Source organism: Diaphorina citri, unplaced genomic scaffold (genome assembly GCF_000475195.1).
Source record: "Diaphorina citri unplaced genomic scaffold, Diaci psyllid genome assembly version 1.1 scaffold1267, whole genome shotgun sequence".
In the NCBI taxonomy this organism is placed as follows: domain Eukaryota; kingdom Metazoa; phylum Arthropoda; class Insecta; order Hemiptera; family Psyllidae; genus Diaphorina; species Diaphorina citri.
In genome coordinates, this window is record NW_007378696.1 from 7,086 (window position 1) to 79,174 (window position 72,089).

At 38.6% G+C, this 72,089-nt stretch overlaps 3 protein-coding genes and 3 long non-coding RNA genes across 6 annotated transcripts; 1 reads left to right on the plus strand and 5 right to left on the minus strand.

The window, feature by feature from the left end:
* Positions 1-12,760: 12,760 nt before the first annotated feature.
* On the minus strand, positions 12,761-13,736 carry LOC113469874. The gene is made up of 2 exons (XR_003393155.1): positions 13,543-13,736; positions 12,761-12,877 (listed from the first exon to the last, which is right to left on the minus strand). It is a non-coding gene; the product is annotated as an uncharacterized LOC113469874 (long non-coding RNA).
* A 30-nt stretch (positions 13,737-13,766) lies between these two features.
* On the minus strand, positions 13,767-37,156 carry LOC103515070 (atypical protein kinase C). The gene is made up of 12 exons (XM_026827876.1): positions 36,828-37,156; positions 35,651-36,310; positions 30,612-30,662; positions 29,953-30,038; positions 22,309-22,489; positions 21,848-21,937; positions 21,326-21,426; positions 20,998-21,069; positions 19,448-19,682; positions 18,611-18,791; positions 15,392-15,408; positions 13,767-14,047 (listed from the first exon to the last, which is right to left on the minus strand). The coding sequence occupies exons 1-12, from the start codon at positions 36,850-36,852 to the stop codon at positions 13,767-13,769; spliced, it is 1,980 nt and encodes a 659-aa protein (XP_026683677.1). The 5' UTR covers positions 36,853-37,156.
* Positions 37,157-41,594: 4,438 nt separating this feature from the next.
* On the minus strand, positions 41,595-42,279 carry LOC113469875 (protein kinase C iota type-like). The gene is made up of 2 exons (XM_026827877.1): positions 42,024-42,279; positions 41,595-41,742 (listed from the first exon to the last, which is right to left on the minus strand). The coding sequence occupies exons 1-2, from the start codon at positions 42,071-42,073 to the stop codon at positions 41,595-41,597; spliced, it is 198 nt and encodes a 65-aa protein (XP_026683678.1). The 5' UTR covers positions 42,074-42,279.
* Positions 42,280-43,057: 778 nt separating this feature from the next.
* LOC103515071 lies at positions 43,058-68,576 on the minus strand. The gene is made up of 5 exons (XM_026827878.1): positions 68,388-68,576; positions 45,429-45,659; positions 44,504-45,153; positions 43,701-43,966; positions 43,058-43,254 (listed from the first exon to the last, which is right to left on the minus strand). Exons 1-5 carry the CDS (start codon positions 68,568-68,570, stop codon positions 43,058-43,060), a joined length of 1,527 nt encoding a protein of 508 aa, XP_026683679.1. The 5' UTR covers positions 68,571-68,576.
* On the plus strand, positions 61,299-62,101 carry LOC113469873. Its single transcript, XR_003393154.1, has 2 exons — positions 61,299-61,537; positions 61,793-62,101. It is a non-coding gene; the product is annotated as an uncharacterized LOC113469873 (long non-coding RNA).
* LOC113469872 lies at positions 62,247-64,276 on the minus strand. The gene is made up of 2 exons (XR_003393153.1): positions 64,196-64,276; positions 62,247-64,083 (listed from the first exon to the last, which is right to left on the minus strand). It is a non-coding gene; the product is annotated as an uncharacterized LOC113469872 (long non-coding RNA).
* Positions 68,577-72,089: the final 3,513 nt, after the last annotated feature.

Sequence of the window (72,089 nt, forward strand, 5' to 3'; positions counted from 1 at the left end):
AGCTCTTGCTCCCCAGGGGCCCAAAATTGTTGGCACTTCCTTTAGGTGACGTCAGAGTCGTCACGTAGTTAACAAGGAGAAGTTTTATGAGTGTCCAGCTGTCCAGTCACTATCAAGGTACATAGCACTCCAATCGTAAATTGCGAGACATCAAAGAGGTGTAGTTACTTGAGAATTTAGTACACGTTTTCTGCTTTTATCTTCAGCAGGACTGGAATATAGGCTCACAAGCGGAAATACAAACCTTGTGGTCTCCCCGCCTATATGAAGAAGTGGGGAACTGTCGGAAAATCCGTGCTGTTTGGTAGAAAATTTACATTATCTATTTGTAGACAGAGCTCCCCCTTTTTTTCGCTGGGTGTTGTATTTGTTTTTCGTGTATTACTAAAACCCAAGTTATCATTTTTTGTTTAAACAAAACTCCCCGCATTGTTTATGGCATTTTTTCTAATAGGTATCTATAGCACGAAAAAATGTATGTATTTTTTTAACATATTCCTATTATTTTCTCGTTTTATGCCCTCCCCCCAACACCCCATGTTCAAAATGGATGATGATAATACTAGGTATATTATTCAGAGTGTTTCAGGCAGTAAGGTAGGCGCTTTCCAGCGACCAAATTCATGTTTCTGATAAAGTCGGATAGTTGGAAATACCTTCCTGTGAGAAAAATATGCTTAAATATGGGACCTTATGGCTAGGTACATTAGGCGCTTTCCAGCGACCATATTCATGTTTCTGATAAAGTCGGATAGTTGGAAATACCTTCCTGTGAGAAAAATATGCTTAAATATGGGACCTTATGGCTAGGTACATATTATTCAGAGTGTTTCAGGCAGTAAGGTAGGTAGGCGCTTTCCAGCGACCATATTTATGTTTCTGATAAAGTCGGATAGTTGGAAATACCTTCCTGTGAGAAAAATATGCTTAAATATGGGACCTTATGGCTAGGTACATATTATTATATGACTTAAATGACCAAAAAATAGTTTTACCTATTATTTTAACGCTTGTCGTACACATAATGTATAGGACTCAATGGACATTGGAGCTTTCATGTGGAAAACTAAACGTTTGCCGTCGCTTGCTAGGCTGTGTTCACTCCATAAAACTTGTATGGAATAATTTGTTGCAACGAGTCGGCTGTAACCTCATCTACACAACCACAGACCTATAACAAGAACAGGCTTGTGGAAAATGAAAATTCCGTATGATAATGCAAAACATCCGAGGGAAAAGAAAAGCCAAGAGGAAATATTAAATTTTTATCTTGAAAGATAATATTCTCCCCAGATTGAGAGTGTAAGTCAGTAGAGGGGGAAGAAGAGGTCTGGGGCCAGATATAAAATTTAATAGGGGGAGGGGGCGAAATCGTCTAGACATTGAGGGGAAGGAGCCACCCCTCTGACTTTTCAATTTACCAGTTTGATAAGTCAATTACACAATGCGATCCGAAAACACAAACATATAAAAACTTCTCCTGTGTGTGTGTGTTTTTCTTTTTCCCTCTGTTTTCTTTTTTACTTTTTACGCTAATGTTGTTGTTGTCATAGACATGAAAGATGCCGAATGAGAAAAGTTTTTGTCTCATGTTCTGGGAGAAATGGCTTTTCCGTGTTGTTTTTGTTATGTTTTAGAAGTTCAAGACATGAGATTCTTTTGAATTTCTCCTACCTTTCCGTTTTATGAATAGACCAAACCAGAGTATACGAGTATATCTATGATACCATGTTATACCACATGAATAGACCTGTCAGTTAAGACCAGGTCTTCTCATTACACTAATAGGTTGATATGATGTGACTAAATATCTTGTTCCGACAGTGTGACACGGATCCAAAATTTGTTTTTCACTAAGATATTTACCTCATAGACAAGATGCTCTCAAGTCTCATCTGTAGTATCTTCTCATCTCTACATTTATTAAATCTATTTTCTCGAATGAACTCGAATATTGTCCTTTTCTAGATCCCTATTTCAGTCTTGTAATAGATAATATGAAACATTATTTGTGTTCAAAACGGTGAGTATCCCCTCCAGATTCTCCTCTGTTAGGTTTTATTTATTTATTTTTTCTCTCATTATATAGTCTCATGTTCATGGCCGAGAGGGAAAAAGTTTCTTCCTTGGAGCCAAATAGAATAGCTTCACCCCTCCTATGTCCTTCCTGGTATCATATTTTAATGTCTCCTCTATTAATTTAAATACATATACATGTATTTTATCAAGTCTATGTATTTAGTGTAGGAACATTAGTTCGTGCGCTTAATTAATTTAAAAAGTTAAAAAACCTTGTTAATACTAAACGAATATATTTTAATTAAACTCTGTAGGAAATAACCTTGCTCTCTCCTCGGAGGAGCCAGCCTATTTGGAAAGGGAAGGAGAGAAATGCTGGCAACTCGACTCTTTTTATATCAAAGGTCTAAGTCGACTGAGTTTGGCTGAATTCCATGTGGATATTTTCTGTTCTCATGCAAATAAGATTAGTTTAAAATGTTTTTCTAATGTCTTCTTTAAGTATATATTTGTTGATAAGGCTAAGGATACCCTCTTAATTCATCCTGATAACTACCATCCTCCTTTGGCAATAGATATTAAGTATCCTAATCGTAAACCTAAATATCTCAATGCAGAAATCAAAAACTCGATAAATTACTCATTTGATTATAAAAAGGGAAACTATCTTGCTATTTCAAACGAAATTAATAGTATTGATTGGAAATCTAACCTTAGTGACTTTCAATCAATAAATGACGCATTATCTTATTTCTATGATAAAATAAACGACATCTTACAAAAACATATTCCAGTTCGAGAGCATAAGGCAAGCCTTTTTCCACCCTGGGTAAGCTCTGAACTCAAAAATCTCATTTTTGATAAAAAGATTGCTCACAAGTTATACAAAATAAATAAATCAAACGAGCACAAAACAAATTTCAATAAATTAAGAAAGCAGTGTAGACAAAAATCATTATTGGACTATAGCAATTATATTAAAAAAACAGAAACTGATCTGAAAAGTAACCCCAGAAATTTTTGGCATCTCACACTCAGTAAAAGAAAAGAAGATGATTCTTCATCCCATAACATGGTATATAAAGATAAATCGTCAGCCGATCCTGAGGAGATAGCAGAAATGTTTGCCCTAAAATTTTCCAATGCGTACTCTTCGGAATACCTAGCTTCGCCACAATTCGAATACGCGAACAGTTTAATTACACCATTGTCAGGAATATACATTGAGAGGAAACATATATCCTCATCCCTTAACAAATTAAAACAAGACTGCACTTCTGGCCCTGACAATGTGCCCCCAATAGTCTGTGTGTGTGTGCCAGTGTGCCTATGGATTGGTTTTCATACCGTGTGATTCAAGACAAGGGTTTTCAAAATATACCCTAGATAAAGATGTTGATTATTGAAAAGTACCCTAAAAAAGGTCTTAAATGTACCAAATTGTACTCTCTAGTGTCAGCCAAACAGATCCTCATAAAACTTCTCCTTGTTAACTACGTGACGACTCTGACGTCACCTAAAGGAAGTGCCAAAAAAGTGATTCCCAAAACGACTAGATAAAGATGTTGATTATTGAAAAGTACCCTAAAAAAGGTCTTAAATGTACCAAATTGTACTCTCTAGTGTCAGCCAAACAGATCATCGGATTTTTCTCAAAATTACAAACTTGCAGTGTTTGGCCTCATGGATCACATTTGTACTTATTGAGTGATAGGTACTCCCCGTATTTGGATAGGTGCAGAAGACTCTTGCGTCCAAGTTCTTTTTGCTGTGGAAAATGAGAACCATGACAATATAACTAGGGTATGGTGGTGAGCTCTCTCTCCCCAGGGGCCCACTTTGAATCTTGGGGTCCACTAGAGGCCCACTCTGAGGGGTTCGTGACGTGTGGCACAAAATTAGAGCCCTTACTCGTAAATTCAATAAGGTCAATACCAAACTAGTTTTGTTACTCTAGGCTAGAGGATAAATTAACGAATGAAAATACAAATAAGTAAGTTTATGTAAGTACCTGCGGAGTAATGTGATTTGATTTTGGACTTTTTGCGGCCCATGCCACATTTTTCATTTATGCAAGAGAATAGCCTGTTTTAGGCTTTCAAATAATTTTGATATCCCATTTTGAAATTCGGTCTGCACCCTGCGCTGTGCAAGGACAAACTGTGGCCCGTTGGAGTCAGCCCAGAAATTGCCCAACAATTTAGAGATCCCAAAACGAACCTCTACATACATGGCTCCAAAACGATGCTGAAATGCCGGCGTCAATGACTTTTTCACGTCCGTGTCATGTTCTGTGATTTTTTAGTTTGGCTAAAATATAAGCATGAAAAATTGCCGATAAATCTCCCTTTTATTTCATCCCATACATAGATAGGAGGAGGAACTTTTTTTATACGAGAAAAAAGCGTCATTACATGAAAAAGAGAGAGACATAAATTACTTTTTTTTTTTCAAAACATTTTCCTGCGTAAAGTTGTTCTCTCATAACATAGAGAGGAGGAGGAACTTTTTTTATACAAGAAAAAAAGCGTCATTACATGAAAAAGAGAGAGACATAAATTACTTTTTTTTTTTCAAAACATTTTCCTGCGTAAAGTTGTTCTCTCATAAATAGACTAGAGCGAGTTACCAGTGTGAGTCACAAAAAATATCAAATTTTCCACGCTAGTCCCAAAATTCAATAGAATTACGGACTTTGACTCTCTCTGTAGGGTCGCAGTATTCGCGATGATAAAGAAGAGAATGAATCGGGGAACAACATTTGTGACTCGCATTCATGTCGATGAAACATCTGCTGAACAGCTGAATTAGACTTCACGGGTCTGTGTCATAGCATGCCCGACCTCATCAAATGAGAGAAAAAGAAACAACACTTCCCATTTAGGTGCCAACCACCAAGGCAGTTGAATATGTATTTACAATTTCATTTCACTTTTTAGTCCGTCCTTCCTTTATTATTACATTACAATAGTAATAAAAAGGTATAAGGGACGGACTATTGTATTCGCTTCGGTGTCGTCTGTCTGTCACTCTGTCTGTCTGTTCCCATAGAAGGACTTATCAAAACCCGGTCGACCTATATATCAAATTAAAGGTCTTTTTACCAGGATCACGAAAATGGTGGTGCAAATTTTGTCCAGAAAACCATAAAAACAAAGGAAGGGAGAAGATTTCTTTAGTTGTTTGTTTGTCAGATCTACGTTGTTGAAGAAAAATCCCATACCAGTTGGCTGGCACAAGGCGATCTCTCGAAGAAGGGCCTTTTTCGGAACAGTTCTTTTTGAGATGATAGAAATTTAGAAACAGACTCTTCAGTGGACGGTAAATACTAGGCGAGGTTGCCTGAGTGTTGCAGTGGTTAACGCGTTGGACTTCGGATATGGAAGATGGTGGTTCGAGTCCAAGTCAAATCGTAAAATTCATCTAGGTTTATTTTTTGGCGAACAACATTTGTGACACATTCAAGTACCTATGTTTAACACAGTCAAAATTCCTTTCACTAGGCGAGTTTTTCAATTTTGAAATATGTGGTACCCAGGTACCTCAATTTTCTCAAAATAGGTGGTACCTACCCAAAAAGTAGAAAAAATCTGAAAACTAGAAAATGAGATCATTAGTGCAGGGTTACCAAGCAGCATGCAACATGCAAGGATAAATTATAAAACTTCAGGGGGGGGGAGAGGTTGTAAAGGTACCAGAATACGACAAAGTACATTTTGTATACGCCATTTATAAGCAAGAAGTATTTTGACACGTCGCGTCGATCGACATCGGCTGAACCATTCACACTGCCTCGACAACATGGATTCACTTCGTCGATCGACGACCAGTCGACTATATTTGGATACCTTTAAGGATACATTCCTTGTAAGGGGTGCAATAGTCCTACATACTGGACTCCGCACACGGAAATTTTGTCAGAAAAGACCCCCATTTTAATGTAATGTGAATACGTCCCTTGTGCTATGGCATGAGGTACCCGATTTTCAAAAACGGATAGCCCCCCTGAAGTTTTACAGAGGCAGGGGTGGAGTTACTCACGTGTCATCCGGGGTCAAATGGACAGGCTCATCCGTGAATTCGGGCGGGAAATTGGCCAGATCCCGCTCTGACTCCAGAGCTTTATGTGACCTTCGTGATCTAGGAGTACGTTGTCCAGCTTCAGATCTCGGTAGATGATGCCTGGAAAATTAGAAATCATTTGAAAATGTCAAATCAAATCATGAGTTATGTGTGGTAAAGCAGAGCCTTTTCATATGCATTTTAAAATGTCAAACCAAATAATGATTCATGAACTATTTTGCGGTAAAGCAGAGCTTTTTCATATCTTTTATGGATATCACAGCCTTACTAAGTGGATCTAAATACCTCGTTAGCAAGAAATGTCCATGTTTCACAAACCTTTTACCAATGATAATGTCGTCATTGGTCACTACTTGATTTAAGTAGCTAGCTACTCAATCGTCTTCACGAGGCTGAGTGCACCCCGAAATCCAAGCACAGGTCCAACAAACTTCGAGACCGCCGGGAATAGAACTCAGGACTGTCGGCTCGGAAACCTAGTGTAATATCCACTCGGTCACGGAGGTTCCTTCTATTCTATTATCAAATAAGATTGCTTACCCTTATCATATAGGACTATTTATCCTTATAACAGTTCTAACACAAGAACCTTTAAGCAAGGTTTTTACTTTCGTTGTTTATTTGCACCATTATAAATTTCAAAACTATTCTGGGCTTGGATCCGTGTCACACTGTCGGAACAAGATATTTAGTCACATCATATCAACCTATTAGTGTAATGAGAAGACCTGGTCTTAACTGACAGGTCTATTCATGTGGTATAACATGGTATCATAGATATACTCGTATACTCTGGTTTGGTCTATTCATAAAACGGAAAGGTAGGAGAAATTCAAAAGAATCTCATGTCTTGAACTTCTAAAACATAACAAAAACAACACGGAAAAGCCATTTCTCCCAGAACATGAGACAAAAACTTTTCTCATTCGGCATCTTTCATGTCTATGATAACAACAACAACATTAGTGTAAAAAGTCAAAAAGACAACAGAGGGAAAAAGAAAAACACACACACAGGAGAAGTTTTTATATGTTTGTGTTTTCGGATCGCATTGTGTAATTGACTTATCAAACGTTTTTCTTTTTCCCTCTGTTTTCTTTTTGACTTCGTACGCTAATGTTGTTGTTGTCATAGACATGAAAGATGCCGAATGAGAAAAGTTTTTGTCTCATGTTCTGGGAGAAATGGCTTTTCCGGTACAATAGGCCCAGGGGAGATTGACTATGGATCCTATGGGAAGTTGCCCTCCGGGACCAGATTTAAACTCCAAAGAGACCTAGATTGATTATGGATCCTCAGGGAAATGGTCCTCGAACCTAGATTATTTTTTGTCGACTGTTGGGGCTCCTTTTTTTCGAATGTTGGGATCCCTTTTTGTAGACTGTTGAAGCACCAACATCAAACTCCCTCCCAAGGTTAATGAGAGTTTCAGCCACTTTTCCGTTCAATTTGAATTCAAATCAGCTCCTCGATTGTCCTCACAAAGCTGTGCCCGTAGAACGTGACGTTTAGATGGTCACCCGTTGGGGGAGAAAAAGCACAGCCTGAGGCATAGGTGTAGGGTAGGGGCAAATAGCCCCAAAAGATGGGTTGCGCTTATACGAATCTAACTATCTGAGTTTGGGCGTAAAACACTTGACTGAATTATGGGTTTAACCTAGGACAGACTTTGCCCCGGGTTTAACCTAGAACAGACTTTGGCTTGGGATACTTACCGCTGCCCAATCGATATTCCTGAAGAAGCTATGACCAGCGATTTCCTGGAAGCCAGCCTCTCGATTGCACCCGAGCCTCTCTAATGGGTTCTTGTTGAGGAAACCCTTTAGCACCGAAGCAGCCTTCACAGAGAGGGACCGGGGTATCCTGATGGTTTTCTCAAGGATTACTGGGGAGGAAGAGAATAAAAATCTATTTATCTATCATCTATTATATTTAGGTGGTGCTCGTCAACTTCTTGGTCATATGCACCACCTTCTGTTTGTTCTATAGCAGTCCAAGCAGCTTGGACTCCTTCAGGAAAGATATTAAGAGAATCAAAATAGATCAGGTGCGCTTACTTGGGTGATGTTTCAAATTCATAGAGCAGGAAAAATGGGGACCAACGGAATTTTACTTTCTATTTTCTTTTTCTTCTACGACTTCTAGATACAGAGATAAATCGATTTAAAAAATACCGGTAAATCGTGAACTGGAGACTTCTCTTAGAAAAATAGCTCCCAAGGGGCGCGCTAATAGTTCTGAGAACTGGAAACAGAAAGAGGGCCCCTACGGAACCCTATGAATCGGGGAACAACATTTGTGACTCGCATTCATGTCGATGAAACATCTGCTGAACTGAACTTCACGGGTCTGTGTCACAGCATGCCCGATCTCATCAAATGAGCGAAAAAGAAACAACACTTCCCATTTAGGTGCTGGATCAGAGCACCAGATATTAACCTGTTGAAATATTTATACTGCTTTATATTATTTATACTGCTCGAATAGGACTGAAGAGTCCGTCCCTTTACTCCAGTAGTAGGCTACTATACCATCATGGTGGTCAAATTCTCAAACAATATTGAGAATAAAATTCCATACCTACCTCGGCTGGGATTGAACCTACGCTCTCCTGATTACCAGGCGCAGGGGAGAGCCTTGATCACAATACTCACCAACCACCAAGGCAGTTGAATATGTATTTACAATTTCATTTCACTTTTTAGTCCGTCCTTCCTTTATTATTACTTTACAATAGTAATAAAAAGGTATAAGGGACGGACTATTGTTTTCGCTTCGGTGTCGTCTGTCTGTCTGTTCCCATAGAAGGACTTATCCAAACCTGGTCGACCTATATATCAAATTAAAGGTCTTTTTACCAGGATCACGAAAATGGTCGCAGTGGTACAGTTGCTAAGGCACTACAGTGCAACAATCCTAGACAAAAATAGACGTCGCACACAAGGGATCAAGAAGATACCGTCTTAACATGATAATATAATGCTAAGGTATTCTGAGATTCATAACCAAGGGGACTTTCCAAGGCATTACTAGAGAGAAAGCAAAGGGCTTACCATTGGTGACAGCAAGATATCTATGCTCACGCATCTATTAAAACCCGCAATGCAGTCAGATACCAAAATTCGTTCAGAGAACCATAAAGCCAAAAAACCAAAAAAACTGATTTTGGGGGGATTTTTCTTAACAGTCGCAGTGGTGCAGTTGCTAAGGCACAGTGCAACAGTCCTAGACAAAAATAGACGTCGCACACAAGGGATCAAGAAGATACCGCCTTAACATGATAAAAATGCTAAGGCATTATGAGATTCATAACCAAGGGGACTTTCCAAGGCATTACTAGGGAGAAAGCAAAGGGCTTACCATTGGTGACAGCAAGATATCTATGCTCACGCATCTATTAAAACCCGCAATGCAGTCAGATACAGATAGCATGCAACTTGGAATGGCGAGGAGAGAAACGTAACATCAGCAAGTCAAATAAAGTACTTATGTACTTAGTCATACCGCTTAAGTTTTAATAGGAGCAGTATCAATTAATACTGCTCAAATGAGTGTTACCTCAACAGTAAGTGTTGTCCAACGGAGGAGTTGCAATTGGGAAAATATCATTAACAAAAGGTCGATTCCTACGTAAAAAGCTGTGAAAAATCCAAATCTGAGGTCAAAACTCTGGTTTTTGGGGGATTTTTTTTAACAGTCGCAGTGGTGCAGTTGCTAAGGCACTACAGTGCAACAGTCCTAGACAAAAATAGACGTCGCACACAAGGGATCAAGAAGATACCGCCTTAACATGATAATATAATGCTAAGGCATTCTGAGATTCATAACCAAGGGGACTTTCCAAGACTAGAGAGAAAGCAAAGGGCTTACCATTGGTGACAGCAAGATATCTATGCTCACGCATCTATTAAAACCCGCAATGCAGTCAGATACAGATAGCATGCAACTTGGAATGGCGAGGAGAGAAACGTAACATCAGCAAGTCAAATAAAGTACTTATGTACTTAGTCATACCTCTTAAGTTATAATAGGAGCAGTATCAATTATTAATACTGCTCAAATGAGTGTTACCTCAGCAGTAAGTGTTGTCCAATGGAGGAGTTGCAATTGGGAAAATATCATTAACAAAAGGTCGATTCCTACGTAAAAAGCTGTGAAAAATCCAAATCTGAGGTCAAAACTCCGAAAAAGTAACTTTAAAAGGTCGAAAATTCATTTTTTAATTGCCGTTCTAATGAAAAAGTTCAAAGAGTTGTGACGTCAGATTTCACGTCAAAATGCGCAGAAACGCTTGCACACAAATAAATGAATTATGACGTCATCGCCGTATGCCGTGACGTCAAACTTCACGATTTAGCGGTGTTTTTTAAATTGATTTATCTCCGTATCTAGAAGTCGTAGAAGAAAAAGAAAAATTCCATTGGTCCTCATTTTTACTGCTCCATGACTTTGAAACATCATCCAAGTAAGCGCAACTGTTCTATTGACTTAATGACAAATATGAAGATTAAATTCTAAACCTCCGTTGGGATTCGAACCCGTGTCCTCTCACCGATGTAGGTGGATGATGGTGTGAGAAATGGTTGGATGGAAAGATTGGAAAGAGGAAGGGGAGAACAGAGAGGTAGACAGGAAGAAGGAAAGGAGAGAGGGGGGAAGGAACGAGAAATGAAGGGAGGAAGAAGGAGGGAGAGAGAGAGAAAAGAAGGAGGGAGAGAAAGAAAGGAGGGGAATGAAGAAAGAGAGAGAGAGAGGGAGGGAGGAAGAGAGAAAGAAAGGGAGGGAGGAAGAGAGAGAGAGAGAATATTACACCCGTGGGAGAATAGCCACATGTGTAATGAAGCAGCATGTATAAAGAGTCACGCAGGCATATCTCTCTCTCTCTCTCTCTCTCTCTCTCTCTCTCTCTCTCTCTCTCCTCCTCCCTGTAAGCCTATTTCCTCTTCGCTTTCATATCTCTCTCCCTCCCCTTATCTTTTATTATGTATATCTTATTTTGTACTAAGTAAATACTTGCATAAGAGAGGGAGAGAGAGTGAGAAAGAGAGAGGGAGGGAGAGGGAGAGAGAGGGAAGGGAGATGCTATACAAATCAACCTCTGGAGAACTACTAGTAAATAAGATAATACATAGATCCTGGAAATATTACGAATCTTTCTAATAACACCTACATAACTGCTGAATTTGATGATTGTCAATCCTTAGGTGATCAATGGGTGTTATTTTTAACCGTCTTGAATATTTTAGGGGACCTCTTCCTCTAATTGACTGTAATTTACTCGCTAAAAATAAGAGCAAAGTTAAAATGAAATTGTTTAACCCTTGGAATTTTTGGGCACCCTGAGCTCCGTCTGCAGAAGATACATATTTCCTTACGTCAAGAATGGAAATGTAAACACTTGAACTTCGATTTCCAAATCACGAAAAGTCAACAAGGAAATCCTCGGGAAAAACTTCCATAAAAAGGGTATACAAAAGTTATTCGCTTTTCATGTTCAAGTCAAAAGAAGGGTTAAAAGATATATGAGCCTTTGTCAGATTTTTTTTTTTCAATTTAAAAAAATAAATGAAAATAAAAGAGACATGACTCGGATATTATTCCGCCGAAATTCCCTCTCCGAACGAAGCGAAGTTCATTTTTCTCAAACAAATTTGACAGCGAAATTTTTCGGGGAAAAAATAATGCGAACAAACAACAACAAATTAATAACAAAGGAATTTTCGGAAGAAGATTTCTTTAGTTGTTTGTTTGTCAGATCTACGTTGTTGAAGAAAAATCCCATACCAGTTAGCTGGCATACGAGGAGTTCTATGGAAGAAGAGCCAAAAAAAAATCCCGGTTGGCTGGCATACAAGGCGATCTCTGGAAGAAGGGCCTTTATCGGAACAGTTCTTTTTGAGATGATAGAAATTTAGAAACAGACTCTTCAGTGGACGGTAAATACTAGGCGAGGTTGCCTGAGTGGTGCAGTGGTTAACGCTTTGGACTTCGGATATCGAAGATGGTGGTTCGAGTCCAAGTCAAATGGTAAAATTTATCTAGGTTTATTTTTTGGCGAACGACATTTGTGACACATTCAAGTACCTAGGTTTAACATAGTCAAAATTCCTTTCACTAGGCGAAGTTTCCAATCTTGGAATATGTGGTACCTACCTCAATTTTCTCCAAATTGGTGGTACCTACCCAAAAAGTAGAAAAAATCTGAAAACTAGAAAATGAGATCATTAGTGCAGGGTTACAAAGCAGCATGCAACATGCGAGGTTAAATTATAAAACTTCAGGGGGGGGAGAGAGAGAGAGGTTGTAAAGGTACCAGAATTCGACAAAGTACATTTTGTATACGCCATTTATAAGCAAGAAGTATTTTGACACGTCGCGTCGATCGACATCGGCTGAACCATTCACACTGCCTCGACAACATGGATTCACTTCGTCGATCGACGACCAGTCGACTATATTTGGATACCTTTAAGGATACATTCCTTGTAAGGGGTGCAATAGTCCTACATACTGGACTCCGCACACGGAAATTTTGTCAGAAAAGACCCCCATTTTAATGTAATGTGAATACGTCCCTTGTGCTATGGCATGAGGTACCCGATTTTCAAAAACGGATAGCCCCCCTGAAGTTTTACAGAGGCAGGGGTGGAGTTACTCACGTGTCATCCGGGGTCAAATGGACAGGCTCATCCGTGAATTCGGGCGGGAAATTGGCCAGATCCCGCTCTGACTCCAGGCGAGGTTTGTAAGGGGGAGGCACTTGTTTAGCTTCCAACTACAGGGAAAGGGGGGACATGCAAACACAGGGAGGGATTTAGCGAAAAATTCAGCGGGCAAAAAGGGGGATGTAAAAATAAGATTTGGAAATATTCAAACAACTCAGTCGACAAATTGGGGATCATTCAAATAGACGGGTAATAAGGGGTAGAAATGGTATTAAATAATGGTTTAAAATGAGTGAATATAATTATACCCGTAATGGTAGCACTAGAGAAGATCGAGCACCAGAAGAGTAAGAATAACGGAGAAAAGAATAAATCAAAATAAATGAGAAATAAAGGGCTGACTTCTTTTTTGAGATGTCTAGAGTATTAAGATATTGAAGAAATAGTTCAATCTTGTTTTATAAAGAAGAATGGTCCATGTCAAGTTTTAGGATCTTCTAGACATCACAAAAGTGTGCCAGCACAACTAAACCTGAAAAATTGGGGAAAGAAACACGAACAAAAACCAGCTCTGCCTTGCTAGAAAAGAAAATAAAATGGGAGGTAAACAAAAAACAAAACATAGGACACACTAAAGGGCAGGACTAGTATCTAATGCTAAAAGGGAAACGAGAAATCTAAGGGGAGATAGAGCACTCAAGCTTAAGGGTTCCAAAACTAATATGTAGCTCCAACCAGGAAGGGGGGTCAAGCTCAAGTCTTTGGACAGACTTACATATCGTCCGGTGTTAACTCAACCGGTTCTAAAGTAAACTGAGGGTCAAAGTTGGAAATGTCCAAATCCGAATCTAGATCGGGCTGGAAAGGAGGCTGAATTTGTTTGGATTGGAGCTGAAAATAATACAATAGGCCCAGGGGAGATTGACTATGGATCCTATCGGAAGTTGTCCTCCGGGACCAGATTTAAACTCCAAAGAGACCTGGATTGATTATGGATCCTCAGGGAAATGGTCCTGGAACCTGGATTATTTTTTGTCGACTGTTGGGGCTCCTTTTTTTCGAATGTTGGGATCCCTTTTTGTAGACTGTTGAAGCACCAACATCAAACTCCTCTTCTCCTCGCAATATCTCCGGAGCGATATAGTTAGGCGTGCCGCAGAATGTAGACGTGGTATCCCCAGGACGTATGCCCTCCTTACACATGCCGTAATCCGTCAGCTTTATGTGACCTTCGTGATCTAGGAGTACGTTGTCCAGCTTCAGATCTCGGTAGATGATGCCTGGAAATTTAGAAATCATTTGAAAATGTCAAATCAAATCATGAGTTATGTGTGGTAAAGCAGAGCCTTTTCATATGCATTTTAAAATGTCAAACCAAATAATGATTCATGAACTATTTTGCGGTAAAGCAGAGCTTTTTCATATCTTTTATGGATATCACAGCCTTACTAAGTGGATCTAGATACCTTGTTAGCAAGAAATATTCATGTTTCACAAACCTTTTACCAATGATAATGTCGTCATTGGTCACTACTTGATTTAAGTAGCTAGCTACTCAATCGTCTTCACGAGGCTGAGTGCACCCCGAAATCCAAGCACAGGTCCAACAAACTTCGAGACCGCCGGGAATAGAACTCAGGACTGTCGGCTCGGAAACCTAGTGTAATATCCACTCGGTCACGGAGGTTCCTTCTATTCTATTATCAAATAAGATTGCTTACCCTTATCATATAGGACTATTTATCCTTATAACAGTTCTAACACAAGAACCTTTAAGCAAGGTTTTTACTTTCGTTGTTTATTTGCACCCAGCAGTCCAAGCAGCGTGGACTGCTTCAGGAAAGATATTAAGAGAATCAAAATAGATCAGGTGCGCTTACTTGGGTGATGTTTCAAAGTCATAGAGCAGGAAAAATGGGGACCAACGGAATTTTACTTTCTATTTTCTTTTTCTTCTACGACTTCTAGATACAGAGATAAATCGATTTAAAAAATATCGGTAAATCGTGAACTTTGACGTCACAGCATACGCTCCCGTAGGCTATGACGTCATAATTCATGACTCCCGCTTCGTTTGTTTGTGCGCAAGCGTTTTTGCGCATTTTGACGTGAAATCTGACGTCACAACTCTTTGAACTTTTTCATTAGAACGGTAATTAAAAATTGAATTTTCGATCTTTTAAAGTTACTTTTTCGGAGTTTTGACCTCATAATTGGATTTTTCACAACTTTTTTCGTAGAAATCGACAATTTATTAACAAATTTTTACCCATTTGCAACTGCTCTATTAAAATTGGTGGTTTAGTGAACCTGAGATTTTACTTGGATTTTTTTTCTCTCAAAGATTACTGGGGAGGAAGAGAATTTTATTAACATTAGTGATCCAGTGGTTAACACTCATTCGGAAAAATAGCGCCCAAAGGGAGCTAGTGGTCCAGTGAACTGTAGAACTCACTCGGAAACAGGGCCCCTACGGAACCCCTACAGGCCCTGGAGACTTATCCTAGAAAAATAGCTCCCAAGGGGCGCGCTAATAGTTCTGAGAACTGGAAACAGAAAGAGGGCCCCTACGGAACCCCTAAAGGCCCTGGAGACTTCTCTTAGAAAAATAGCTCCCAAGGGGCGCGCTAATAGTTGAGAACTGGAAACAGAAAGAGTCTTTTAAAGTTACTTTTTCGGAGTTTTGACCTCATAATTGGATTTTTCACAACTTTTTTCGTAGAAATCGACAATTTATTAACAAATTTTTACCCATTTGCAACTGCTCTATTAAAATTGGTGGTTTAGTGAACCTGAGATTTTACTTGGATTTTTTTTCTCTCAAAGATTACTGGGGAGGAAGAGAATTTTATTAACATTAGTGATCCAGTGGTTAACACTCATTCGGAAAAATAGCGCCCAAAGGGAGCTAGTGGTCCAGTGAACTGTAGAACTCACTCGGAAACAGGGCCCCTACGGAACCCCTACAGGCCCTGGAGACTTATCCTAGAAAAATAGCTCCCAAGGGGCGCGCTAATAGTTCTGAGAACTGGAAACAGAAAGAGGGCCCCTACGGAACCCCTAAAGGCCCTGGAGACTTCTCCTAGAAAAATAGCTCCCAAGGGGCGCGCTAATAGTTGAGAACTGGAAACAGAAAGAGGGCCCCTACGGAACCCCTAAAGGCCCTGGAGACTTCTCTTAGAAAAATAGCTCCCAAGGGGCGCGCTAATAGTTCTGAGAACTGGAAACAGAAAGAGGGCCCCTACGGAACCCCTAAAGGCCCTGGAGACTTCTCCTAGAAAAATAGCTCCCAAGGGGCGCGCTAATAGTTCTGAGAACTGGAAACAGAAAGAGGGCCCCTACGGAACCCCTAAAGGCCCTGGAGACTTCTCCTAGAAAAATAGCTCCCAAGGGGCGCGCTAATAGTTCTGAGAACTGGAAACAGAAAGAGGGCCCCTACGGAACCCCTAAAGGCCCTGGAGACTTCTCCTAGAAAAATAGCTCCCAAGGGGCGCGCTAATAGTTCTGAGAACTGGAAACAGAAAGAGGGCCCCTACGGAACCCCTAAAGGCCCTGGAGACTTCTCCTAGAAAAATAGCTCCCAAGGGGCGCGCTAATAGTTCTGAGAACTGGAAACAGAAAGAGGGCCCCTACGGAACCCCTAAAGGCCCTGGAGACTTCTCCTAGAAAAATAGCTCCCAAGGGGCGCGCTAATAGTTCTGAGAACTGGAAACAGAAAGAGGGCCCCTACGGAACCCCTAAAGGCCCTGGAGACTTCTCCTAGAAAAATAGCTCCCAAGGGGCGCGCTAATAGTTCTGAGAACTGGAAACAGAAAGAGGGCCCCTACGGAACCCCTAAAGGCCCTGGAGACTTCTCCTAGAAAAATAGCTCCCAAGGGGCGCGCTAATAGTTCTGAGAACTGGAAACAGAAAGAGGGCCCCTACGGAACCCCTAAAGGCCCTGGAGACTTCTCCTAGAAAAATAGCTCCCAAGGGGCGCGCTAATAGTTCTGAGAACTGGAAACAGAAAGAGGGCCCCTACGGAACCCCTAAAGGCCCTGGAGACTTCTCCTAGAAAAATAGCTCCCAAGGGGCGCGCTAATAGTTCTGAGAACTGGAAACAGAAAGAGGGCCCCTACGGAACCCCTAAAGGCCCTGGAGACTTCTCCTAGAAAAATAGCTCCCAAGGGGCGCGCTAATAGTTCTGAGAACTGGAAACAGAAAGAGGGCCCCTACGGAACCCCTAAAGGCCCTGGAGACTTCTCCTAGAAAAATAGCTCCCAAGGGGCGCGCTAATAGTTCTGAGAACTGGAAACAGAAAGAGGGCCCCTACGGAACCCCTAAAGGCCCTGGAGACTTCTCCTAGAAAAATAGCTCCCAAGGGGCGCGCTAATAGTTCTGAGAACTGGAAACAGAAAGAGGGCCCCTACGGAACCCCTAAAGGCCCTGGAGACTTCTCCTAGAAAAATAGCTCCCAAGGGGCGCGCTAATAGTTCTGAGAACTGGAAACAGAAAGAGGGCCCCTACGGAACCCCTAAAGGCCCTGGAGACTTCTCCTAGAAAAATAGCTCCCAAGGGGCGCGCTAATAGTTCTGAGAACTGGAAACAGAAAGAGGGCCCCTACGGAACCCCTAAAGGCCCTGGAGACTTCTCCTAGAAAAATAGCTCCCAAGGGGCGCGCTAATAGTTCTGAGAACTGGAAACAGAAAGAGGGCCCCTACGGAACCCCTAAAGGCCCTGGAGACTTCTCCTAGAAAAATAGCTCCCAAGGGGCGCGCTAATAGTTCTGAGAACTGGAAACAGAAAGAGGGCCCCTACGGAACCCCTAAAGGCCCTGGAGACTTCTCCTAGAAAAATAGCTCCCAAGGGGCGCGCTAATAGTTCTGAGAACTGGAAACAGAAAGAGGGCCCCTACGGAACCCCTAAAGGCCCTGGAGACTTCTCCTAGAAAAATAGCTCCCAAGGGGCGCGCTAATAGTTCTGAGAACTGGAAACAGAAAGAGGGCCCCTACGGAACCCCTAAAGGCCCTGGAGACTTCTCCTAGAAAAATAGCTCCCAAGGGGCGCGCTAATAGTTCTGAGAACTGGAAACAGAAAGAGGGCCCCTACGGAACCCCTAAAGGCCCTGGAGACTTCTCCTAGAAAAATAGCTCCCAAGGGGCGCGCTAATAGTTCTGAGAACTGGAAACAGAAAGAGGGCCCCTACGGAACCCCTAAAGGCTCTGTCAGCTAGCTAGGCTGGTTAGGGTTAGATGTTCTCCTCCCTGTTTATAGTCCCACAGCCAGATGCTAGTCTACTCTCTGTTTAACGTCCCCTAGCCATCATTTGTATCACCAACCTCAGTGGTTGTTCAGTGGTTAGCGCAGTGGACTTCGGATCTGGAGGTTGGTGGTTCGAGTCCTAGTCAAGTCATAAAATTTAGCGTAGTGCATTAAGCAGGGAACGACATTTGTGACAAGCCTGTATGCTTAACACAATTAAAATTCCATTATTTGTATCTTCGAATTCTCCAAAGGCGCGATCCAGCCTGATAATCTAATGGCCTTTGAGTGTTTTAATGTCTGGCGAAATTTGGTCCACCATAGAGATATGGTGGAAATAGACAACAAGCTAAGGAAATGAAAAATCATGTAAACTAACAACTTTTCCTGGGATAATGTCATAGTCAAGAGTTAAGAGTTAAAAAACCATTCAAAATCAAAGTATATCTCTTCCATTATACATACATTTTCAAGGTATCTTTAACCACTTAATTGCCACCAAACTTTGAACCCAAGTCAATGATGATATCGGTAAGGATTAAAATCGCGGTCACCGAATTCCAACTTTACACCGAGACTCGAACCCCCAACCTCCGGCTTACCTGAAGCCATAGTCTTCTCCTCGCAATATCTCCGGAGCGATATAGTTAGGCGTGCCGCAGAATGTAGACGTGGTATCCCCAGGACGTATGCCCTCCTTACACATGCCGTAATCCGTGAGCTTTATGTGACCTTCGTGATCTAGGAGTACGTTGTCCAGCTTCAGATCTCGGTAGATGATGCCTGGAAAATTAGAAATCATTGGAAAATGTCAAATCAAATCATGAGTTATGTGTGGTAAAGCAGAGCCTTTTCATATGCATTTTAAAATGTCAAACCAAATAATGATTCATGAACTATTTTGCGGTAAAGCAGAGCTTTTTCATATCTTTTATGGATATCACAGCCTTACTAAGTGGATCTAGATACCTTGTTAGCAAGAAATATTCATGTTTCACAAACCTTTTACCAATGATAATGTCGTCATTGGTCACTACTTGATTTAAGTAGCTAGCTACTCAATCGTCTTCACGAGGCTGAGTGCACCCCGAAATCCAAGCACAGGTCCAACAAACTTCGAGACCGCCGGGAATAGAACTCAGGACTGTCGGCTCGGAAACCTAGTGTAATATCCACTCGGTCACGGAGGTTCCTTCTATTCTATTATCAAATAAGATTGCTTACCCTTATCATATAGGACTATTTATCCTTATAACAGTTCTAACACAAGAACCTTTAAGCAAGGTTTTTACTTTCGTTGTTTATTTGCACCATTATAAATTTCAAAACTATTCTGGGCCAAACATATGAGACCTTGTTTATACTGCGGGAGTAAAGGGGCTTTTCAGTCTTATTTCGGCATGTATAAACAGGGTATATTCTATTCTACTCATACTCACCCTTATCATGTAGGAAGTTGAGAGCCAAGCTAATCTCGGCCGCGTAGAATCTGGCATGCTCCTCAGGCAGACGTCGTTGTCTCTGCATGTGGAACATGAGGTCTCCGCCACGTACGAACTCAATCACGAAGAACAGACGGGAGGGGGTTTGAAAGCACGAATGGAGGCCCACTAGGAACGGGTGATTGGAGGCTGTCTCGAACACATGCTTCTCCGTTTGAACCCAGTCTATGTCCTGTGGGGAATAACGTGTTAAAATGTTAGGAATAAAAGATACAATATTGGTTGAGTAATAAGTCTATGACCAGTGGAAAATGAGAAATAAAATTTAGACTTTTTCACCTTTATCATAGGCCAGGCTCTTTTTTACCTTTATCATAATCCAGACTCTTTTTTACCTTTATAATAATAGAGAGCAGCTACATAGGGAAAAGAGTTGAGAGAATGGAAGTGAGGAATAAGTCTATGACCAGTGGAAAATGAGAAATAAAATTTGGACTTTTTCACCTTTATCATAATCCAGACTCTTTTTTACCTTTATCATAATCCAGGATTTTCCCATATCTCAACAATCCTAAAATCCAATGTTTACCTACCATGCTGGCACCGGTCGCTATGCGCATTATATTACATAGCTCATTTTCCTCACGAGGCTGAGAGGGCCCCGCAACAGCCAGTCACGGAATCAATCATTTGGATGATACAATTTCTTGACCCCGCCGGGAATCGAACCCGGGTCTCCCGCGTGCAAGGCGAGCGCAGTGACCACTACGTCATGGGAGCTGACTTTTTTTTCACCTTTATCATAATCCAGACTCTTTTTTACCTTTATAATAATAGAGAGCAGCTACATAGGGAAAAGAGTTGAGAGAATGGAAGTGAGGGGGAGAAAAGGGCGAGGGAGACCGAAGAAAAGGTGGAAAGATTGTGAGGTGAATGCTCGAAATTTTTGAAGCCTTGCCTACAGTACAGGGGAAAAATTGAGCTCTAAGGGGGGGGGGCTTTCTCGACCGCCCCCCTAAATACGGCCCTGACCTCGAGTCATACCCACTTTCCCCTCTCCTTACCTCATCATCAGTGACCAAGTTCTTCTTGATAACCTTCATGGCGTAGATCCGTCTAGTCCGCTTCAATTTCACCATGAGAACTTTGGCATAGGAGCCACAAATTTTACGAGTGGATGTCCCTCGCACTCACCCTTTGCTATTTCTTTAGCAAGGGAAATTCAGACTGGTATACTCAATGTAAAGACCCCCCAGCCAGACTGTACCTCTAGTAGACCCATATACCCACTTTCCCCTCTCCTTACCTCATCATCAGTGACCAAGTTCTTCTTGATGACCTTCATGGCGTAGATCCGTCTAGTCCACTTCAATTTCACCATGAGAACTTTGGCATAGGGACCACAAATTTTATGAGTGGATGTCTCTCGCACTCACCATTTGCTATTTCTTTAGCAAGGGAAATTCAGACTGGTGTACTCAATGTAAAGACCCCCAGCCAGACTGTACCTCTAGTAGACCCATATTACCGATTTCCCCTTTTCTTACCTCATCATCAGTGACCAAGTTCTTCTTGATGACCTTCATGGCGTAGATCCGTCTAGTCCGCTTCAATTCCACCATGAGAACTTTGGCATAGGAGCCACGCCCTATGACTCGGATCAGTTAGGTGAATGCTCGAAATTTTTGAAGCCTTGCCTACAGTACAGGGGAAACATTGAGCTCTAAGGGGGGGGGGCTTTCTCGACCGCCCCCCTAAATACGGCCCTGACCTCGAGTCATACCCACTTTCCCCTCTCCTTACCTCATCATCAGTGACCAAGTTCTTCTTGATAACCTTCATGGCGTAGATCCGTCTAGTCCGCTTCAATTCCACCATGAGAACTTTGGCATAGGAGCCACGCCCTATGACTCGGATCAGTTCGAAGTCTGCTAGTGAGTATTGCCGCTGGGTACCGGGCTCTAGGCTGTCGTCAGCTGTGAGAATGGGAAGGGAAAACATTAGTTAGCCTCTACAGTTTACCATGACGGAAATCTCTCTGTAAACTTGTTATGTAAATTGTAAAGAGTAGAGGGCCAGCCACAGAACCCTGAGGTACTCCCGAATTAATTGGTTTCCACTCAGAATACTTTCCGTCATGCATGACTCGTTGCCTACGTTCTCGCAGGTATGCGCCTATCCAGGACATGGTATTGTTAAGCAACGATGTGTCTAGTTGGTATCCGGATAGACGACCATCTGGGTAACCGCGTCCTGCTGGTTTTTCCCGGCCCCACTCAAGCTACAGTGACGGTAAATCTCTTTCAAACCAAAGTGATTTTTATCTTTACCCTATAGCCGGCCGATCTTGACTTTATACATCACGAAATCACCACTTGATCTTGATTTTATACTTACGTCGAGATGGATCTTCTATAGGCACGGAGTCATGATTTAAGTCAAGGTTAGGATCCGGGTATAACTCCGGTAAGTCTAGTGTAGGAGTACCTGAAATTCAGTGAGATTCGTTTGGGTAAATTCGCTGAAATTGAAGTTGGTTAATATCGTTTCTAGGAAAATGTCCAACTTTGGAACAAAACATATTTTAAAATTGGTTTTTAAGTTTCCTCCAGTAAAATAAAAAGTACCTAGGTAAACCTTTTCAGTCTCATCCTAGAAATGTACATGAGGTATATTCTATTCTATACATGAGCTCGTCTATTCTATTCTCTGTGAGTAAATGGTCGAGAGCACCGACTTTTAAAGTGAAAGTTCTGGGTTTGCACTCCCGTTGGGGTGTAAATTTTTGGCCCCCTAACCCACAACGGCAAGGAACGATACCTGCAACAGTTCCCCCCAAGTGACTAACAGTAACTTACACGTGGGAGGAGTGTCACCATTGACATCATCGCGAACAATGGGCTCGACCACCTCATTGCTGCAAGGTTTCTGCACCAGCTTGTGACATTTCTTGTGCACCAACAGCTTGCATTGAATGCACTTGAATCCTTGACGACCAAGACCCCAGATCCGGTCCTGACAGAAGGCACAGAATGCTCGCTGTGGACACAAAACGAAACCGTATGAGCAATTGGATATAAATAAAAAAAGAGGTTCGGTTATATCGTGAATTATTTGTGGTAAAGCCTATTTACAACTTTTGAGGGTAGTCTGTCTTCACGAGGCGAGTTCAGCCCAAAAAAAAAGAGGTTCTGAGCTTTACCACAAATTTAAATAAATGATTGAGTTGAGAATATACCACTATTCTTTTTTAGACAAGAGGCCAGAGGTTCTGAGCTTTACCACAAATTTAAATAAATGATTGAGTTGAGAATATACCACTATTCTTTTTTAGACAAGAGGCCATAGAGTTTTTTTTATTTGGATTTTAAATATATCATGATTTTTTTGAGAAGTAGAGGAGCCTGTTTACACCTTTTGAGGGTCCTCTTTAATCCTTCTAGAGAGGCTGGATTTACCCAAATAAAAATAATGAAAGGCTGATTAAGAATATACCATCATAGTTCTTTTTTTAACAAGAGGCCATAGGGTCTTCTTTATTTGGATTAAATGTGATTATTTGAGCAGGATATCCGTGCTTATTGAAACAGAATCCGCAAAATTTCTCTTATTGAATGAAAAGATGTATCAGATGAACATTAGTTAGCCTCTACAGTGACGGAAATCCCTCTGTAAACTTGTTATGTAAATTGTAAAGAGTAGAGAGCCAGCCACAGAACCCTGAGGTACTCCCGAATTGATTGGTTTCCACTCAGAATACTTTCCGTCATGCATGACTCGTTGCCTACGTTCTCGCAGGTATGAGCCTATCCAGGACATGGTATTGTTAAGCAACGATGTGTCTAGTTGGTATCCGGATTGACGACCATCTGGGCAACCGCGTCCTGCTGGTTTTTTCCGGACCCACTCAAGCTACAGTGATGTTAAACCTCTGTCAAACCAAAGTGATTTTTATCTTTACTCAGCAGCCAACCTATCTTAATTCATACTTCAAAAAAATCACCACTTGATCTTGATTTTATACTTACGTCGAGATGGATCTTCTATAGGCACGGAGTCATGATTTAGGTCAAGGTTAGGATCCGGGTACAACTCCGGTAAGTCTAGTGTAGGAGTACCTGAAATTCAGTGAGATTCGTTTGGGTAAATTCGCTGAAATTGAAGTTGATTAATATCGTTTCTAGGAAAATCTCCAACTTTGGAACAAAACATATTTTAAAATTGGTTTGTAAGTTTCCTCCAGTAAAATAAAGAGTACCTAGGTAAACCTTTTCAGTCTCATCCTAGAAATTTAAATGAGGTATATTCTATTCTATATGAGCTAGTCTGTATATTCTATTCTATATGAGGTAGTCTATTCTATTCTCTGTGAGTAAATGGTCGAGAGCACCGACTTTTAAAGTGAAAGTTCTGGGTTTGCACTCCCGTTGGGGTGTAAATTTTGTGAATGTATACCAAGGTGGTTACTTGTAGTAAGACTTGGAAAATTGGCCATTTGAGCATACATGTTTATATTCTTGCAACATACGAGGGAGAGGCTAAGAAAAAGCATGTTAAGTAGGAAGATAGGCAGTTGAACATTTAATCGTCGATTAAATGTTCGATTAAATCGTAGATTAAATGTCCTGTAGATGGTAAATTGGCAAATTGCTCACTTTAATGTGCCTTCTTCATAATGTCAGAGAGGACTAAAAAGTTCCATTATGCCAACAGTTTATCTGAAAGGGGCACATCCACGCCTTCTGAAATCGGCTATCTTATCTTATCTTATATTACTCGCACTTCGTGCTCGGGAGGGGGGCTTCGCCCCCCTCCACCCCCCGGGGGCTTCGCGTGACATGGACTGTCAATAAACTAAACACACCTATTGACTAACCATGTAGGATATAGGACTAACGGGCACAGCTATTTAGCTTTATTGGCGATATTCTAATTGAATTGATGAAACTGTTACTTTCTATTACAATACTCGTATGTATAGGGAACTGGAGGCCATAGAGTTTTTTTATTTGGATTTTAAATATATTATCATGATTTTTTTGAGAAGTAGAGGAGCCCGTTTACACCTTTTGAGGGTCCTCTTTAATCCTTCTAGAGAGGCTGAATTTACCCAAATAAAAATAATGAAAAGGCTGATTAAGAATATACCATCATAGTTCTTTTTTAAACAAGAGGCCTTTATTTGGGTTAAATGTGATTATTTGAGCAGGATATCCGTGCTTATTGAAACAGAATCCGCAAAATTTCTCTTATTGAATGAAAAGATGTATCAGATAGAAAAGGTGTTGGAGGGGACAGTTCTTTGTTCCCAGATAACCAGCTCCCAGATAATTCACAGAATGTCACAGGTCGTAGGTACCTGACGCCTTGAAGGTCTCTCGTTGTTTGTTTCTAGGGAAACTTCCAGAGAAGATGCAAATGAAGCGTCAAGTAAAAGTCAACTTGAGCAAAGAAAGAAAACCAAGAAGTTATTTTCTATCCAAGAGACAAGTTTGTTGTTTTCGTCCGCCTTTCCTTTCTCCTTCCAGACTTTGTATATAAATTTCTAATGCCAAAGGGAAACCTAAATTATAGAGAGAACTAAAAACGAGAAACTTTGTATCAGATAGAAAAGGTGTTGGAGGGGACAGTTCTTTGTTCCCAGATAACCAGCTCCCAGATAATTCACAGAATGTCACAGGTCGTAGGTACCTGACGCCTTGAAGGTCTCTCGTTGTTTGTTTCTAGGGAAACTTCCAGAGAAGATGCAAATGAAGCGTCAAGTAAAAGTCAACTTGAGCAAAGAAAGAAAACCAAGAAGTTATTTTTTATCCAAGAGACAAGTTTGTTGTTTTCGTCCGTCTTTCCTTTCTCCTTCCAGACTTTGTATATAAATTTCTAATGCCAAAGGGAAACCTAAATTATAGAGAGAACTAAAAACGAGAAACTTGAAATGATGAAGAAAAAAAGTTACCCGGGTTGTAAAAGATCCTAGCATCTTGAAGTTAGATACGTTAGAATAGTGGAGGAAGATAAAGGGCGCCAAAGCTACGACACCTTTGCGTCAGTTGCACCAGAATTGTCGCACCTCTGTCCCAATGCGGATATCTGAACGCACCTTAAGATAGTATCAAGTATATCGAAAATTTTGGCAAGTATAACTGCCAAAAGTTCATCATTTTTCATATTTTATTGCCTAGGCATAATATTAAGAAAAGAGAGCATGAAACATGAAACTCATATACGAGTAAGTACCTTATCCACAGCATTGTTCTCTCTTTCCTTCCCTCCTTCCCTCTTCAGACTCTGAAGAGAGAAGTTCAGACAATACTAAATCCAAAATACCTACCACCTTTTATTTGTTTACATTTTGCCAAAAGTTCATCATTTTTCATATTTTATTGCCTAGGCATAATATTAAGAAAAGAGAGCATGAAACATGAAACTCGTATACGAGTAAGTACCTTATCCACAGCATTTTGTTCTCTCTTTTCTTCCCTCCTTCCCTCTTCAGACTCTGAAGAGAGAAGTTCAGACAATACTAAATCCAAAATACCTACCACCTTTTATTTGTTTACATTTGATAAGAGTCAAATAATCAGAAAAAACCAATCATTTAGGAATTTGACAAACTGTCTGATCATTTGGGTTCCTCACGAGGTCATGAGTCATAGTTCTGATTGTAAAAATCGCCACTGGCAGTAATGTAATAAAATACAGTAAAGAGACGAGGGTTGGAGAGGTTTGTTCTATTTTTCACAGTACATAAACTATTGCAAAGTCCAGACGTTTCCCCCTCAGCAGTGCAAGAAAAGTTTCCCTCCATAGCACCAACTCTCAACTTTCGTTTTAAAATAATTGTTTTCAATCTATGTACTCAGACCACTCCGGGCCATAGCAGAATTTCAAAACAGGGCAATCATTTACACACTCGGAACTTTTCCACTCGTGGAGACACATTAAGTGAAAATTCAAGGAAAAACACTTTTCATCTCAGATGAAAAAGTGCCAAACCGTAATGCTAGATCGCAAGGTCCACACTAATGTTGGAAATATCGGACGATGGTGTTGTATGAGAATTTCCAACATAAATGTGGACCCTGCTTAAAAGGGGTGGAAACACAATCCTATTATACTGGACTCCAAAAGATGGGTGTAAAATATCGGACGATAATGTATGAGAATTTCCAACATAAATGTGGACCCTGCTTAAAAGGGGTGGAAACACAATCCTATTATACTGGACTCCAAAAGATGGGTGTTAAGGTGTGTCCAAACATAGTCGACCGGCCGTTGATCGACAAGATGACTATATGTTATCAAGGCAGTGTGGACGGTTCAGCGGACATCGATCGACGGCCGGTCGACATCGTGTGGACACACCAAGAATTAGCCCCGTAGTAATGCAAAAGCGGTAAGCGGTTCTAAGGTACAATCTTTCTAAAAAACTTCATCTCACCTCATGTTCAATAAAATACCAGAGCAAAACATAGCCCATCATATATCTCAACTGAGAACAACACGTTCACTTCTTCTCCTGGTGACATTTCAATCCATGTTCAACACATTGACTTCTTCTCCGAGAATGATACATTAAAAAATAAAATCCGTTCAAAACTATATCAAGGTATTCAAGGTACTCCTCAAGAAGACTTTTTTGTTCACTAATTTGAAATTTAGAGAGTAATAGTCTACTTGTTTAACACTTTAAACCAAGTTTTATTCGGAGACAGCCACTAACCACGGCACAAGAAAAGAGGGAAACACGGAATATTAATTAGTCACAAACACATGAAAGAGAATTCCAAGATGACATTTTCAAAGCAGAACGTTTTTTAATGAAAAACAATAGATAAGACTGATGCGAAGAGTTGCAGCTATCACCGCACTAAGTGAAGTACTAAACACTGCCAATATTAACGGGGCTCATCAGTTGAATGTTGACAGTATAATTTATTTGTATCTTCGAATTGTAGAACTCACCTAGAAGAAGGCCCTAAGGGATCTCCAAAGGCGCGATCCAGCCTGATAATCAAATGGCCTTTGAGTGTTTTAATATTATGTCTGACGAAATTTGGTCCACCATAGAGATATGGTGGAAATAGACAACAAGCTAAGTAAATGAAAAATCATGTAAACTCACAACTTTTCCTGGGGTAATGTCATAGTCAAGAGTTAAAGAACCATGCAAAATCAAAGTGTATCTCTTCCATTATACATACATAGCTAAGGTATCTTTAACCATTTTACGTCCACTTAATTGCCACCAAACTTTGAACCCAAGTCAATGATGATATCGGTAAGGATTATGCCGATTAAAATCGCGGTCACCGAATTCCAACTTTACACCGAGACTCGAACCCCCAACCTCCGGCTTACCTGAAGCCATAGTCTTCTCCTCAAACATAGCCCATCATATATCTCAACTGAGAACAACACATTCACTTCTTCTCCTGGTGACATTTCAATCCATGTTCAACACATTGACTTCTTCTCCGAGAATGATACATTAAAAAATAAAGTCCGTTCAAAACTACATATATCAAGGTATTCAAGGTACTCCTCAAGAAGACTTTTTTGTTCACTAATTTGAAATTTAGAGAGTAATAGTCCACTTGTTTAACACTTTAAACCAAGTTTTATTAGGAGACAGCCACTAACCACGGCACAAGAAAGGAGGGAAACACGGAATATTAATTAGTCACAAACACATGAAAGAGAATTTCCAAGATGACATTTTCAAAGCAGAACGTTTTTTAATGAAAAACAATAGATAAGACTGATGAGAAGAGTTGCAGCTATCACCGCACTAAGTGAAGTACTAAACACTGCCAATATTAACGGGGCTCATCAGTTGAATGTTGACAGTATAATAAAACTCATACATATGTAGATAGATCGTTTGTTTTTATTTTTAATCGGAGGATGCTGTGTATTGCCGCAAACATATAGGTAACTAAGTGATATACGTGATGTCGAAGCAGCCATAACAATGTAACTAAGTGAAATACATGTGTTTTGCAGGTGCACTGGGTCAGGGGCTGAGACAAGAGAAGAAGCGATAGCATTTTTTAAAAAGAAAAAATCAAAGTTGTTTGGTAGACCTAGTAAACTGCCTTTAAGACGATGGTTTACAAAGATTTTCCTAAGCAGTAGCAAAATTTATCACAAAGAGTAGGATTAAAGATGCTTACTTCAATCATTTTGGATTAAAGGTAATCTCACAGTACGAGTTCGGGGCGTAACAGAAAAAAAAATATTTTAATCGGAGGATGCTGTGTATTGCCGCAAACATATAGGTAACTAAGTGATATACGTGATGTCGAAGCAGTCCTAACAATGTAACTAAGTGAAATACATGTGTTTTGCAGGTGCACTGGGTCAGGGGCTGAGACAAGAGAAGAAGCGATAGTATTTTTTGAAAAGAAATAAATCAAAGTTGTTTGGTAGACCTAGTAAATTGCCTTTAAGACGATTGTTTACAAAGATTTTCCTAAGCAGTATAGCTAAATTTATCACGAAGAGTAGGATTAAAGATGCTTACTTCAATCATTTTGGATTAAAGGTAATCTCACAGTACGAGTTCGGGGCGTAACAGAAAAAAAATGAATACCTCTAACTCTAACTGTACTGCATACGATTGTGCTGAACTAATTGCAGGAAAACGAAATAAATTTCCAATAATTCAGATATACTATGGTTCTTGCCTGATATGATAGTAGCAATTACTGAACATATATCCATAAATAACGATATAACGTTTCATGATGTTATTACAACACTTAATGTGCCATTGAGGCCCGGAGTTAAAATTTCATTTTAACATACATGTTTAACCCATTTTGCATACTTTGATTTTCAGCTCTTGCCAATGCGTAACATGAAAGTTGTGATAACTACTAACAAAGTAGGTACTTTGTTAAAGCCACCAACCTTAGTGGTGCAGTGGTTAGCACGGTGGACTTTGAATCTGGAGGTCACATGAATACCTCTAACTCTAACTGTGCTGCATACGATTGTGCTGAACTAATTGCAGGAAAACGAAATAAATTTCCAATAATTCAGGTATACTGTGGTTCTTGCCTGATATGATAGTAGCAATTACTGAACATATTATATCCATAAATAATGATATAACTTTTCATGATGTTATTACAACATTTAATGTGCCATTGAGGCCCGGAGTTAAAATTTCATTATAACATACATGTTTAACCTATTTTGCATACTTTGATTTTCAGCATTGGCAAGACCAATGCGTAACATGAAAGTTGTGGTAACTACTAACAAAGTAGGTACTTTGTTAAAGCCACCAACCTTAGTGGTGCAGTGGTTAGCACGGTGGACTTTGAATCTGGAGGTCGGTGGTTCGAGTCCAAGTCATGTCATGAAATTTAGCGTAGTATATTAAGCGGGTAAGGACATTTGTGACAAGCATTTATGCTTAACACAATTAATAAATTCCTTTTACTTCGTTAAAGTCGACCCTAAATTTTCACCTATCCACGGCTGCAAATACTTACTCTATTGAATCTTTTGGCTTGGAAAATATGTCCGTTGACTCGGTACAGCTTTCGCCATCTGCGGGCTCCTCTCCTGTAGATGCTTCCTGGAAAAGAACGGAAAGACACCAGGAATTAGAAAAAGAAATCAACAATTTATTTTTATTTATTTTTTTCTTTACTTTATTTCATAAGATGTAATTCTTTTTTCATTTTGTGTCGAAGGATTGCTTGCTTGCAAACACCATGGCCATACGTATGGCCCTTAAGATGTCCACACATAGTTGACGGCCGTTGATCGATCATTCGTCACTGTGAATCGACGGCCGGTCGATTATGTTTGAACACACATTTAGAATTTCAAGTCTGTCTTCTGCCTCTGACCTGCGGCTGGCCCGGAAATAAATACAATAAATGGGTAATTTCATGTTTTAGCATTTAACATGAGTAATAAATCTGGGCCTATTTGGTTTGACCTAATATATGTCCATTTGTCCAATGTCCATAGGGTGAAGCTGGACATTTCATGTATCTCATAGTTCACTTACTATCTTCTCCCTGACAAGGCATTCCTGGAGCGGGCGGAACATTGGGGAAAACTGGAACAGAAACAAAGACCATTTGTCCAATGTCCATAGAGGGTGAAGCTGGACATTTCATCTATCTCATAGTTCACTTACTATCTTCTCCCTGACAAGGCATTCCTGGAGCGGGCGGAACATTGGGGAAAACTGGAACAGAAACAAAGAGAAATTTATCAATGACAGAAAAAGTACGGCATACAGCATGTACTCGTACATAGGCAAAGGTTTTATATCTGGATGCCATATTTAAAGTTCAGAATTATGGGTTCGAAGCCGAAAATTTCGAAGTATGGAGTATGGACTTCAAATCAGTGGTTCACAGCATCACCGGCTGCAATGAAGTGTGACATTATTTCGGACAAAAGGCCAATGATATGAAAGCTCATTGAAATAAATTAATTTCACGTTTTCTTTGAGCAGTTCATTTATAATTAAAAAAATTAAAGTTATAAAGATAATAATAAAAAAAATTTAACCCCCCCCCCCCCAACCCAATTTGAAAGTTTAAGTAAAGGTATTACTACTGTGGCTGTTAATATAGATGAGTTAAAAAGTCTTAATTAAACTTCAAATTAACGACTGAAGTGTTATTCTACAAACTTCATGAGATTAGTTTCAAAGCTCCTCCTTTCAACTCAGGTCTTTTCCTGTAGGTCAAACTCATAAAAAAAAGCAGCGAAAAAAAGTAGAAAAAGGAATAAAAAGGTTGTCGGGTGCTTTTTAAATTGAAAAAAAAAAAAAAAAAAAATGAAAAACGAGGCAGCCACACCCCTAGCCATTTGTAGCAGAAATCAGCAGAATAATCAAGGCTCATTCGAAAGATGATAATTATCTTAATGGGCATTTTTTATCGGCTAATCTTGTTATAGGCTGTGGTGATTTCGTTCCCGATAAAGTCCATTTCTCCTGGTATCAGGGATTTTACAAAATACGAGCCTTTTCTTGAGCAGCTCAAAAAAGTAATCTAGGCCATTCAAAAAAGTATTCATGTAAAGGTGGAGAAGCAGCGTGGGAGATTGTTGGTCCGAAAACCATGTATGTAAATGCCGTAAATGGAGATTTCTTAACACTTACATATCAATGGACTAAGTTTGTATTGACTTATTTTATTGGTACACACCTACACACACTTTTACCAAGTTTTAAGGGGTAACTTGTTTCAGAACACCAATACAAAGTGAGCAACACCAGTTTTCACGTTTCAATGTTCTTTCAAGTTTCCAATAGGTACACATGTACATGTTTTCAATCATTTTTTCCACACGTATAGCACAGAAGATAAAATCCCTTTACAATCAATTGGGGGGAGATTGTTTTTCTCAACCCGTATTTTTCTTCCTTTACTGCCCTACACAGGGGACCAATAGGTATTGTAGAAAACAACATTTTGTTTTGACTCAACTTTTTGAAATCGTTTTTTAAGTAGATAAATCTGCTAGGTTCCCTAGAGCCTCGAATCGAGATTTTTGGTTTCTGAAATTTTTAGTGAATGTATACCAAGGTGGTTACTTGTAGTGATTGGCCATTTGAGCATACATTTTTATATTCTTGCAACATACGAGGGAGAGGCTAAGAAAAAGCATGTTAAGTATGAAGAACATTTAATCGTAGATTAAATTGGCGAATTTCTCACTGTAGATTATAAATTGTAAATTGGCAAATTTCTCACTGTATTTATTTAATGTGCCTTATTCATACTGTCAGCGAAGAATAAAAAGTTCCATTATGCCTACAGTTTATCTGAAAGGGGCACATCCACGCCTTCTGAAATCGGCTATAAAGTTATAAAAGCAAGAGGCATTGAAGCATTTTAACTTCCGACTTTTACAGTACAGCCAGATCTCTTCCCCTTTCCTCTTTTGTCTGTGCCGTGATGGCCATGCCTCGGGATGAACTAGCGGGATTCCGGAGCGAAGCGACGGAATTCAGCTAGTAAATTTTAAAAGCAAGAGGCATTGAAGCATTTTAACTTCCGACTTTTACAGTACAGCCAGATCTCTTCCCCTTTCCTCTTTTGTCTGTGCCGTGCTAGAGAGTACTTTTCACTTGTCAAGTCTTACAATTCTTACATTGTAAGACCTGTCAGGAAGTTGACTTCCACTACAACTTGGCCTAGCAGAACTTTCACAATGGAAAACTCAGGGACGTCACTACGTCAGTCTGAAGTAAAGGAAGGACTTTTAATTTAGCTTTTTGTCAGGGAAACAAAAGGAAAAGAATTGTAATACCTTTACTGATGGTTCTTCCTTTATTACTTCCGCATTCACTAATATGTATCTATCTGATATGTTTTAAGGAGATTTAAAAAAACTACAAGTCTAAAGAAGTGCAGATTCTCGTAAAATACAAAAAGGAAAGAGAAGGAAAAGAATTGCAATACCTTTACTGAAGGTACTTCCTTTATTACTTCCGCAGTCACTAATATGTATCTATCTGATATGTTTTAAGGAGATTTAAAAAAACTACAAGTCTAAAGAAGTGCAGATTCTCGTAAAATACAATTATACAGATTCTTTTCAATTTTAGGGGACTTTTCTTCTTGTTTTTTCCTCAAGAGTATGTCTCTTTTGAGTCTTTTGGCATGATTTTCATTTCAAGTTTCTTTAAATGCCGAAAAACGCTGAAATTCTGTTTCGTGTTAATATAGGCCGGACGGTGCTGCGAACTCTTGACGTTCGCGCGCCTCCCGGCGCGCTTGATTATACAGATTCTTTTTAATTTTAGGGGACTTTTCTTCTTGTTTTTTCCTCAAGAGTATGTCTCTTTTGAGTCTTTTGGCATGATTTTCATTTCAAGTTTCTTTATTTAACCTGTTCCCCATCCTCTCAACACGCTATCTGTGTTCTAGAGTTCTAGACTATCAAGAAGTAGGTACTCCCATATACGAAAATCCCCCAATTCCCCCAGGACACCTACCCTGGAGGGGAAAAACTTTTCAAAAAGTTCAACTTAAAACTTCTCATTCCGTTGTTGCACATTTTTCAACATGTTTTTTGCTGCATGCAAGAAAATTTGCAGCAACGCCACACGACTCCCTTTTGACATCAAATTATTCAGCCTTGTCTTCCCTTTCTTTCTCCCCAAATCCCTTTTCCTTCCCACCCTCTCCTACTTCTTTTCCCTCTTAAACTCTTTCCTATATGCCACGATATAAAATTTAAAGAGCGAAATTCCCGTCAGCTTTCTTTCGCTTTTAATTTTAATATGACGTAGAAATGATGAGAAGGAGGGATAGGAATAAGAGGGGGAGGAGATTGTCAAAGTGAGTTAACTGAAATCTAACACTGCGTTGAAATATCAACCCATGAATTACTCGAAGATTTTTTTCCCCTCTATAGAAGAAAGAACCAAACAAATAAAAAGATAAAAAATAATTTGCAGAGCTACATATAACACAAAATTTTACTTTATTCCAAGAGGAGATTATCAAAGTGAGTTAACTGAAATCTAACACTGCGTTGAAATATCAACCCATGAATTATTACTCGAAGATTTTTTTCCCTCTATAGAAGAAAGAACCAAACAAATAAAAAGATAAAAAATAATTTGCAGAGCTACATATAACACAAAATTTTACTTTATTCCAACTAGTCTGTCCTCTTCGGTTTATTCAGAAGCTCTTTAACCTCCAAGATGACAACCGAGTAACAGCAAGTGTCCATTTCATTTTACACCTAACAAAATGTATGAGTCCAAGATTAGAGTGTTCTGGTCGATTCCACTACTCAAATACTGACGATCATACTTGAGCAGGTTTGTTACCTTATCTGAAGTTACTTCTGAGGCAACTTCCAGTTCAATTCCACTATTTTAAAAATTTGCAGAGCTACATATAACACAAAATTTTACTTTATTCCAACTGGTCTGTCCTCTTCGGTTTATTCAGAAGCTCTTTAACCTCCAAGATAACAACTGAGTAACAGCAAGTGTCCATTTCATTTTACACCTAGCAAAATGTATGAGTCCAAGAGTGTTCTGGTGATTCCACAACTCAAATACTGACGATCATACTTGAGCAGGTTTGTTACCTTATCTGAAGTTACTTCTGAGGCAACTTCCAGTTCAATTCCACTATTTCTCATCTCCAGCAAGCAAATATTGTATTCTACAGCTACTAATTTAATCTACAGCTACAGCTACTAATATTCTACAGCTACTACTCAGTCTTGGTGCTTGATTCGAATAATTTCTCAATTATGTAGGTACATCAAATAGCATGAAAAGTTTCTCCATTGATAACTGAAGGGCGCGTGTAACAAAGCTCTTGCTCGTGCCCCGTAAAGTAGATTTTCAAATTCGAAAACTTCCACACAAGAGGGTTTCTCAAACTCAACTCGAGATTCAACAAACAAATAATAATAAATAGAAAAGAAAGTAGAGATTGTAGAGAAATGGAAAACTTGAAGCATTCAAGATGAAAAGCTTCCAAGTCTCGAGTGCCCCGGAGGCAAAGTTGATAATAACTTTCGAGTACCGACGTCAATGGCTGAGGGTTGAAGGGAAAAGCAAAGGCGTGCGTTTAACCACTAGTCAAAAGCCCTCCCCTCCCCTCTGGAAACAAAATATGCAGATGGGACCTTTGCATGTATTTGCGTTATAAATAATAACTCGCCTGCAGTTGAGCAGACGGTCCCATATGGAAAACAAAAGTCTCCATGTAAATATAAAACCCTTGCTTGGTGCACCTCTTGCCTTATTCATTTTAATGACATTGCCTTGAACCAGATAGGGGGTTGTGTCATGCACTCTCCAAGGTCACATAGCATGCAATATGAACTACTGACCTCTCCAGTGAAACACGCATATTTAAAGAAAATGAAATTCATGAAGTAAAAGTTGAAATATTAAAATCAAACAAGTGAGAGAAGGATAGATAATATGAATGTTGTTAACATGAAAACCAAGGAATTGGGACATATAAAAAGTGATTAACTGATAAACCTAGTCTATATCACAAAAATCTGGATTACAATTTTATTTGTTTATTTTACCAATAACAGAAGCATGGCGCAATAACGCCCAACAAAACATTTGAACGATGAGGAGCTCAGAAAAACTTGTAATCTAGATTTGAGTGAGAAATCATAAAGTTAGTGTTCTATGTGGTATGTGCAAGGGTAACCTGACCACTGTACCTGTGGCGTATCCAGGTTCAGGCTCATCATCATCAGAACCAGACAGATCATGAAGGTGACATTGGTGATGGTGGATGAGAGCAGCTGATTGGTGCACAAAACACTCCCCCCGTCGTAACGAGTTCGTGGCGCTATCCAGATAGCTACTACTGGGGCCTTCCCTTCTCATATACTCCCTCCTATCAAATGCATCCTCTCTGCTCATGATAGACTGACGGTCAAAATGATCATCCCGCCGGTCATAATGTTCGTCCCGTCTATCATAGTGTTCGTCCCGTCTATCGTAATGTTCATCCCGTCTATCATACGCCTCATGGAGACTGCGAGGTAGAGAGTTGAGACCTGAGAGACGAGACCCATACACCATCCCTACCTCACGTCCTGGGCCGCTGAACTCTATATCAATGAGAGAGGGTCTGCGTGACATGGGTACCGGGGGGAGATGGTGCTGCAGGTGATGGGGGTAGTCATCATCCTCCAGACTACCGGCACTAGCACCACTACCTCCACTACCACTACTACACTGTGCCTGGGCAGGAGGATGGTGGTAGGACTGACAGGCGGGGGCAGGGGGTGCGGGCTCCGAACAAGACATGTGTTGGGCGTATTGACATTTCTCAGACTGACGTCGTGGGGATCTACCTCTATCCTGTACAGTGGATGCACTCCAGTATCCCCACGCCATTCCTCTGCTGCTGCTGTGTCTTCTAGATTATCTAGTTATAATCAACTCAGAGCATCATACGTTGCAACAAGTCTACGGCACATACTATAGTGACATCACGCACAGCAATAAGCGTTGTACAAACATTTTCCTTGTCTTTTCAAATTTTCACTAATGTGGTTTTACAAAATATGTGCAGTTACACTTCCTCTACACAAAACTTATACAACTTCATCGTCGCGTCGAATCGTGAAGTCTGCTCAGAGTTCAAAACTAAAACCACCCTCTGCTTTTGATATTTAACATTGGGTACTCCAAGTAGGTATGTATTCACTATCTATGTAACTTGTAAGTATATGAGTATGTTTCCAATGCAGGGTCAAATGCCACACATGCATTTTCTGTAGCTACATAATACAAATATGTAGCTACAGTTTGCTTTGATTTTCAGCCCTCATGGATTTTCCCTGCTAAATTCCTGAACAGGAATGACTGCAGTGTTCTGACCTACTTTTGCACTCCAGTATCCCCACGCCATTCCTCTGCTGCTGCTGCTGCTGCTGTGTCTTCTAGATTATCTAGTTATAATCAACTCAGAGCACCATACGTTGCAACAAGTCTACGGCACATACTATAGTGACATCACGCACAGCAATAAGCATTGTACAAACATTTTCCTTGTCTTTTCAAATTTTCACTAATGTGGTTTTACAAAATATGTACAGTTACACTTCCTCTACACAAAACTTTCAAGTCTGGTTCAAAGATGCCTAGTTTAAACGAGGTTATAAAATAAGAAAACCCGTATAGCTTTTGTTCATATCAAACGAATCTTCAACATGTTCCACTCATAAATGTTGACATTTCCGGTAAAAAGACACATAACTTAAAAATGAGTCAAACACGCCCACAATAACATGACGAAACTTTCTTCGTGGAAAAGGTTATTTAGAAATGAAATTACAAGGAAAAACAAGAGAAGGGGGAAGAAAATGAGAACGCAAGATGTACAAGATATGTGTGTGGGTGTAACAGATTTGGCTACCTACGAGTTGAGTCCTGATTTACTTTTCTGAGTTTACAATGACCAGTGAATATACACCAAAGGTTTCTTTTGCATTCAATGCAGTATCTATTGTATTTGAGAATCAAATAATTCTAGGTTTACATAAATCTAGAAGAGGGAGAGCGTGGGAGAAAAGGAGCGGGAGAGATAGGGAAAGAGGGGAGAGAGGAAAAGAAAGAGAGATCACCTGTCTTCTTTTTCTTATGAGGGTCCTACAGAACCGTAGTTCGTAATTATGCAAAACGCCTCGGTACATAGCTTTAAATTTGCCAATACGTACCCAAAGAAAAAGAAAACCAAGAGAAGAAATAAGAGGAGGAGGAGGTATAGGAGAGGGAGAATATAAATTGGGAGACAAACAAAGATCACAACTAGCCAAAATTTTCGGGAGGGAAAATAAACATTTCGGGAGAAAAATTTATTGATGCAGAACAAGAACTGCCCCTATATTTATTGGCATTCAATTGAATATTGACCGAAATGCTTTGAGAAGGGGAGGAAGAACGGAAGGAAGTCGAAGGAAAAGGAGGTAGAGAAGGGGGGAAGCTACTCTCCCCATGCTAATATTATTCTGGGCAGAAATAATTTTCCCTTGAAAAACAAGGGAGAAGGGCGAGAGGGATTGGGTAGGACAGGGGAAAAGAACGGACCATAAAAAGTGAGTCAAACACGCCCACAATAAGATGAAGAAACTTTCTTCGTGGAAAAGGTTATTTAGGAATGAAATTACAAGGAAAAACAAGAGAAGGGGGAAGAAAATGAGAACGCAAGATGTAAAAGATATGTGTGTGGGTGTAACAGATTTGGCTACATACGAGTTGAGTTTCGAGGTACTTCTAGGTTTGCATTGACCAGTGAATCTACACCAAAAGTTTCTTTTGCATTCAATGCTTATGCAGTATCTATAGAACTTGAGAATCAAATAATTCTAGGCTTTATATATGTAGATCTAGAAGAGAGATAGGAAAAATAATAATAATAATAGGAAAAATAATAAAATAATAATCCAAAGAAAAAGAAAACCAAGAGAAGAAATAAGAGGAGGAGGTATAGGAGGGGGAGAATATAAATTGGGAGACAAACAAAGATCACAACTCGCCGAAATTTTCGGGAGGGAAAATAAACATTTCGGGAGAAAAATTTATTGATGCAGAACAAGAACTGCCCCTATATTTATTGGCATTCAATTGAATATTGACCGAAATGCTTTGAGAAGGGGAGGAAGATCGGAAGGAAGTCGAAGGAAAAGAAGGTAGAGAAGGGGGGAAGCTACTCTCCCCCATGCGAATATTATTCTGGGCAGAAATAATTTTCCCTTGAAAAACAAGGGAGAAGGGCGAGAGGGATCGGGTAGGACAGGGGGAAAGAACGGACCAGCAAAATTCCAATACAATAGGGTAGGGCACAGGGCGAACATTCCACAAGGGTAATATAAAATGTTTGAAAAACATAATTACGTTCCGGTTTCCTAAGAGGAGAGGATATTAATGATGACATTTGGAGTGAAAGTATGGCCAGAATGATACCCTGGGGAATCGAACCTGTAACGTTTCCAACCTGGAATTATATATAGGTATATATAAGTATACAATATTTATCTTTCAGAGTTCAGATCTCTCCATATCTACACAATATCTATGTACGTATTATGTACCTATAATGCAAAGCTCAGACTTTTCCTATGCAGAAGCATACTAGACATATGAAAATGTGTAAATCTGCATATGATGAATCGACACACAAGTAAAGTAGGTACACAGATAAAATTCAATAGAAAGCAGAGACCTTTTATTAGCCAAAGGAAATGTTGAATGCCGTAAATGGAGATTTCTTAACGCTTACATAATACATATCAATGGACTAAGTTTGTATTGACTTATTTTATTGGTACACAACTACACACACTTTTACCAAGTTTTAAGGGGTAACTTGTTTGTAAATGCCGTAAATGGAGATTTCTTAACACTTACATATCAATGGACTAAGTTTGTATTGACTTATTTTATTGGTACACACCTACACACACTTTTACCAAGTTTTAAGGGGGAACTTGTTTCAGAACACCAATACAAAGTGAGCAACACCAGTTTTCACGTTTCAATGTTCTTTCAAGTTTCCAATAGGTACACATGTACCACCCTGGGGAATCGAACCTGTAACGTTTCCAACCTGGAATTCTATATAGGTATATATAAGTATACAATATTTATCTTTCAGAGTTCAGATCTCTCCATATCTACACAATATCTATGTACGTATTATGTACCTATAATGCAAAGCTCAGACTTTTCCTATGCAGAAGCATACTAGACATATGAAAATGTGTAAATCTGCATATGATGAATCGACACACAAGTAAAGTAGGTACACAGATAAAATTCAATAGAAAGCAGAGACCTTTTATTAGCCAAAGGAAATGTTGAACATTTTTAAGGAAAAAAGTCAGCTTTATTCGAACCTTAACGATCATTTTGCATGTACAGCACAAAATGTGAAGGGGTAAAAACAAACAAAGGAGAGAAATAACGGTACATAAAATTGTGACCACTGCTTCCCACACTGTCAATAATTTCCAATTTTATGATTGTGATAGTGAAAGGACTGAAAGGGTTTTCACAACACCCTGAATCCTGGGACCTATAACGGAAGCAGACAGATGTGCATGTACAGCACAAATTGTGAAGGGGTAAAAACAAACAAAGGAGAGAAATAACGGTACATAAAATTGTAACCACTGCTTCCCACACTGTCAATAACTTCCAATTTTATGATTGTGATAGTGAAAGGACTGAAAGGGTTTTCACAACACCCTGAATCCTGGGACCTATAACGGAAGCAGACAGATATAATAGGTAGGTATACCTACTGAATGAAGAGGAGCATGGCAAGCCCAGGGCAACATGGACTGCCAATAAACTAAACACACCTATTGACTAACCATGTAGGATATAGGACTAACGTGCACAGCTATTTAGCTTTATTGGCGATATTCTAATTGAATTGATGAAACTGTTACTTTCTATTACAATACTCGTATGTATAGGGAACTTATTGGTACTCTATGTAATGGGAAAGAAAGACCTCCCCCACTCCCTATATTGATTATGAACTACAACGAAACCATATCACATCACCAAGTCATGGTGGCTTGCTTGTAAAGGTCTCTGTTTCCTAATTCAAGGGTCTCGGGTTCAATCCCCAGCTATGTCCAAATGATGAGTTCAAATAAGGACGAAACACGTGTCTTGGGCTGCTTAGTGATTTGTTCTGGTTTCGTTGTATAACTCATGTAGTGATTTAAAAGATTAATGTGAAAAAAAAATAATAATAATAAATTTTTAAAACTCAACCTACACAATCTATGTACATAAGTGGAGTTTTAACTAACTTGTATGAAAGATGGAAAATTTAAACCAAAATTTATCTTTTTGGGCACATTATGCAAATCTGCCGTTAGCTCGCGTATGCTAGAACATAGCTAGTACAGAATAATTAAAACAGAAAGGTATAAAAATACGAAGGAATGAAAAAAATCCAAGCAGAAAGTTTGCTAAAGGAAGAGGACACGAGCACACCTCTACGAAAGGAGAGAACGCAAGGATAGGTGTACGAGTATGTATTGAGAAAATGCAACAAGTGCCTATGCAGGGCATTATGTAGGGCAGTAGGTATAATAACAAAATATAACACCAGCTTGAAAATAAGAAGCCCTGGGTGTGGGGAGTATTTATTACAAGCAGCACAAGACCTACAGAAAAGCTAGAACCAAGATGATAAAGCCAGATCAAGAAGGTCAAGCAAAAGATAAATTTAGAAAAAAAGATAAGCAGAAGTAAAAGTTTACATACAGCCATGGAGTGAGATTAGGTAAGTTGACTTACCATGTATAACCAACTCGGGCTCATGGTTCACCTCATACAGACGTATAGCCTCCTCCAATTCCATTTGTGTGGAAATCAAGCATGGGTCACCTGGGTAACAGAGAAAACAGTCAAAACTTTGTGGTGGAACAGTATAGTCGTTAGAGTACTTTCAACCACACATTAGACTTTGACTTTCTAGGTATCTACATATTTTGAGGAGTACTTATTCCTCTTATAACAGGTGGAAGACCAAAAAAAAATCACATCAACTGGAAACAAATCCTTATTTACAGGACTACAGAGCAAGTAACTAATCCACCTGGTTTGGTGTAGTAACTAATGTGGAGTATTTTAATCAGAATTAAATTGTTGCATACCCTCTTCATCTACCCATTTCACAGTAAAAACTTGGTCTGTGGAAAACTTGCACATTTCTTTGACTTCTTCTTGCAATCTATCATAGGTGATATCAGGCTTGATGTATGTGATAAACACCTCACTGAAAATTATAAAATAACAATGTAGGGTAAATGAAATATGCAGGAATTGACAATATGATCTTTTTTTTTCTAACTAACTCACTAAATAGGTACATAGTGATGTACTTGTATGTTAATTCATAATAGTTGTTGTACACTTTACTTACTACATAGATGTCTTTTTTTTTGAGATTGATATCCTCTCAAATTAATCTGAGTCTACCTCAAAATAACTTGATCTACAGAGGGTTGTCAGTGTAGAAACTTTGATTAATCAAACTCTTTATTGTAGGTAACTTACTTGTTGAAAGCACACTTGACTCGTATTTCATCGGGAGGAGCTTGAGGCATTGTGAAGCCGGTTTAAAGTCTGGAAGAAAATAGTAAATGGTTAGGTTGAATTCTATATCACCAGTTCAAGTATAGTAAATTCAATGGTAAAGTGTGTCATTTTGGTTCTATTTATGGGTAACCTATTTCCTGTATAAGGATTCAACAGGTGACATATTCAATGTTATAGCTAATTCAAGCAAAGTGACCCACTAAATGGTACAATACTGACTTTAGCATGAAAAGGTTGACTGTAAAAGAGAGGGAACATTTTGGAAAATTCGGTAGGAAACAATTGAGAGAGAATACCAAGATCATCCAAGGATGTTCTAATACAACAGAATGATAAGGCAAAGGAGAAGAAGAAGATACTGCCAGAATGAGACTGAAAAGTCTCTTTACTTCCACAGTCTAAACAAGGTCTTGGACATTTGGAATAGGATAATTTTATAAGTTACACAATAAGGATCGTAAATGGCGACTTTTGTCGTCACGCAAGACAATGAGCTTTTGTCGATTTTTACTTTATTTTCAACTTTTTGTTTCGTTACAAATTTTCATCAGTAAACGGTTTCTTCAAATTGAATTGATCCCAAGGGCAAGGAAAACCTAGACCCTTGACAAATGGAGTGTGCCTGAAGGCATGTAATGGGTGCCAATTCACTCGACCCAAATAATAGGAAGGAAAGTAATGTATTCGACAAAAAAATTGATCATCATATATGGAATTGAGCACTCTCATATTGGTACTCACCTCATCACAATGAACCTTGATGGAGCCGACATTGGTAGCTCCTACCATGACCATGGAGAAGAACCCATGCTTCCATTCACCCATGTAGGCGGCCCCACGGTTTCTTCAAATTGAATTGATCCCAAGAGCAAGGAAAACATAGACCCTTGACAAATGGAGTGTGCCTGAAGGCATGTAATGTGATCCAATTCACTCGACCCAAATATTAGGAAGGAAAGTAATGTATTCGACAAAAAAATTGATCATCATAATTATATGGAATTGAGCACTCTCATATTGGTACTCACCTCATCGCAATGAACCTTGATGGAGCCGACATTGGTAGCTCCTACCATGACCATGGAGAAGAACCCATGCTTCCATTCACCCATGTAGGCGGCCCGTTCATTGAGTACAAACAGGTCGGGGATCCAGCATGCTACACATGGGTTCACACTGAGCAAATCACCTGCAATTGGAAAATATATATTCGGATTAAATGATTGAATATAAGGTCGATTCCAACGTAAAAGTTGTGAAAAACCCACATCTGCAAAAACGGCTTGTATCTCTTTTTTTTCCTTTTAGGTGCTTTAACACTACGGACAGAAGGTCGTTCGCACCGAACAAAGTATCTTTATAAGTTCGAAAAATGAATTTTCATTTCCCGTTCTAAAAAAAAGGTATAACTGTTGTGATAGGTGTAATTTATTAACATAAAGTGCTGAATTAAAGAGAGAAAAAGTCTCTCAACCTCAATATTTCTTCTGTCCTGTCTTTGAGGCCAGCAATAACATTGTAGATTGTAGGGAAATGTTGGGATGCGAGAGGAAAAATGGCCTAATGGTCAAAGATCCCCACATTTGCAACATACATAAAAAGTATTTCCAAACCACAAAGGCTGGGTTTCTTTACCTTGAAAGTGCCGCCTGTACTGTATATTGGTTTTGGCCGGGGAATGAAACCGGTGATAGTCTCCGGGAGCCAAGTACACAATGAGCTGATAGAGCTCATTGTCCCGAGGGTTACGCAGGAGATGCTTCTTGTACTCTGCCCACTCTTCCTCAGCCGAGGGGGTGCAGATCGGGGGTTTGGAGGGGGAGGAAGAACCTGAGAGAGGGGAGGAGAGGGGGGAGGTGGCATTCAACTGGAAGGAGGGGAGGGTCATGGTGAGGTTGCCTCTGTGGAATAGAAGAGATACATAATTAATAATTATAAAATAGGAGAGATAAAAAAGTTATATAAAATGAAATAAATAGTTATAAAATGTAATTTTCAAAATTATTCTGGACCAGATACAAAAAACCTTTAATAGACTGCAGAGTGCGGGAGTAAAGAAACTATTTTACGCCTAATCAGAGAATTCCAATCGTTCTAGTCAATAAACTGAAAGCATTTAATACTTGTTAACAAAACAATTGCTGTTTTCAGTAAAGTTTAGTTTACAATTATTACCACCATAAAATCTAAGTGTTAAGCTGGCAAGACGTACATAGGTACATACCTGTACAAGAGAAGACTAACACTGGAGTACACAGTGCGGGAGTAAACACACTATTTTACGCCTAATCAGAGAATTCCAATCGTTCTAGTCAATAAACTGAAAGCATTTAATACTTGTCAACAAAACAATTGCTGTTTTCAGTAAAGTTTAGTTTACAAGTATTACCACCATAAAATCTAAGTGTTAAGCTGGCAAGACGTACATAGGTACATACCTGTACAAGAGAAGACTAACACTGGAGTACACACTCTGTAAAATATCCTTCACGTAGTAATCCAGCAGGCTAGGAACCACAGGGAGTTCCAAAGCATAGGATTTACTCTTGGCTTTGGCGAAATTGTGTTTCTCTAGGTCTTTCTTTTCGCCCGTTTCGTTTGTACATTGAATATCCTTCACGTAGTAATCCAGCAGGCTAGGAACCACAGGGAGTTCCAAAGCATAGGATTTACTCTTGGCTTTGGCGAAATTGTGTTTCTCTAGGTCTTTCTTTTCGCCCGTTTCGTTTGTACATTTGTAAGCATGCAGCTCGCTTTCCAAAACACCCAGTATGTCTTGTCCAAGGAGACTCAAATAATCTTGACACAGGAGGTCTGACTTTTCCGTGACAGGTGTTATGTATTCCTGACGCAGATCTATCTTGGACGCTACATAATCCTGACATATGTCTTTAGCCGGAGTCATAAATGCCACATGGCTGGATAATCCAGAGGTGTTGGTACTCTTGTTAGCCGTGGTGTGAGTGTTTAGAGACCATGTGTTGTCGCCTAGGAAGGACCGAATGAGGTAGGTGGTACCCTTGACCTGTTCCACACAGCAAGAGGTGACTTGACCACAGTTGAGTACAGTGCCATCTGCCGGTGATACCTGAGAAATAGGAGGAAATGTCACAAATATTACTCAAGTAATAAAGTAATGCAATATCAACAAAGTGGTGCAATACTAAACTGTTGATATAAAGGAACTACATGTCAGTGATCATTAACGTAAAAACTGACCCTCAGTCTGCTTTATCAACCTGAAACGACTTGCTTACAAAATGGAAAATCGTTTTTCCTAGCCTCCTGGATTACTACGTGGAAAATGGGTAATGGAAACAATGGAAAACATATCCTATTATCCAAGGGAATAGCTTTACTTACCAGATCAGTAAGGGCAATGGGACGAACCCCCTGTTTCAGGTGACGAATAAAGAATTCTCCCAGGGAGGCATAGGATTCCAGATTCTCACTGACTTCGTCCAAGTTGATGCCATACGTCTTGGAAAATGTCGTGTAGAAAAAGCGACGAAACGGGGTGGGAATTTGGAGCTGGGAAAGTTTGCCCCACGACCGGGATAAGAATCGCAGCGGTATGCTACGGTAGCATTGGATCTGAAACCAGACAGGAAATAGAATAGGATATAATATATGTACCACCCTGTTTATACTGCCAGAATGAGACTGAAAAAACCCTTCACTCCCGTAGTCTAAACGAGGTCTTATGTATTTGGTACAGAAAAGAAAAAAGAATGTATGAATTAATCAAGAGTGGCAACTTGGCACTGCCAAAGAATCCGCCAACATCAAGATTTTGAACACGGCCTATGTAAACAGATATTTATTAGATACGGTAAGGGGGTGGGTAGGTGAAAATTTATAGATATGTGAATACAATATTTAAGTCAAGGATTTTCGGACAGCCTTTGATACTGTACTCGTTCTAACAATTCGCAGTACCTACTTTCGAGTGCTACGTACATAATGTAGAAGAATTTTGATTACTAATCCGTCCCATACTAATTTCAAATGCAGCATTAAAATATTCTCACGCGTGTTTTTCATACTATTGTCAGATATTATCAGACAAATTGACTTACGACTATGTCTGGAGCTGTTCACATTTTTCCTACATTGTCAATTTTGTTGACAGTGTGCAGACCGTAAAACTCTGCAACTCGGTTATTTAATATTTATTGCATGTACTCGTTTTAAGCACGAGCAGTAGTTATGGAATGACTAACAGCACTACATTCTACCGGTATCAACTGGCATGCTATGGATTTTCATTTGATACTCGCTTAGTTTGATAGCAAGACAATTAGACATGTGTACCGTGAAATGCGAGTTTATGAAAAATGTTTGCGGCAATTTCCTACCGATGCCGATGTGTAGTTCAAATCGGCTTGCTTGAATATGATGGAGAGAGGAGAAAGATTTAACCCATGCTCTTCAACATTCGATCACCTGCAAAGTACAAACTCTTTTTGCTCCGTGTTCAGTATGAATGTAAAACAATTCTTGATTGTTGCGATACTTTAGCCAGTCCAAATGGAGGTTGAAGATAGATTCTGAACAATTTTTTTTTTCTTTTTTTGCCAGTACACAACAGCAACAATTTCATCAGAAACATTGTTTCTCAACAATCTAGTTCTAGCAACTTTGTTACTTTCCAGACTCACTTCTAAAACATTTTTAAAGCACTAAAGCAAAGCAGCAGACAGTCACAGTCAAGCTCTACACAGAGCAGCTGATTAGAAACACATAGTAATGACAATCAATCAACATAGACCTCTTCATGACATAGCTCCTATCTCCCGGGTTCGAGGCCCGATTAGGGCAGAAAATTTATCAATTAGGTACTCGAGAATTTCAAGTACCTACCTATGTATTTAATAGAAAGTATCAAGGGTTCGAGGTTTACAGGTGGTACTTAATATATAAGAGCCTCATTAGGTTCACTGACCTTGTCCATTAGAAATTTTTCCTAAGGATTTTTTTTCTTTCACCTATTGTCTACCTCTCTATTTCTTCTTTCACATCCCTTTTTAGTTTTTGGGGAAGTCCCTACCCGGAATTACTGGTTTAGGTGTACCTACTTAATTTAAATATTGTTTCCCTGTCCACTCTTCTCAGTCCTTCGTCCTTTCGCGCCTATCCTATGTCACTTTTTTTCGTCTTATACTATTTCCTTGCTCAAGGCACACTAAATCTTTCTCTCGCCCTAAATTATTCTACCTCGTCTAATAAAGAGGGGGTTCTGACATTTCCCAACCAGTTTCCAGTTTTATACATGCGTAGTTGCATACATGACATTAGCATTGTCTAGGTCAGTATTAACACTATTAATTACTTCAAATTTACACTGAAGAGTAGACACTCAGGCATGGAACGGGAATCGCTCTCTAAAGAATATGTTCTAGAGTCATCAGACTCTAATATTAGCATCAGAGTGATTAGAGCATAGGACTGTTATGTCCAGCCCTGATAAGACACAAGGTCGTTCTAAATCTACTATGACACTGGAAGAGTCCAAGTGAATAAAAGTTTACTTTCATGTTGTCAATTTGTTATGATGCACAGATATCTGCAAAATGCAAATCCAACCACAAAATCGATAAATCCAATGCAGAAGTGCAGAGATTTATGTGGATTAAATAAACAAAAATGTTCTCCTACTGAAAGATAGGTACCCAACAAGTTTACGACGATATACATCCGTTCTGTCAAATAAATATGAATAAAATAATCTCCCTCTAATTGGTCTCAAACCCGCCAACTCCAGCTCAAGTGGCTAGGGAAGCGTCACAAGATAAGAACAAAGAAAAGTTTCTATTCCAACCCTGTTGTCACACACGTGAATTTATTCCATGAGCTAAAGATAAAAACGTGCAGGGATAAAAATCTATCTGATATATTTATCATGTGCAAAGGACAGTATCATACGTACTTAACTTAGTAAGCGCTACTTACAGAAACAATTATTCTATTATTTAGTTTTCATTTCATTATTTTTAAAAGTCGGCAAAACATCACTCTGACCATAAGTATCTATCTGTTGGTGAATAGGTACGTGACTGAAAATTGTCCTAAAATTCACAAATCCGTCATGGCAAGTCCACCGGAATATTGAAAATAAACATACATATTTCCTCTTACCTCATTTACACTGTTGGTCATTAAAAAAAAAAAATCTTAAAAAGGCCTCACTAAAATATACATAATGTTGCAATAAATACAACGGAAAAAGAAATGGGCGGTAAAAATATTTGAAAAAAAAAATACATTTCACCCAGATTATTCCAAACGCCCACAAAGAATTGGATTAAGGACTAGAGAGAGGACTACTCTATAAATTGATAATGATAACACTTACTGGCATGATAACACAAGAGCGTGCTTAGCACCACAGTTTTCACGAGAGCAATACAACCGACTCCCATGAGAGATCTCTAGCAACTGACTAATGACTAAAGCACTAAATCAGTAACCTCCACCCTAATCGCGAGGAGGAGATTATGAGGAAAAGAGTGAAAGGGAATTTATTAGCAAAAATATGTTGCTGATTTTATTAGGAGAATATTTAAATCAATTCCAAACTTTTAGAGGAAGTGACTGTCCAAAGCAATGCCAGTTACTATGTAGTGTCAAGAACAACTTGCGCAAAAACAAGACTCAAGAACGTAGGTAATGGAATCGACGTGACAAGAAGAAAGAGACAAATCAGGAGAGAGGGAGAGAGAGAGGCGTTAATAAAGACACAATACAAGATGATAAATCGTCATGATCATGACCCTCTCTCTCTATTCAAATGAAATGATCAAAAGAAAATGATCAGGGAAATTTTGAAACAAAATCTTACCAAAAGGTACTAAAAAGATAATTTCACTTGTTTTACTTAATGGAAGTTTTCTGCAGATTTCATTGGTGAAAACCATTTTCTCTATATTTAACTAGAAAAAAGTTCTGACCGGTTTATCAAGGGAAGGTTGTGTATTTTAAATAAAAAAACAAAATGGCAAATATCTCCGAAACTAAATGAGATAGGAAAAAAAGTTATTGAATGTATTTTGTTGGAAATGACCTCAGAAAATCTACCCTAGGCTTTTGATAATGTTATCCGTTTTCACCCTGTAGAGATAATTAGACAGAAGCTAAATACTAGCACATAGAAGAGAAATTTTGACCATTATGTTTAATACATGTGCTCTGTGAAAAACAGTCAGGATTCATGATATAACAACTGACAATTTTATTATTGATTTTGGTAGGTAGGTACTTGTTCAGAAGTCACATCAATGAAAAGTTGCTACCAAAAGGAACAGTCTGAAATGAGCAGTGGCCATTGTTATTATAGTGTTAGATTATACCTACATAAAAAAGAGCTTTCTTTTTCATTATAGCTTCTGAATAATTATCCAGATTGCCAACACATTGGTGTGTCAATCTGTATAGACCACCTTCAAACATGACCAAATACCATTCAACTTGTTTGAACACAGTGAAGTCATTGTAGGTACTGATTCAGTGCTGGGAAGTTTACCAACATTAACTGGGAAACTGGGTACCTATGGACTTGGCTTTATTTTTGAAGCTGGTTTACATAGGTTGATGCTGCATATGAACACTGTATGTTAAAAATATGGCTCCACTGGTTTCAGCCAATATACTGATCCAGCACTGAATTGCTGTCCATACTGTTGAATTTGAGTTATAGGATAAAGGGCTTTTGAAGCAACTGCTTTGATAGGTTTTAATACTTACCGGAAGGTACTTGCTGATGGCTTGATTTATATGGGCTCAAATGGAATGACCGATAACACACTGTTTGGTTCAACAAATGAGCATACAGTGGTCTTTGTAAGTTTCTACAACTCTTGATGATATGGCTCATCATTTCAATCACCAAGTCTCACAAACTTAAAGCAACCACATTTCACAAAGTCTGATAAGAAACACTTCTGAGAGGTAAATGAACTGATGAGTGTTATAGCAAGCACAGGTAATCTCAACAGAAGGATTTGTGTACCATAATGATAAGAAACACTTCTGAGAGGTAAATGAACTGATGAGTGTTATAGCAAGCACAGGTAATCTCAACAGAAGGATTTGTGTACCATAAGAGCTGGTAATGGTGTGGCTAACGCTCAACACACGACCTTGCTTCTCAACTGTTATACCAAACTCAATCATATAGAACAGTTGAAACAGTTTCTCATGACTAGTGACTCTGAAGTTGACTTTGATGTGGATGTTGCTATAGAAGTATGTCGTCAGTCCTCCTCAGAGGACGCTCTACTTCTAGCAGAGAAACATAGGAAGCATACCTGGTATCTCAAGATACAAATAGAAGATCATGCAAAGTATCTAGAGGCTCTACAATATTGCTCTACTTCTAGCAGAGAAACATAGGAAGCATACCTGGTATCTCAAGATACAAATAGAAGATCATGCCAAGTATCTAGAGGCTCTACAATATATTGGCAAGCTCTCCTTCTACGAGGCAGAGGCTAATATTAAACGTTATGGAAAAACTTTACTGGAACATGTCCCACAAGAAACAAGTGAGCTACTCAAGAGATTATGTACTGACTACAAGCCTTCTAATATGCTTTTGCCAGACATGAACCAAGACATTGTGGATAGAGCAGCTCCTGAGGATTTTATACATTTCTTCCTAGATCACTCTCAGGTCCTAGTAGAATTCCTGGAACATATCCTGAGCTATCCTTCCCGTGAGAAATGTAGCACACAGGTGTATAATACACTCATAGAACATTACTTGTATCTATGGAGTAGCACGAGTGACGTGACAGCTAAGAGTAGTTATGAACAGAGAATCATGAGACTCCTGGCTAGTGACGATACACCTTATGATAAGAACCAAGCCTTGCTCCTGTGTCATTCACACAAGTTCTCCCCTGGCCTACTTCTCATCTACAAAGACTTGAAGATGTATGAGTTAATACTAGCAGAACATATGTCTCATAAAGATTACACAGGTGTGTTAGCTTGTTGTCGTGCCTATGGTTCTCAGAACCCTGATCTTTGGCTGAATGCTTTCCATAAGGTTATCAAGGATCCCGATGTGCCTGCACATGTTCTCTCTGATATTCTCAACGTTATAGAACGAGACAAGTTACTCTCTCCATTGTTTATGTTAGATGCTTTAGCCACTTCCTCAGTCAATGTTGGACTTCTAAAAAATTATTTCCTCAATATTCTGAGCTCAGAATCTAAGAAGACTGAAACGGAAATGAATTTGGCAGAAAAGTACACTAAGGAGACTGAAAAATTGAAAACGCTCATCCAGCAAATCCAAAGCAAGCCTGTGATATTCCAAGGGTCTAGGTGTAGTGTGTGTAACGAACAGCTGGAGTTGCCTTCTGTCCATTTCCTATGTCAGCATTCGTTTCACAAACATTGCTTCCAGAGCTTCTCAGAAAGTGATAAGGAGTGCCCTGCTTGTCTTCCTAAGAATAAACATATCCTCAATGTTATACAATCACAGGAGCCTAGCAAGACACTCAATGAAGTATTCCATAGTGATTTAGACAAATCAGATGATCCATTCGGAGTTGTGGCTGAATATTTTGGACGTGGAGTTTTCAACAGATTGACCCTTGCCTTAACTGATGCTAATGACAAGACGCTAAATACACGAGGTAAGTGTTCATGAACTTTTTCTATACATATAAATGAATAATTTCATAGCAAATATGTACCTATTTGTGAAGTTCTCAGCTTCACCAATGTACCTATCAGCTTCACCACAAATAATTGTGAAGATGTACTCAGCCTTACCACAAATAATTTGGAATATTTTATCAGCTTCACTACAAATAATTGTTGTGAAGATGTTATCAGCTTCACCACAAATAACTGTTAAGACATTCTCAGCTGTATCATTAAAATAATTATGAAGAGGTATCAGCTTTACCACAAATAATAATGAAGGTCTCAGTTTCTCCACAAGTAACTGTGAATAAGCTTCATCACAAATAATTCTAAAAAAAACTCAGCTTTGCCACAAATCATTTTAAAGAAATACTCAGCTTCACTACAGATAAATAATTCATGTTTTAGATGTAGGTTACCTACCTATTGAGGGGAAAACGTAGGTAATTAAAGTTAAAAACACATTTGATTGGCTCACCAGGAAGCAAAAGTACGGGACATGAGTAGTGGAAATGGACAACTTGTCATAGGAGACTCCCAGGGAAAGATTCACCCACAAATAATAATGAAGGTCTCAGTTTCTCCACAAGTAACTGTGAATAAGCTTCATTACAAATAATTCTAAAAAAAACTCAGCTTTGCCACAAATCATTTTGAAGAAATACTCAGCTTCACTACAGATAAATAATTCATGTTTTAGATGTAGGTTACCTACCTATTGAGGGAAAAACATAGGTAATTAAAGTTGAAAACACATTTGATTGGTTCACCAGGAAGCAAAAGTACGGGACATGAGTAGTGGAAATGGACAACTTGTCATAGGAGACTCCCAGGGCAAGATTCACCTTATGTCACGAAACTATGTAGTGGTCACATTCAAGGCATACCAAATCGATGTGACTCACCTCATTCAGTCCAGAAACTCGTCTAAACTTATCTCTGTTGGGGTAAGCATAACTTGAATAACTTGATACTAAGTACAGTAGTTAAACTATTAAATACTGACAAATGAGAATGAGGGAGGGAGATTTTCAAGAGTGCCCAATTTCTGGACTTTGTGCAAAGGTAATTTTGTAGTTGTCAGGTACAAGATTAATTTTCTTTTGAAGATAACCATAGTTGTTGCTTCTATTGTGTTTCAGAATGATGAGGAAGGTATCAATCCCCTCCTCAAGGTTTGGGATCTTAGTAAGCAAGATCGTGAGGGTAAACCTACTTGTATACGAATCAGTCGTTGTGTACCTCAGAACCGTGCTGTACCTGTTACATGCCTGGCTGTGTGTGAATCCTCCAACCTGATGGCTATTGGACATCAAGACGGAAGCATTATACTATTCCGAGGTGACATAGGTCGAGACAAAAGTAGCAAACAGAAAGTTCTCAAAGGGGGAAATCAGCCAATCACAGGGCTTGCTTTCCGTGTCCAAAACAAGAAGAGTTTCCTATAAAGATTCACCTTATGTCACGAAACTATGTAGTGGTCACATTCAAGGCATACCAAATCGATGTGACTCACCTTATTCAGTCCAGAAACTCATCTAAACTTATCTCTGTTGGGGTAAGCATAACTTGAATAACTTGATACTAAATACAGTAAGTAGCTAAACTATTAAATACTGACAGATGAGAATGAGGGAGGGAGATTTTCAAGAGTGCCCAATTTCTGGACTTTGTGCAAAGGTAATTTTGTAGTTGTCAGGTACAAGATTAAAAATAATTTAATAGCAAATATGTACCTATTTGTGAAGTTCTCAGCTTCACCACTAATAATTATGAAGAAGGTATGTACCTATCACCTATCAGCTTCACTAATAAAATAGGATTGTTGATAGGAACATCTGCAAGGGGAGGCCATTGAAGCCGTGCAAATTTATATACATAATATGTATCTGCTATTATTTACAGGAAATTTTAAAGCTCACTTGCCAGACTACCAGAAAGATATGCATCATCAGCTTCACCACAAATAATTGTGAAGGTGTACTCAGCCTTACCACAAATAATTTGGAATATTTTATCAGCTTCACTACAAATAATTGTTGTGAAGATGTTATCAGCTTCACCACAAATAACTGTTAAGACATTCTCAGCTGTATCATTAAAATAATTATGAGAAAGGACAAGGTGGTTTTGGCACCAAGAGCAGGTGCCTCCATTTAAGTTACCTTTTTTAAAAGAACAACCATTTTGTGTGGGTACCTTATCAGAATATAGAGTTAGGGTCTATAGGGGTTCACTAAATTCCTAATATATTATATCTGGAATACTGGAAATCTTTGTCCTAACCTGAACTGTCTTAGTTCTAACAAAGTAGGGTGTTGCAAAGTGGAACACTAGTTAGCATCATAGAGCAGAGTTGTGCAAGTTAATAATCCACAAGTCTGTTGGTATTGGGAGAGTTAGATCGCGATCTATTGTTATCTCTCCTATACGAGCTATGTCTATTATTAGAGTACTCCTCTTTCCTTCTGCCCCAGTATTGGGAGAGTTAGATCGCGATCTATTGTTATCTCTCCTATACGAGCTATGTCTATTATTAGAGTACTCCTCTTTCCTTCTGCCCCTCTCATAGTTATTGTGGTTCCTATCGTTATAATTTCCTCTAAAGCTTCTCTCATCTCTATTATTATAACCCCTGTCTTCCCTGTCATAGTGTTCTCGATGGTTGAATCCTCTATCTTCCCTATCATTGTAATTATTACTGTAGGAGCCTCTACCCTCTCTGTAGCTACCCCTATCCAAGTCTCTACCTCTCTCACCTTCATATTCTTGGTTATATGATCTTCTATTGTTAAACCTATCCCTGCCGTTATCATATTGGGATGGACCTTGGTAATGTCCGTAGTTTCTATCATTGCGGGAGTGGTTGTATTGATCTCTACTAGACTGATTATATTGATCCCGGGGATGGTTATATTGATCTCTACTAGACTGATTATATTGATCCCGGGGATGGTTATATTGTTCTCTAGGCGGGTTATATTGCTCCCTCGGTTGGTGATGTTCCCTAGGTCTATTACTATGGCGAGAATACTCTGGAGATTTCAGCAGGGGTGATCGTTTTCTTGTGGGTGAGCGTGATTTGGACCTCTCTTTGTTCCTATAACCACGTGACCTTGTACTAGAAGTTGATCGACTTCTACTTCTGCTTCTTCTTTCACTCCCATCCTCACTCTTCCTCTCATCATCCCACTCCTCGTCACTGTCGTATCTCTTCTGTCTCTCCTTCATCTTCAGTTTCATTGACAGTTCCTTCATCTCCTCAGCCCTCTCCATTCTCTCTTGTTCCAGCTTGAGTATCTTCTCCTGTTCTGCTTTCTTGTCTGCTTTGAACTGTTTGTTCAACAACTTCTGCATTTTCTTCTTCAGTCTCTCTTGTGGTGTGATTTTCAGTGAGATAGCAGCGGGTACGGTTTTACCCAGAGGTTTACTAGACGTGGCAGGTGCTTTGGAGGAACTACTAGGCTTTGAATTGGTGGAAGTGTCCGAATCAGATAGTTCAAGTTCTGATGAAGAGTCACGAACGTTACGTCCATAGTATCGTTTAACAGGAGGAGGTGACTGATTGGGCATAGATTGGTTTTGGTGCTGGGAGGAATCAACTGGTTTCTTTGGACTTTTCGATTTGCTTCTGGATCGCTTTAACCTGGAAGGAGGGAATAATAAAATAGGATTGTTGATAGGAACATCTGCAAGGGGAGGCCATTGAAGCCGTGCAAATTTATATACATAATATGTATCTGCTATTATTTACAGGAAATTTTAAAGCTCACTTGCCAGACTACCAGAAAGATATGCATCATCCCAGAGAATAAAACAAAACTTAATAATTATCTTAATATCCTTTCTCTGACCACTTATGGTGAGCACAATAGACTATTTATTACCTTCTAGAATGCGGACTCCTGGTTCTGGATCTAGATTTCGAATTGTACGACTTTCGTCTGGAACTAGAAGAGTTGTATCGTTTAGAACTGCTCCTATGTCTAGAACTACTCCTGTGTCTAGAACTGCTCCTATGTCTAGAGTTACTCCTGTGTCGAGAGGAAGATCTTGATCGTTTGCTTCTAGAATCCCTGGATTTCCCATCTTTACTGACAACAGTAGACTTGGTAGAGCTTTGTGCAGGTTCCTCCTCTGCACCTCCAAAGCTGGTAATGTACATGATCTTCCCCGAATTTATTGGCGAAGGAGAGCGGGATTTTGATTTGGACAAACTGTTGATGATTTCCTTCTCTTTGGAAATACCATAGGTGGGGCTAACGCGCGTAGCAAAACTGAGAGGACTTGACCGGCGACCTTGCATCGCTTTCTCTCGGAATGCTCTCCTCTCTCGTCTTGATTTGCGACCAGAGAACAAGGCTTTCTCTTCCTCTTCTTCCTTGGCAAGACGGAGGTTCTCAGCCTCCTCCATGTCACGAGTGAGGTAGCTGAAGTAGTCATTGCTCTCCATACCTGTAAAACAATACTCATGTTACTCAAACTATAACCAATGGACTACACGACGCCGACGTTTTCTAACAGTCTAACACCAATTTTAATCTTTTACAGTCATGTAGTAACATACATTTATCCCATGGCAATAAATTAACAGTAGGTATGATTCAATGTTTTCTACAGTAGAAATACTCTGTCTCGCCTGCCAAGGTAAAAGTTTAAAGAATAGTATATCTGGTGCTCTATTTAGTCTGTTAGCTTAGATTAAGATGTTTATGCTATTACAGTCCTGTAAACCCTCTATTAGTAGTCATCTGGCCATAGCTGAGTACCTACTACTCCAATATACTTTATTCATTATCATTTGTTAGTAAATGTTATCATAGTCATAGATTAGTATTAAAACCATATTGATGGAGTTGCCTTCTGTCCATTTCCTATGTCAGCATTCGTTTCACAAACATTGCTTCCAGAGCTTCTCAGAAAGTGATAAGGAGTGCCCTGCTTGTCTTCCTAAGAATAAACATATCCTCAATGGTTGAGAATACTACGTAATTACCATTCACTGATTAGTAAACAAAGACATGAAGTAAAAATCCATCCAACGAAACATATCTGAAACATAAAACATTGTTAATTCGATAAAAATGTCTACAGTAGAAATACTCTGTCTCGCCTGCCAAGGTAAAAGTTTAAAGAATAGTATATCTGGTGCTCTATTTAGTCTGTTAGCTTAGATTAAGATGTTTATGCTATTACAGTCCTGTAAACCCTCTATTAGTAGTCATCTGGCCATAGCTGAGTACCTACTACTCCAATATACTTTGTTCATTATCATTTGTTAATAAATGTTATCATAGTCATAGATTAGTATTAAAACCATATTGATATTTTCATGATTAACATTTACCATAGACATGGGCACAGTTGTTCAGTTCTATAGCATTGGCAGTGTCCACTTTGGAAACATCAACTGAGAGGTCAAAATCATTCATTATCATTTGTTAGTAAATGTTATCATAGTCATAGATTAGTATTAAAACCATATTGATATTTTCATGATCAACATTTACCATAGACATGGGCACAGTTGTTCAGTTCTATAGCATTGGCAGTGTCCACTTTGGAAACATCAACTGAGAGGTCAAAATCCATGTCACTATCATCATCCTCTTCCTCTTCTTCTTCCTCTTCCTCCTTGCTGCCTCCAGGTTCTGAATTACTTGTACCTTTGCCTCCTTCATCATACCTGGCAAAACAAAATGAATAATTTGAATTGGCTTACTTTTACCAATAACTTAAATATCTACCTAGGTACTTCAGAAACTTCTGGTATAAAGCCTTCTGGAGATTTTTTTTTTTTTTTTTTTTTTTTTGTATTTTTTCAACACTGCCCCTATAGGGTGGGTGTCCACTATGGCAACAGTTTAGAAATACTTCATTTAATCATCATTAAGTATGTGAAAGTATGATTCATCCATCCTCTTCTCTCGCTCTCTCTCCACCTTCCTTAGGACCTTGGAAAAAACTAGTCCACTTGAAGGTGTTAGCTTGGAACTACATCTCAATGCTCAACTTACTTGAAGCCAATGGCAGCATTCAACTGGGATCAACATTGGAGAAGTTAAACATCAGCTCATTTGCCAAGATGTAAATAAGGACAATCTTAATGATAACATAAACAGCGGCACTTTAGATGGTATTCCATTACTGGAACCTAATCATAAGAAACACGTAAGCATGATTTTAGAAAATGGAAGTAAGATGCATCACAGTAATGTACTCAAGAGGGACATAAGCCTGGAGCCAGTGGATGGAATAAAGAGTTGTAATAATGAACCAGATCAGGAGAACATTTGTAATAATAAAACAGATCAGGAGAACTTTGACAAGAGCCAGGTCGTAGAATTGTGTATCGTGAAATGCGAGTTAATGAAAAATGTTTGCGGCAATTTCCTACCGATGCTGATGTGTAGTTCAAATCGGCTTGCATGAATATGATGGAGAGAGGAGAAAGATTTAACCCATGCTCTTCAACATTCGATCGCCTACAAATTCTTTTTGCTCCGTATTATGTTCAGTATGACTATGAAGTATGAAATTATGAATGTAAAACAATTCTTCTTTGTGACAATACTTTAGCCAGCCCAAGTGGCGCATAGCGTGAGGTTAAGGATTGTTTCTGAACACACATTTTTTACCAGTACACACCAGCAACAATTTCATCAGAAACATTGTTTCTCAACAATCTAGTTCTAGCAACTTTGTTACTTTCCAGACTCACTTCTAAAACATTTTTGTCTCTTAGTGTGTACTAGGTTCTATATTTAAAGTTGCTAACCATTTCAAACATTAGCGCAACTGTTCACAACACCGTTTCCGGTGTGTAAAATAGACTGAAAATCCCCAGAATTCTCGCTTACCCACTTTGTACCTTACCCACAGGATTACCAATTCTGTAAACACTACCCATGAAATACAAGGTATATTTTATTCTATTCTTACCTCTAGCTGACTAGCGGTTGAACACTCATTGTGTTCAAATTTGAATGATACTCTTTTTTTGTAGAAAATTAAAAGTTGTCTAGACAGTAAGAGGAGAAGCTTGACAAGAGATTGTAGAAACAAGGGGTAAACAGAGTGCAAAAACAAGAAGTTTAATAAAGGTCAAACTAGGTACCTAATAATAATAACTTATGTATGATGACCACCTACTACTAGTCATTTGTAGTTTGTAGTTCTTTGATTTCCTTACACAGTACCTACTCTCAAGTCTTCCTCAACATAAGTAAGTATAGGCACTTACTTAGGTATAAGTATGTGATCACAAGTTTTAGACCCGTGTTGCTCAAGCATAGGTATGTAAGGTACCTCATTCAGATAAGGCCAATGAACTTGAACAGAGTTCATAGAAGTGAGAGATTATGAAAAACTATGAGAACTTTTCATCAACAGTTTACTACCAATACACTTTTACTGATGTTGAAATGAAATGTAGGTAGTAGGTACCTATAAAAGGTCTGTATTCACAGGGAGAGAGGGCATTTGTTAGTTAGGAACCAACCTCAGTGGTGCAGTTGTTAACGCGTTGGACTTTGGATCTGGAGGTTGGTGGTTCGAGTCCAAGTCATGTCATGAAATTGAGAAGTTTAATAAAGGTCAAACTAGGTAATAACTTATGTATGATGACCACCTACTACTAGTCACTTGTAGTTTGTAGTTCTTTGATTTCCTTACACAGTACCTACTCTCAAGTCTTCCTCAACATAAGTAAGTATAGGCACTTACTTAGGTATAAGTAAGTATGTGATAACAAGTTTTAGACCCGTGTTGCTCAAGCATAGGTATGTAAGGTACCTCATTCAGATAAGGCCAATGAACTTGAACAGAGTTCATAGAAGTGAGAGATTATGAAAAACTATGAGAACTTTTCATCAACAGTTTACTACCAATACACTTTTACTGATGTTGAAATGAAATGTAGGTAGTAGGTACCTATAAAAGGTCTGTATTCACAGGGAGAGAGGGCATTTGTTAGTTAGGACTATGGGAAAATGGAATATTGAATAGCATTGATATGTTGCTGATTTTATAAGGAGAATATTAAAATCAATTCCAAACTTTTAGAGGAAGTGACTGTCCAAAGCAATGCCAGTTACTATGTAGTGTCAAGAACAACTTGCGCAAAAACACGAGTCAAGAACGTAGGTAATGGAATCGACGTGACAAGAAGAAAGAGACAAATCAGGAGAGAGGGAGAGAGAGAGAGGCGTTAATAAAGACACAATACAAGATGATAAATCGTCATGATCATGACCCTCTCTCTCTATTCAAATGAAATGATCATCATAAAATGTACGATTCTAGAAATGTCTGATTAAGCCCAACCCTGTAACTGAGTGGTTAAAGCGACTCTCGACTCGGAGGTGCTGGGTTCGATTCATGGCCAGGACGGAAATGTTGTTGACCAAACTTTTCAGTTCCCGGATAGGCATGGATGTAAAAGAATGTGTATCGAACAATCACAAATCCGTCGTGGTAGATTCGTAGAAGCTCAACCCGTCCTTTGGGGCTGACCAGCCCCTACACCTAAGCCTCAGTTTGGGCTTTTTGAGTGTGAGTATGCTGGACTCTCGACTCGGAGGTGCTGGGTTCGATTCATGGCCAGGACGGAAATGTTGCTGACCAAACTTTTCAGTTCCCGGATAGGCATGGATGTAAAAGAATGTGTATCGAACAATCACAAATCCGTCGTGGTAACTAATGTGAATGTACTTCTGAGGTAAATAAAAAATAAAGAAGCGGGTTTGATCAGTTCTTTACCATCTGTTTCTAGTTTCTATGTGATTACCAAAAGAGGGGCGAAGGTTTGCAAACAAACGCAACCACCCTGTATATTGAGATTATCAGTATTCCGCCAATCCGGACAGAAAAATATCATTGTTTAGTATCAGGGATGTCACGTTGTTCATACTGGGTAGAATTCATGGAATTAGGATAAGAGGAGAGCTTTTTTACTTGCTAGTATTTACCTATAAGCAAACTAAACTATGTAATGAGAAAGTGATGCAATCGGTTCAAGAGTAGACTGGAAAATAAAATTCGGACCTATTCTCCGAGGGGCTAGGTATGTTGGAATTTCTTTTTTTACTTTTTTTTTCTCTCCCAAGTTCTGCTTTCCTCTACTTTTCCATTGCTCTCCAATCTCCCGTTTTCTCCTGCCCTTCATTCTGTCCCTTATACTTTGTTCCACATGGTAAATTAAGATATATATTATGTATTTTCAGTGTTCATTACATTAATGGTGCAGTAATAGATTTTATTTGTCCCCCTTATTCCTGACTCTGGTCTACAATTTTTTTCGTTCCACATGGTAAATTAAGATATATGTATTTTCAGTGTTCATTACATTAATGGTGCAGTAATAGATTTTATTTTTCCCCCTTAATCCTGACTCTGGTCTACAATTTTTTTCAACACCATTTTATTATTATTATTTCAACTTTTTAATGAGAATGGAACTGTTAATGAGGACAAGAATTTTTTGCCAAGTTGAAAAATGCTCCATTCATTGTTGTTTATGTTTAAAACCTCATTTTCGTAGGACACCGTTCGATACCAGATTTGCTCTGCTAAAGGTTTAAAAATATTCTAAATCTCAATTTTCAATATTTACACTTAAATATCACAACACCTTTTCTTATTTCAAGAGATTTTATGGCAATAATTATAATTAGTTATGATTTATGATGTTAAATTCATAAAGGACAACACATGCACTACAGGACCATTGACTGTTTTCTACAGAATAGAATATACCTTGTTTATCCTGCTTGAATGAGACTAAAAAGTCCCTTTACCCCAGCAGTCTAAACAAGGTCTCGTGTATTTTAGTTTAAAAATATTCTAAATCTCAATTTTCAATATTTACACTTAAATATCACAACACCTTTTTTTATTTCAAGAGATTTTATGGCAATAATTATAATTAGTTATGATTTATCATGTTAAATTCATAAAGGACAACACATGCACTACAGGACCATTGACTGTTTTCTATAGAATAGAATATACCTTATTTATCCTGCTTGAATGAGACTAAAAAGTGCCTTTACCCCAGCAGTCTAAACAAGGTCTCGTGTATTTTATGGGTTTCTATAGGGGTCTATCTCTATAGAGCCGAATTTGTGAACAATTTATTTGGAATGAGAACGGGGATACAAAAAAATAGTTGTATAATTGTACTCAGTACTTGGATAAGTATACAAAAATTTTCATTATGCTATGTCTACTGAGGTAAAATGATTAACATTTTTTTAAAATACATTAAATTGGACTCGGAATTTCGTTGAAAAATTGGATAGTAGGATTTGTTCAAAAAAGGACAACTACTTTTCATTAATAGGTGCTTATTTAAAAAAAAAAAAAAAAAAAAAAAAAAATTTCTTTCATCAGACTTTGACCCACTTTGATTTTGTCTCTTGGGTCTCAACATACTTCAAATTTATTCTTTCATCAGACTTTGACCCACTTTGATTTTGTCTCTTGGGTCTCAACATACTTCAAATTTATTCTTTCATCAGACTTTGACCCACTTTGATTTTGTCTCTTGGATCTCAACATACTTCAAATCTATTCTTTCATCAGACTTTGACCCACTTTGATTTTGTCTCTTGGGTCTCAACATACTTCAAATTTATTCTTTCATCAGACTTTGACCCACTTTGATTTTGTCTCTTGGGTCTCAACATACTTCAAATTTATTCTTTCATCAGACTTTGACCCACTTTGATTTTGTCTCTTGGGTCTCAACATACTTCAAATTTATTCTTTCATCAGACTTTGACCCACTTTGATTTTGTCTCTTGGGTCTCAACATACTTCAAATTTATTCTTTCATCAGACTTTGACCCACTTTGATTTTGTCTCTTGGGTCTCAACATACTTCAAATTTATTCTTTCATCAGACTTTGACCCACTTTGATTTTGTCTCTTGGATCTCAACATACTTCAAATCTATTCTTTCATCAGACTTTGACCCACTTTGATTTTGTCTCTTGGGTCTCAACATACTTCAAATTTATTCTTTCATCAGACTTTGACCCACTTTGATTTTGTCTCTTGGGTCTCAACATACTTCAAATTTATTCTTTCATCAGACTTTGACCCACTTTGATTTTGTCTCTTGGGTCTCAACATACTTCAAATTTATTCTTTCATCAGACTTTGACCCACTTTGATTTTGTCTCTTGGGTCTCAACATACTTCAAATTTATTCTTTCATCAGACTTTGACCCACTTTGATTTTGTCTCTTGGGTCTCAACATACTTCAAATTTATTCTTTCATCAGACTTTGACCCACTTTGATTTTGTCTCTTGGATCTCAACATACTTCAAATCTATTCTTTCATCAGACTTTGACCCACTTTGATTTTGTCTCTTGGGTCTCAACATACTTCAAATTTATTCTTTCATCAGACTTTGACCCACTTTGATTTTGTCTCTTGGGTCTCAACATACTTCAAATTTATTCTTTCATCAGACTTTGACCCACTTTGATTTTGTCTCTTGGGTCTCAACATACTTCAAATTTATTCTTTCATCAGACTTTGACCCACTTTGATTTTGTCTCTTGGGTCTCAACATACTTCAAATTTATTCTTTCATCAGACTTTGACCCACTTTGATTTTGTCTCTTGGGTCTCAACATACTTCAAATTTATTCTTTCATCAGACTTTGACCCACTTTGATTTTGTCTCTTGGATCTCAACATACTTCAAATCTATTCTTTCATCAGACTTTGACCCACTTTGATTTTGTCTCTTGGGTCTCAACATACTTCAAATTTATTCTTTCATCAGACTTTGACCCACTTTGATTTTGTCTCTTGGGTCTCAACATACTTCAAATTTATTCTTTCATCAGACTTTGACCCACTTTGATTTTGTCTCTTGGGTCTCAACATACTTCAAATTTATTCTTTCATCAGACTTTGACCCACTTTGATTTTGTCTCTTGGGTCTCAACATACTTCAAATTTATTCTTTCATCAGACTTTGACCCACTTTGATTTTGTCTCTTGGGTCTCAACATACTTCAAATTTATTCTTTCATCAGACTTTGACCCACTTTGATTTTGTCTCTTGGGTCTCAACATACTTCAAATCTATTCTTTCATCAGACTTTGACCCACTTTGATTTTGTCTCTTGGATCTCAACATACTTCAAATCTATTCTTTCATCAGACTTTGACCCACTTTGATTTTGTCTCTTGGGTCTCAACATACTTCAAATTTATTCTTTCATCAGACTTTGACCCACTTTGATTTTGTCTCCCCCGGTCACAGCAAATTCGAAGGATTTCGGAGCTTCGAACAGCAGCACTACGGTGGAGCCCATACGGAACTCTCCCACTTCCTGACCTTTATCCCAGGATGTGTTCATTTCCCCCGGTCACAGCAAATTCAAAGTATTTCGGAGCTTCGAACAGCAGCACTACGGTGGAGCCCATACGGAACTCTCCCACTTCCTGACCTTTATCCCAGGATGTGTTCATTTCCCGGTCCTTGTGGCGTACACCCTTGCCCCAGCGCTTCGAGTTCGTCAGCAAAGTCTGAAAGGAAACAATAAAATTTAGTCTTTTTAATGGTTTTTTTTTTTATTATGATTAGGACAATTATTACGACAGTACAAAGACAACAGAAGTACTATTACTGTTTACCGCGGCTGTTCTACTACCTAACCTCTTCTGGGCTTTCAAGATAGCAACGAGTGTCCATGATAAAGTAAGTCTAATTAAAGACAACGGTCTGAAAGGAAACAATAAAATTTAGTCTTTTTAATGCTTTATTTTTATTATGATTAGGACAATTATTACGACAGTACAAAGACAACAGAAGTACTATTACTGTCTACCGCCGTACCGCGGCTGTTCTACTACCTAACCTCTTCTGGGCTTTCAAGATAGCAACGAGTGTCCATGATAAAGTAAGTCTAATTAAAGACAATTAGGGCTCTGGGGCAAGGCATTCCGATAAGAAAGCTCTCAATAAAGGCGGCAAGTTAAGGCAAATTGGCCTTTCTCATGCCATTTTTATCTGGTAAGGGCAAAAGCACATAGCTTCTCTGATTGGACAACGAAATGAGGAGCAGACAAATATGGTCCGATCCCACTATCAACCATCTAGTCGTTATCAAGGGAAAATGTTTGAACCCTATCGGGCCATTATCAGTAACCTCCACCCTAATCGCAAGGAGGAGATTATGAGGAAAAGAGTGAAAGGGAATTTATTAGCAAAAATATGTTGCTGATTTTATAAGGAGAATATTTAAATCAATTCCAAACTTTTAGAGGAAGTGACTGTCCAAAGCAATGCCAGTTACTATGTAGTGTCAAGAACAACTTGCTGCTAAAGGGTAGGTACCTGGTCTCTCGGCATGAAAAATACGAAAATGAAGGGGAAGGAGAGTAAGGTAAATGTTTAAGTCCAAGGGAATTCAAAGAAAAAAGATGCAAAACTTACTTAGGTACTTCATGATGACATACATAAAAGAGTGTGTGAGTATTGGCCGTTGAATACCTAACAATCACTTAATACGCAAAAAGCACTAATAGTGATGGATTTTACACCTTTGATTGAGACTAAAACGACTTTTTACCGCCATCTGGGTATTCTGGGTAGCACAACCCTTACCTTACTAATTATATTGACCAATACAGATCATCTATTAAAGAAACCAAGTTAGAAGTAGGTATAAAAAAACTCTCTGAACAACGAAGTTTAGGGTTGTTATACACACCCTAAGTATGAGGGAAGTTTAACAAGTCAAAGAGACACATGAATTAGCTGTAAAGTTTAGGGGCAAAGAAAAAAGTTTAGGGGAAACTACTTGGACAATTATCACGAGCGAATTCGTTTGAATATAAATTTTAGACCAGGACGCACTAATAAGGCATCACTATGCTAATTTCACATTGGTTCAAACTAGACTTGACAAACATGACACAAAGGAGAGTGTAGTAGAGGGAGGTGTAAGGGACTGTATTTGTTTAATGTATTATAATGTATGTGTGGAGCCTAATGCTACAAATTAGAGCTAATTAAAAACGGACCTTGTGTAATAAAAACCATACATTGAGAGGAGACAAAGAGGGGAAAAGTGAGGAGAGAGAGAGGAAGGGGGAGGGAGAATAAAAGAGTGAGAAAGAAGGAGAGAGAGAGAGAGTCTGTAATGTAGCTAGGATGATATGAACTTAACCTTAGCCTACACAATGTCAATGAAGAGAGAGAGCAAGAAAGAAAGAAAAAAAAGAGTATATATTTACTTACTTCATAATAAATAGAATGTATTGTAATTCTAAGAGTTAGAAAATAGAGGAACAAAAGGGTGATTTGAACCCACTTCCTAATTTCCGCACAAGTATGTAATCACATCAAGTCCTACGCTATATCTACTTTCTTTATTGGCAATGTTATTTTGTACTACACAGATCATGTACAATATACGCTACAGACACTACAAACCTAAATCTAAACAATTTTTTGTGAAATTGCTGTAATTTCATATTGGCATACCAGAGGTAAACACAGTTCATACGATTAACAAACAAACTGTGTGCATAATAAGACATCTTGTTCTCAGCTGACGGTCTGAATAAAGCATTACTTATACAATTCTCTGCGAAATCTTCATTCCATTCTAAGGAATATAATAGAACAGTTGCGCTTACTTGGGTGATTTTTCAAAGTCATAGAGCAGAAAAAATGAGGACCAACTGATTTTTTCTTTTTCTTCTACAACTTCTAGATAACGAGATAAATCGATTTAAAAAGATAAGCAGAAGTAAAAGTTTACATACAGCCATGGAGTGAGATTAGGTAAGTTGACTTACCATGTATAACCAACTCGGGCTCATGGTTCACCTCATACAGACGTATAGCCTCCTCCAATTCCATTTGTGTGGAAATCAAGCATGGGTCACCTGGGTAACAGAGAAAACAGTCAAAACTTTGTGGTGGAACAGTATAGTCGTTAGAGTACTTTCAACCACACATTAGACTTTGACTTTCTAGGTATCTACATATTTTGAGGAGTACTTATTCCTCTTATAACAGGTGGAAGACCAAAAAAAAATCACATCAACTGGAAACAAATCCTTATTTACAGGACTACAGAGCAAGTAACTAATACACCTGGTTTGGTGTAGTAACTAATGTGGAGTATTTTAATCAGAATTAAATTGTTGCATACCCTCTTCATCTACCCATTTCACAGTAAACACTTGGTCTGTGGAAAACTTGCACATTTCTTTGACTTCTTCTTGCAATCTATCATAGGTGATATCAGGCTTGATGTATGTGATAAACACCTCACTGAAAATTATAAAATAACAATGTAGGGTAAATGAAATATGCAGGAATTTACAATATGATCTTTTTTTTCTAACTAACTCACTAAATAGGTACATAGTGATGTACTTGTATGTTAATTCATAATAGTTGTTGTACACTTTACTTACTACATAGATGTCTTTTTTTTTGAGATTGATATCCTCTCAAATTAATCTGAGTCTACCTCAAAATAACTTGATCTACAGAGGGTTGTCAGTGTAGAAACTTTGATTAATCAAACTCTTTATTGTAGGTAACTTACTTGTTGAAAGCACACTTGACTCGTATTTCATCGGGAGGAGCTTGAGGCATTGTGAAGCCGGTTTAAAGTCTGGAAGAAAATAGTAAATGGTTAGGTTGAATTCTATTTCACCAATTCAAGTATAGTAAATTCAATGGTAAAGTGTGTCATTTTGGTTCTATTTATGGGTAACCTATTTCCTGTCTAAGGATTCAACAGGTGACATATTCAACGTTATAGCTAATTCAAGCAAAGTAACCCACTAAATGGTACAATACTGACTTTAGCATGAAAGAGTTGACTGTAAAAGAGAGGGAACATTTTGGAAAATTCGGTAGGAAACAATTGAGAGAGAATACCAAGATCATCCAAGGATGTTCTAATGACAAAACAATTTTAAGTCCTTCCCTATATGAATCACTGAGATGGGAAGGTTCAAGCAAAATGGATAAGCTCATAATTTAATTATACTTACGATATTAATATATCAGCTATTATCACATAAAAAGGACGGATGGGATTAAGAAATGGGATAATTCTAATGATTTTCAGACCATTCTGGAGAAATTTTAAGCACCAAAAAATCCTGTAGAACTCCAAAAACACCGAAATCCAGAAATTCCTGTGTTTTCGAATTTTTCGAAAATACCATTCACAGTGTTGCCAGAATACCATTTACAGTGTTGCCAGATAAAGATTATTTAAAAAACCTCCTGATTTCCAACCTAAACAAAAAAAATATAAATATGTATCAACTTTTAAATAGATAAAAGAATAATAAGTAGTAATTTATTTTCAATAACTTTAATTCATATTACGTAAAAAAGTAATGTTTTATTTTATCTCAATATAATTTATTTATTTATTTATGAGAAACTCCAGCTAACTTGTCTCTTAGTGTGTACTAGGTTCTATATTAAAAGTTGCTTAACATTTCAAACATTAGCGCAACTGTTCACAACCGTTTCCGGTGTGTAAAATAGACTGAAAATCCCCAGAATTCTCGCTTACCCATTTTGTACCTTACACACACGATTACCAATTCTGTAAACACTACCCATGAAATACAAGGTATATTTTATTCTATTCTTACCTCTAGCTGACTAGCGGTTGAACACTCATCGTTGATGTACCGATGTTGAAGTTTCCGACTGTACTGCCACACGATGAAGATTGTGATGCCAAACAGCGTGGGCACCGGAGCCCAAGTACGCCAGAACTTGTTCCACCATTGCCACGTCCATAGGTTACCTGCGAAATTAAAGGAAGCATCCATTTACGATCCCTCTTAAAAAAAAATTGACCGATTCCCCCTCCCCTATGAAATAGATTTAATGTGGCCGCCAGCTTCAGAGCCTGAACAGATTGCGCCCGTGCATTGAAAAAGTTGCCGACCCCTAAATGTTGAATACATTGGGATTGGGATGGACTGTCCATTTTCGTTATTTAAGTACGATCCCTCTTAAAAAATCATTGACCGATTCCCCCTCCCCTATGAAATAGATTTAATGTGGCCGCCAGCTTCAGGGCCTGAACAGATTGCGCCCGTGCATTGAAAAAGTTGCCGACCCCTAAATGTTGAATACATTGGGATTGGGATGGACTGTCCATTTTCGGATTATCATTTTCGGATTTCGGAGCTTATTCAGATTGTGTTGATGTTGAATCAGAGACCGACAGGGTACCCCTAAAAGAGTTGGTTTATTTCATCGGAGCTTATTCAGATTGTGTTGATGTTGAATCAGAGACCGACAGGGTACCCCTAAAAGAGTTGGTTTATTTCAATACCGTGAAATGGCTAGGTAGCTTGAAACTTTAGTTGAAAAGGTAGCAAAAAATAAGACACCCATCTTTTTTTTACCATTTCTTATCTGAGGTTAAAGCAGCTGACCCTGGGTCAACTCTTCCCTGTGCTAAATAATTGCTACCTTCTAAGAAATCCATCACGATTGACTTGCGAAACAGCACAATCATTCCTCCAAATATCTCTTTATCGTTTACAATAAAATTTCCGACCTCACAAAATAATACACATAGATTAAGTTTTTTTTTTTTTTTTTTTTTTTATGTAGGAGAGAGAGAGAGGCGTTAATAAAGACACAATACAAGATGATAAATCGTCATGATCATGACCCTCTCTCTCTATTCAAATGAAATGATCATCATAAAATGTACGATTCTAGAAATGTCTGATTAAGCCCAACCCTGTAACTGAGTGGTTAAAGCGACTCTCGACTCGGAGGTGCTGGGTTCGATTCATGGCCAGGACGGAAATGTTGTTGACCAAACTTTTCAGTTCCCGGATAGGCATGGATGTAAAAGAATGTGTATCGAACAATCACAAATCCGTCGTGGTAGATTCGTAGAAGCTCAACCCGTCCTTTGGGGCTGACCAGCCCCTACACCTAAGCCTCAGTTTGGGCTTTTTGAGTGTGAGTATGCTCAGTTTGGGCTTTTTGTGTGTGAGTATGTAATAATCCGTCGTGGTAACTAATGTGAATGTACTTCTGAGGTAAATAAAGAAGCGGGTATGATCAGTTCTTTACCATCTGTTTCTAGTTTCTATGTGATTACCAAAAGAGGGGCGAAGGTTTGCAAACACGCAACCACCCTGTATATTGAGATTATCAGTATTCCGCCAATCCGGACAGAAAAATATCATTGTTTAGTATCAGGGATGTCACGTTGTTCATACACTGTCTATTAAAATTGAAAAAACATTGCTAACTTCACAGATGTGGTTTGCTGGTTTGATTATTTGTTTGTGCTAACTTCACAGATATGATATTTTACTTGTGGAACTGGAAGAGGAAGTGGAAAAATGGATTCTTATCTGTCTTTAAATACTCTTATCACTTATCAAGTTATCAAGAGATATATTTATGACGAGTGATAAAGAAATAGGATCTTACTGAACCCTCAACGCCTCAACCCAGGGTAAAGATACGTTTCATTCTGTACACCTCTCCTTATTCCCAGCCCATAAATGCAGATCACTTTTGAGTTATGTTAAGGAGTTCCAATGAGTAGGTAAGTTCTAAGCTTAAGTTTAGTATAAGTAGATGTATCTACAGTACAGAGAACTGAACATCGACCATAGCCTAGTCCCAACCCAAGAGAAAATAAATAAACCACTCTAATAAACAGAGCCCTGACCATTGCTCCGACCATAGTACCATACTAACCCTTGCACAAAATGAAATTGAGCTTGGTAGTTATTCTGCAATGGTTGATGGTTTTGTATTCTTTTTTGATAACATTGGAAGCTCAAAATTTTCAAATGTAGCAGGCTTTATTGTGGACACCCTGTTGAGACGGTCAATGATCTCAACAGGGGGATTAAAGAGTTGCCTTCTGTCCATTTCCTATGTCAGCACTCGTTTCACAAACATTGCTTCCAGAGCTTCTCAGAAAGTGATAAGGAGTGCCCTGCTTGTCTTCCTAAGAATAAACATATCCTCAATGACATGGGCTAAGGCTCGAAATTATATGTACGGTTAGACCGCTATTTTAGGCGAAAGTGTTGCTATTCATAAATGCTAAAATTATATCCTCAAATACTGATGAAACATCTCCGTACTCAGTGTAAAAAAGTCTATTAACCAAGAAAATCTGAACAGATGTCGTAATACAAGCTACATAACACCCATCTCTGTATTTTCATATTAAATGATTAATTTATTGAACTGAGTTATATCTTTACACGTAATTCTTGAAATGTGTGTGTGCCATTTTCTTCTAGTCAGGATAAGTTTTTTTTTCTACCTCTAAACAGATGCTACCTTTGGTTTTGTTGCCTGCGTCATAACACACCCATCTCGAACTATATCCCTCATCCGAACTTGAAATGTGTGTGTGCCATTTTCTTCTAGTCAGGATAAGTTTTTTTTTTCTACCTCGAAACAGATGCTACCTTGGGTTTTGTTGCCTGCGTCATAACACACCCATCTCGAACTATATCCCTCATCCGACAGGAGAGAAAAGACAGGAGAAATGGTTTACGTCATCACGTGAAAACACCTAGCAAGAACAGAACATTTTCGTTCAGTGTAAACAAAAAGCATACCATGTTGAAATAATTCAGGGAAAGATGAGAGATACAAAAAAAATTAAACAATTATGTGTAGTTAAAAAACAAGATGGAAACGAGTGTTTTTTTCCGTCTGTCAAAGGCAAGCACAAGTAGAAAAAAAAACCTAAAAGCATAATACCTTGTCTTGTTTTGCTGATTAAAAAAATAAAAGCAAGGTGAGGTAAAATTGGAATTGTGCCAGGGCTTCAGTGTAAACAAAAAGCATACAATGTTGAAATAATTCAGGGAAAGATGAGAGATAAAAAAATTAAACAATTATGTGTAGTTAAAAAACAAGATGGAAACGAGTGTTTTTTTCCGTCTGTCAAAGGCAAGCATAAGTAGAAAAAAACCTAAAAGCATAATACCTTGTCTTGTTTTGCTGATTAAAAAAATAAAAGCAAGGTGAGGTAAAATTGGAATTGTGCCAGGGAAAATTGAGTCCGGGGTGAATATTAGGGGCGCATGTCATGCCAGGGTGGGTCTCAGTCGGCATTGCGCGCTACTCATGACTTCATCTTGTATCTTGTACTGCTTCAAAGTTCAATATTCACACATCAACAATAAGTGCTTTCTTCGGTTCTTTTTTTTTACATAAATCATTCTCACATTTTTCCAAGGTTTCTTTTTCGCAATTAAAAATCTTTTCAAATGTCGTGAATTTAAAATAAATATTTCTATGTGGTCACAATTTTTTTAAAAAATCCCATGTAACAAAACTCG

What these genes read in the sequence shown, in the direction of transcription:
- LOC113469875 (XM_026827877.1), bottom strand. Translation starts at nt 42,073, where the DNA reads ATGCCTCAAGCTCCTCCCGATGAAATACGAGTCAAGTGTGCTTTCAAC. An exon ending in GTCAAGTGTGCTTTCAACAA is followed by an intron (nt 41,743 to 42,023) that starts GTAAGTTACCTA and finishes TATAATTTTCAG; the next exon opens with TGAGGTGTTTATCACATACA.
- LOC103515070 (XM_026827876.1), bottom strand. Translation starts at nt 36,852, where the DNA reads ATGGCGTGGGGATACTGGAGTGCAA. An exon ending in AAGCCAAAAGATTCAATAGA is followed by an intron (nt 22,490 to 29,952) that starts GTAAGTATTTGC and finishes TTGTGTCCACAG; the next exon opens with CGAGCATTCTGTGCCTTCTG. An exon ending in CCTATGCCAAAGTTCTCATG is followed by an intron (nt 21,070 to 21,325) that starts GTGGAATTGAAG and finishes AAAGTTCTCATG; the next exon opens with GTGGAATTGAAGCGGACTAG.
- LOC103515071 (XM_026827878.1), bottom strand. Translation starts at nt 68,570, where the DNA reads ATGGATGCTTCCTTTAATTTCGCAGGTAACCTATGGACGTGGCAATGG. An exon ending in CAACCGCTAGTCAGCTAGAG is followed by an intron (nt 45,660 to 68,387) that starts GTAAGAATAGAA and finishes GTCTGGTTTCAG; the next exon opens with ATCCAATGCTACCGTAGCAT. An exon ending in GTACAGGCGGCACTTTCAAG is followed by an intron (nt 43,255 to 43,700) that starts GTAAAGAAACCC and finishes TTCCAATTGCAG; the next exon opens with GTGATTTGCTCAGTGTGAAC.